Source organism: Gobius niger (assembly GCF_951799975.1).
Source record: "Gobius niger genome assembly, chromosome: 4".
Taxonomy (NCBI): Eukaryota; Metazoa; Chordata; class Actinopteri; order Gobiiformes; family Gobiidae; genus Gobius; species Gobius niger.
The window spans coordinates 3,811,379-3,883,467 of record NC_136855.1 but is presented as its reverse complement, the minus strand read 5'-3'; the positions used below and the strand labels follow the sequence as shown (position 1 = coordinate 3,883,467).

At 42.5% G+C, this 72,089-nt stretch overlaps 2 protein-coding genes across 2 annotated transcripts; one reads left to right on the top strand and one right to left on the bottom strand.

Annotated features, from left to right (window-relative positions):
* Positions 1-21,554: 21,554 nt before the first annotated feature.
* On the top strand, positions 21,555-52,623 carry LOC306962077 (monoacylglycerol lipase ABHD2-like). Its single transcript, XM_079555121.1, has 11 exons — positions 21,555-21,794; positions 22,409-22,472; positions 24,627-24,842; positions 34,456-34,631; positions 37,146-37,313; positions 38,486-38,669; positions 41,787-41,879; positions 43,426-43,527; positions 43,770-43,839; positions 43,917-44,001; positions 52,099-52,623. The coding sequence occupies exons 3-11, from the start codon at positions 24,631-24,633 to the stop codon at positions 52,311-52,313; spliced, it is 1,305 nt and encodes a 434-aa protein (XP_079411247.1). The 5' UTR covers positions 21,555-21,794; positions 22,409-22,472; positions 24,627-24,630; the 3' UTR covers positions 52,314-52,623.
* An 8,291-nt stretch (positions 52,624-60,914) lies between these two features.
* Positions 60,915-68,345, bottom strand: LOC306962158 (retinaldehyde-binding protein 1-like). Its single transcript, XM_079555232.1, has 6 exons — positions 68,223-68,345; positions 67,785-67,989; positions 65,396-65,574; positions 62,694-62,852; positions 62,515-62,625; positions 60,915-61,073 (listed from the first exon to the last, which is right to left on the bottom strand). The coding sequence occupies exons 1-6, from the start codon at positions 68,334-68,336 to the stop codon at positions 60,927-60,929; spliced, it is 915 nt and encodes a 304-aa protein (XP_079411358.1). The 5' UTR covers positions 68,337-68,345; the 3' UTR covers positions 60,915-60,926.
* Between the last annotated feature and the right edge of the window lie 3,744 nt (positions 68,346-72,089).

Genomic DNA, 72,089 nt, shown 5'->3' with positions numbered 1-72,089 from the left:
TGTTGTACAGTCTGACAGCAGTGAGGATGTTACTTTACAGTAGCGCTGTACAGTCTGACCGCAGTGAGGATGTTGCTTTACAGTAGTGTTGTATAGTCTGACAGCAGTGAGGATGTTACTTTACAGTAGTGTTGTACAGCAGTGAGGATGTTACTTTACAGTAGTGTTGTACAGTCTGACAGCAGTGAGGATGTTACTTTACAGTAGTGTTGTACAGTCTGACAGCAGTGAGGATGTTAATTTACAGTAGTGTTGTACAGTCTTACAGCAGTGAGGATGTTACTTTACAGTAGTGTTGTACAGTCTAACAGCAGTGAGGATGTTACTTTACAGTAGTGTTGTACAGTCTGACAGCAGTGAGGATGTTACTTTACAGTAGAGTTGTACAGTCTGACAGCAGTGAGGATGTTACTTTACAGTAGTGTTGTACAGTCTGACCGCAGTGAGGATGTTACTTTACAGTAGTGTTGTACAGTCTGACAGCAGTGAGGATGTTACTTTACAGTAGTGTTGTACAGTCTGACAGCAGTGAGGATGTTACTTTACAGTAGTGCTGTACAGTCTGACAGCAGTGAGGATGTTACTTTACAGTAGCGTTGTACAGTCTGACAGCAGTGAGGATGTTACTTTACAGTAGCGTTGTACAGTCTGACAGCAGTGAGGATGTTACTTTACAGTAGTGTTGTTCAGTCTGACTGCAGTGAGGATGTTACTTTACAGTGTTGTTGTACAGTCTGAAAGCAGTGAGGATGTTACTTTACAGTAGTGTTGTACAGTCTGACAGCAGTGAGGATGTTACTTTACAGTAGAGTTGTACAGTCTGACAGCAGTGAGGATGTTACTTTACAGTAGTGTTGTACAGTCTGACCGCAGTGAGGATGTTACTTTACAGTAGTGTTGTACAGTCTGACAGCAGTGAGGATGTTACTTTACAGTAGTGTTGTACAGCAGTGAGGATGTTACTTTACAGTAGTGTTGTACAGTCTGACAGCAGTGAGGATGTTACTTTACAGTAGCGTTGTACAGTCTGACAGCAGTGAGGATGTTACTTTACAGTAGCGTTGTACAGTCTGACAGCAGTGAGGATGTTACTTTACAGTAGTGTTGTACAGTCTGACTGCAGTGAGGATGTTACTTTACAGTAGTGTTGTACAGTCTGACAGCAGTGAGGATGTTACTTTACAGTAGTGTTGTACAGTCTGACAGCAGTGAGGATGTTACTTTACAGTAGTGCTGTACAGTCTGACAGCAGTGAGGATGTTACTTTACAGTGGTGCTGTACAGTCTGACAGCAGTGAGGATGTTACTTTACAGTAGTGTTGTACAGTCTGACAGCAGTGAGGATGTTACTTTACAGTAGTGTTGTACAGTCTGACAGCAGTGAGGATGTTACTTTACAGTAGTGCTGTACAGTCTGACAGCAGTGAGGATGTTACTTTACAGTAGTGTTGTACAGTCTGACAGCAGTGAGGATGTTACTTTACAGTAGTGCTGTACAGTCTGACAGCAGTGAGGATGTTACTTTACAGTAGTGTTGTACAGTCTGACAGCAGTGAGGATGTTACTTTACAGTAGTGTTGTACAGTCTGACAGCAGTGAGGATGTTACTTTACAGTAGTGTTGTACAGTCTGACAGCAGTGAGGATGTTACTTTACAGTAGTGCTGTACAGTCTGACAGCAGTGAGGATGTTACTTTACAGTAGCGTTTTACAGTCTGACAGCAGTGAGGATGTTACTTTACAGTAGTGTTGTACAGTCTGACAGCAGTGAGGATGTTACTTTACAGTAGTGTTGTACAGTCTGACAGCAGTGAGGATGTTACTTTACAGTATTGTTGTACAGTCTGACAGCAGTGAGGGTGTTACTTTACAGTAGTGTTGTACAGTCTGACAGCAGGGAGGATGTTTCTTTACAGTAGTGTTGTACAGTCTGACAGCAGTGAGGATGTTTACAGTTGTGTTGTACAGTCTGACAGCAGTGAGGATGTTACTTTGCAGTAGTGTTGTACAGTCTGACAGCAGTGAGGATGTTACTTTACAGTAGTGTTGTACAGTCTGACAGCAGTGAGGATGTTACTTTACAGTAGCGTTGTACAGTCTGACAGCAGTGAGGATGTTACTTTACAGTAGCGTTGTACAGTCTGACAGCAGTGAGGATGTTACTTTACAGTAGTGTTGTACAGTCTGACAGCAGTGAGGATGTTACTTTACAGTGTTGTTGTACAGTCTGACAGCAGTGAGGATGTTACTTTACAGTAGTGTTGTACAGTCTGACAGCAGTGAGGATGTTACTTTACAGTAGTGTTGTACAGTCTGACAGCAGTGAGGATGTTTACAGTTGTGTTGTACAGTCTGACAGCAGTGGGGATGTTACTTTACAGTAGTGTTGTACAGTCTGACAGCAGTGAGGATGTTACTTTACAGTAGTGTTGTACAGTCTGACAGCAGTGAGGATGTTACTTTACAGTAGTGTTGTACAGTCTGACAGCAGTGAGGATGTTACTTTACAGTAGTGTTGTACAGTCTGACTGCAGTGAGGATGTTACTTTACAGTGTTGTTGTACAGTCTGAAAGCGATGAGGATGTTACTTTACAGTAGTGTTGTACAGTCTGACAGCAGTGAGGATGTTACTTTACAGTAGTGTTGTACAGTCTGACAGCAGTGAGGATGTTACTTTACAGTAGTGTTGTACAGTCTGACAGCAGGGAGGATGTTACTTTACAGTAGTGTTGTACAGTCTGACAGCGGTGAGGATGTTACTTTACAGTAGTGTTGTACAGTCTGACAGCAGTGAGGATGTTACTTTACAGTAGTGCTGTACAGTCTGACAGCAGTGAGGATGTTACTTTACAGTAGTGTTGTACAGTCTGACAGCAGTGAGGATGTTACTTTACAGTAGTGTTGTACAGTCTGACAGCAGTGAGGATGTTACTTTACAGTAGTGCTGTACAGTCTGACAGCAGTGAGGATGTTACTTTTCAGTAGCGTTTTACAGTCTGACAGTAGTGAGGATGTTACTTTACAGTAGTGTTGTACAGTCTGACAGCAGTGAGGATGTTACTTTACAGCAGTGTTGTACAGTCTGACAGCAGTGAGGATGTTACTTTACAGTAGTGTTGTACAGTCTGACAGCAGTGAGGATGTTACTTTACAGTAGTGTTGTACAGTCTGACAGCAGTGAGGATGGTACTTTACAGTAGTGTTGTACAGTCTGACAGCAGTGAGGATGTTACTTTACAGTAGTGTTGTACAGTCTGACAGCAGTGAGGATTTTACTTTACAGTAGTGTTGTACAGTCTGACAGCAGTGAGGATGTTTCTTTACAGTAGTGTTGTACAGTCTGACAGCAGTGAGGATGTTTACAGTTGTGTTGTACAGTCTGACAGCAGTGGGGATGTTACTTTACAGTATTGTTGTACAGTCTGACAGCAGTGAGGATGTTACTTTACAGTAGTGTTGTACAGTCTGACAGCAGTGAGGATGTTACTTTACAGTAGCGTTGTACAGTCTGACAGCAGTGAGGATGTTACTTTACAGTAGCGTTGTACAGTCTGACAGCAGTGAGGATGTTACTTTACAGTAGTGTTGTACAGTCTGACAGCAGTGAGGATGTTACTTTACAGTAGTGTTGTACAGTCTGACAGCAGTGAGGATGTTACTTTACAGTAGTGTTGTACAGTCTGACAGCAGTGAGGATGTTACTTTACAGTAGTGTTGTACAGTCTGACAGCAGTGAGGATGTTACTTTACAGTAGTGTTGTACAGTCTGACCGCAGTGAGGATGTTACTTTACAGTAGCGTTGTACAGTCTGACTGCAGTGAGGATGTTACTTTACAGTAGTGTTGTACAGCAGTGAGGATGTTACTTTACAGTAGTGTTGTACAGTCTGACAGCAGTGAGCATGTTACTTTACAGTAGTGTTGTACAGTCTGACAGCAGTGAGGATGTTACTTTACAGTAGTGTTGTACAGTTTGACAGCAGTCAGGATGGTACTTTACAGTAGTGTTGTACAGTCTGACAGCAGTGAGGATGTTACTTTACAGTAGTGTTGTACAGTCTGACAGCAGTGAGGATGTTACTTTACAATAGTGTTGTACAGTCTTACAGCAGTGGGGATGTTGCTTTACAGTAGTGTTGTACAGTCTGACAGCAGTGAGGATGTTACTTTGCAGTAGCGTTGTACAGTCTGACAGCAGTGAGGATGTTACTTTACAGTAGCGCTGTACAGTCTGACAGCAGTGAGGATGTTACTTTACATTAGTGTTGTACAGTCTGACAGCAGTGAGGATGTTACTTTATAGTAGTGTTGTACAGTCTGACAGCAGTGAGGATGTTACTTTACAGTAGCGCTGTACAGTCTGACAGCAGTGAGGATGTTACTTTACAGTAGCGCTGTACAGTCTGACCGCAGTGAGGATGTTGCTTTACAGTAGTGTTGTAAAGTCTGACAGCAGTGAGGATGTTACTTTACAGTAGTGTTGTACAGCAGTGAGGATGTTACTTTACAGTAGTGTTGTACAGTCTGACGGCAGTGAGGATGTTACTTTACAGTAGTGTTGTACAGTCTGACAGCAGTGAGGATGTTACTTTACAGTAGTGTTGTACAGTCTGACAGCAGTGAGGATGTTAATTTACAGTAGTGTTGTACAGTCTTACAGCAGTGAGGATGTTACTTTACAGTAGTGTTGTACAGTCTAACAGCAGTGAGGATGTTACTTTACAGTAGTGTTGTACAGTCTGACAGCAGTGAGGATGTTACTTTACAGTAGAGTTGTACAGTCTGACAGCAGTGAGGATGTTACTTTACAGTAGTGTTGTACAGTCTGACCGCAGTGAGGATGTTACTTTACAGTAGTGTTGTACAGTCTGACAGCAGTGAGGATGTTACTTTACAGTAGTGTTGTACAGTCTGACAGCAGTGAGGATGTTACTTTACAGTAGTGCTGTACAGTCTGACAGCAGTGAGGATGTTACTTTACAGTAGCGTTGTACAGTCTGACAGCAGTGAGGATGTTACTTTACAGTAGCGTTGTACAGTCTGACAGCAGTGAGGATGTTACTTTACAGTAGTGTTGTACAGTCTGACTGCAGTGAGGATGTTACTTTACAGTGTTGTTGTACAGTCTGAAAGCAGTGAGGATGTTACTTTACAGTAGTGTTGTACAGTCTGACAGCAGTGAGGATGTTACTTTACAGTAGAGTTGTACAGTCTGACAGCAGTGAGGATGTTACTTTACAGTAGTGTTGTACAGTCTGACCGCAGTGAGGATGTTACTTTACAGTAGTGTTGTACAGTCTGACAGCAGTGAGGATGTTACTTTACAGTAGTGTTGTACAGTCTGACCGCAGTGAGGATGTTACTTTACAGTAGTGTTGTACAGTCTGACAGCAGTGAGGATGTTACTTTACAGTAGCGTTGTACAGTCTGACTGCAGTGAGGATGTTACTTTACAGTAGTGTTGTACAGTCTGACAGCAGTGAGGATGTTACTTTACAGTAGTGCTGTACAGTCTGACAGCAGTGAGGATGTTACTTTACAGTGGTGCTGTACAGTCTGACAGCAGTGAGGATGTTACTTTACAGTAGTGTTGTACAGTCTGACAGCAGTGAGGATGTTACTTTACAGTAGTGTTGTACAGTCTGACAGCAGTGAGGATGTTACTTTACAGTAGTGCTGTACAGTCTGACAGCAGTGAGGATGTTACTTTACAGTAGTGTTGTACAGTCTGACAGCAGTGAGGATGTTACTTTACAGTAGTGCTGTACAGTCTGACAGCAGTGAGGATGTTACTTTACAGTAGTGTTGTACAGTCTGACAGCAGTGAGGATGTTACTTTACAGTAGTGTTGTACAGTCTGACAGCAGTGAGGATGTTACTTTACAGTAGTGTTGTACAGTCTGACAGCAGTGAGGATGTTACTTTACAGTAGTGCTGTACAGTCTGACAGCAGTGAGGATGTTACTTTACAGAAGCGTTTTACAGTCTGACAGCAGTGAGGATGTTACTTTACAGTAGTGTTGTACAGTCTGACAGCAGTGAGGATGTTACTTTACAGTAGTGTTGTACAGTCTGACAGCAGTGAGGATGTTACTTTACAGTATTGTTGTACAGTCTGACAGCAGTGAGGGTGTTACTTTACAGTAGTGTTGTACAGTCTGACAGCAGGGAGGATGTTTCTTTACAGTAGTGTTGTACAGTCTGACAGCAGTGAGGATGTTTACAGTTGTGTTGTACAGTCTGACAGCAGTGAGGATGTTACTTTGCAGTAGTGTTGTACAGTCTGACAGCAGTGAGGATGTTACTTTACAGTAGTGTTGTACAGTCTGACAGCAGTGAGGATGTTACTTTACAGTAGCGTTGTACAGTCTGACAGCAGTGAGGATGTTACTTTACAGTAGCGTTGTACAGTCTGACAGCAGTGAGGATGTTACTTTACAGTAGTGTTGTACAGTCTGACAGCAGTGAGGATGTTACTTTACAGTGTTGTTGTACAGTCTGACAGCAGTGAGGATGTTACTTTACAGTAGTGTTGTACAGTCTGACAGCAGTGAGGATGTTACTTTACAGTAGTGTTGTACAGTCTGACAGCAGTGAGGATGTTTACAGTTGTGTTGTACAGTCTGACAGCAGTGGGGATGTTACTTTACAGTAGTGTTGTACAGTCTGACAGCAGTGAGGATGTTACTTTACAGTAGTGTTGTACAGTCTGACAGCAGTGAGGATGTTACTTTACAGTAGTGTTGTACAGTCTGACAGCAGTGAGGATGTTACTTTACAGTAGTGTTGTACAGTCTGACTGCAGTGAGGATGTTACTTTACAGTGTTGTTGTACAGTCTGAAAGCGGTGAGGATGTTACTTTACAGTAGTGTTGTACAGTCTGACAGCAGTGAGGATGTTACTTTACAGTAGTGTTGTACAGTCTGACAGCAGTGAGGATGTTACTTTACAGTAGTGTTGTACAGTCTGACAGCAGGGAGGATGTTACTTTACAGTAGTGTTGTACAGTCTGACAGCGGTGAGGATGTTACTTTACAGTAGTGTTGTACAGTTTGACAGCAGTCAGGATGGTACTTTACAGTAGTGTTGTACAGTCTGACAGCAGTGAGGATGTTACTTTACAGTAGTGTTGTACAGTCTGACAGCAGTGAGGATGTTACTTTACAGTAGTGTTGTACAGTCTGACAGCAGTGAGGATGGTACTTTACAGTAGTGTTGTACAGTCTGACAGCAGTGAGCATGTTACTTTACAGTAGTGTTGTACAGTCTGACAGCAGTGAGGATGTTACTTTACAGTAGTGTTGTACAGTCTGACAGCAGTGAGCATGTTACTTTACAGTAGTGTTGTACAGTCTGACAGCAGTGAGGATGTTACTTTACAGTAGTGTTGTACAGTTTGACAGCAGTCAGGATGGTACTTTACAGTAGTGTTGTACAGTCTGACAGCAGTGAGGATGTTACTTTACAGTAGTGTTGTACAGTCTGACAGCAGTGAGGATGGTACTTTACAGTAGTGTTGTACAGTCTGACAGCAGTGAGCATGTTACTTTACAGTAGTGTTGTACAGTCTGACAGCAGTGAGGATGTTACTTTACAGTAGTGTTGTACAGTCTGACAGCAGTGAGCATGTTACTTTACAGTAGTGTTGTACAGTCTGACAGCAGTGAGGATGTTACTTTACAATAGTGTTGTACAGTCTTACAGCAGTGGGGATGTTGCTTTACAGTAGTGTTGTACAGTCTGACAGCAGTGAGGATGTTACTTTGCAGTAGCGTTGTACAGTCTGACAGCAGTGAGGATGTTACTTTACAGTAGCGCTGTACAGTCTGACAGCAGTGAGGATGTTACTTTACATTAGTGTTGTACAGTCTGACAGCAGTGAGGATGTTACTTTATAGTAGTGTTGTACAGTCTGACAGCAGTGAGGATGTTACTTTACAGTAGCGCTGTACAGTCTGACAGCAGTGAGGATGTTACTTTACAGTAGCGCTGTACAGTCTGACCGCAGTGAGGATGTTGCTTTACAGTAGTGTTGTAAAGTCTGACAGCAGTGAGGATGTTACTTTACAGTAGTGTTGTACAGCAGTGAGGATGTTACTTTACAGTAGTGTTGTACAGTCTGACGGCAGTGAGGATGTTACTTTACAGTAGTGTTGTACAGTCTGACAGCAGTGAGGATGTTACTTTACAGTAGTGTTGTACAGTCTGACAGCAGTGAGGATGTTAATTTACAGTAGTGTTGTACAGTCTTACAGCAGTGAGGATGTTACTTTACAGTAGTGTTGTACAGTCTAACAGCAGTGAGGATGTTACTTTACAGTAGTGTTGTACAGTCTGACAGCAGTGAGGATGTTACTTTACAGTAGAGTTGTACAGTCTGACAGCAGTGAGGATGTTACTTTACAGTAGTGTTGTACAGTCTGACCGCAGTGAGGATGTTACTTTACAGTAGTGTTGTACAGTCTGACAGCAGTGAGGATGTTACTTTACAGTAGTGTTGTACAGTCTGACAGCAGTGAGGATGTTACTTTACAGTAGTGCTGTACAGTCTGACAGCAGTGAGGATGTTACTTTACAGTAGCGTTGTACAGTCTGACAGCAGTGAGGATGTTACTTTACAGTAGCGTTGTACAGTCTGACAGCAGTGAGGATGTTACTTTACAGTAGTGTTGTACAGTCTGACTGCAGTGAGGATGTTACTTTACAGTGTTGTTGTACAGTCTGAAAGCAGTGAGGATGTTACTTTACAGTAGTGTTGTACAGTCTGACAGCAGTGAGGATGTTACTTTACAGTAGAGTTGTACAGTCTGACAGCAGTGAGGATGTTACTTTACAGTAGTGTTGTACAGTCTGACCGCAGTGAGGATGTTACTTTACAGTAGTGTTGTACAGTCTGACAGCAGTGAGGATGTTACTTTACAGTAGTGCTGTACAGTCTGACAGCAGTGAGGATGTTACTTTACAGTGGTGCTGTACAGTCTGACAGCAGTGAGGATGTTACTTTACAGTAGTGTTGTACAGTCTGACAGCAGTGAGGATGTTACTTTACAGTAGTGTTGTACAGTCTGACAGCAGTGAGGATGTTACTTTACAGTAGTGCTGTACAGTCTGACAGCAGTGAGGATGTTACTTTACAGTAGTGTTGTACAGTCTGACAGCAGTGAGGATGTTACTTTACAGTAGTGCTGTACAGTCTGACAGCAGTGAGGATGTTACTTTACAATAGTGTTGTACAGCAGTGAGGATGTTACTTTACAGTAGTGTTGTACAGTCTGACAGCAGTGAGGATGTTACTTTACAGTAGTGTTGTACAGTCTGACAGCAGTGAGGATGTTACTTTACAGTAGTGTTGTACAGCAGTGAGGATGTTACTTTACAGTAGTGTTGTACAGTCTGACAGCAGTGAGGATGTTACTTTACAGTAGTGTTGTACAGTCTGACAGCAGTGAGGATGTTACTTTACAGTAGTGTTGTACAGTCTGACAGCAGTGAGGATGTTACTTTACAGTAGCGTTGTACAGTCTGACAGCAGTGAGGATGTTACTTTACAGTAGTGCTGTACAGTCTGACAGCAGTGAGGATGTTACTTTACAGTAGTGTTGTACAGTCTGACAGCAGTGAGGATGTTACTTTACAGTAGTGTTGTACAGTCTGACAGCAGTGAGGATGTTACTTTACAGTATTGTTGTACAGTCTGACAGCAGTGAGGGTGTTACTTTACAGTAGTGTTGTACAGTCTGACAGCAGGGAGGATGTTTCTTTACAGTAGTGTTGTACAGTCTGACAGCAGTGAGGATGTTTACAGTTGTGTTGTACAGTCTGACAGCAGTGAGGATGTTACTTTGCAGTAGTGTTGTACAGTCTGACAGCAGTGAGGATGTTACTTTACAGTAGTGTTGTACAGTCTGACAGCAGTGAGGATGTTACTTTACAGTAGCGTTGTACAGTCTGACAGCAGTGAGGATGTTACTTTACAGTAGCGTTGTACAGTCTGACAGCAGTGAGGATGTTACTTTACAGTAGTGTTGTACAGTCTGACAGCAGTGAGGATGTTACTTTACAGTGTTGTTGTACAGTCTGACAGCAGTGAGGATGTTACTTTACAGTAGTGTTGTACAGTCTGACAGCAGTGAGGATGTTACTTTACAGTAGTGTTGTACAGTCTGACAGCAGTGAGGATGTTTACAGTTGTGTTGTACAGTCTGACAGCAGTGGGGATGTTACTTTACAGTAGTGTTGTACAGTCTGACAGCAGTGAGGATGTTACTTTACAGTAGTGTTGTACAGTCTGACAGCAGTGAGGATGTTACTTTACAGTAGTGTTGTACAGTCTGACAGCAGTGAGGATGTTACTTTACAGTAGTGTTGTACAGTCTGACTGCAGTGAGGATGTTACTTTACAGTGTTGTTGTACAGTCTGAAAGCGGTGAGGATGTTACTTTACAGTAGTGTTGTACAGTCTGACAGCAGTGAGGATGTTACTTTTCAGTAGTGTTGTACAGTCTGACAGCAGTGAGGATGTTACTTTACAGTAGTGTTGTACAGTCTGACAGCAGGGAGGATGTTACTTTACAGTAGTGTTGTACAGTCTGACAGCGGTGAGGATGTTACTTTACAGTAGTGTTGTACAGTTTGACAGCAGTCAGGATGGTACTTTACAGTAGTGTTGTACAGTCTGACAGCAGTGAGGATGTTACTTTACAGTAGTGTTGTACAGTCTGACAGCAGTGAGGATGTTACTTTACAGTAGTGTTGTACAGTCTGACAGCAGTGAGGATGGTACTTTACAGTAGTGTTGTACAGTCTGACAGCAGTGAGCATGTTACTTTACAGTAGTGTTGTACAGTCTGACAGCAGTGAGGATGTTACTTTACAGTAGTGTTGTACAGTCTGACAGCAGTGAGCATGTTACTTTACAGTAGTGTTGTACAGTCTGACAGCAGTGAGGATGGTACTTTACAATAGTGTTGTACAGTCTTACAGCAGTGGGGATGTTGCTTTACAGTAGTGTTGTACAGTCTGACAGCAGTGAGGATGTTACTTTGCAGTAGCGTTGTACAGTCTGACAGCAGTGAGGATGTTACTTTACAGTAGCGCTGTACAGTCTGACAGCAGTGAGGATGTTACTTTACATTAGTGTTGTACAGTCTGACAGCAGTGAGGATGTTACTTTATAGTAGTGTTGTACAGTCTGACAGCAGTGAGGATGTTACTTTACAGTAGCGCTGTACAGTCTGACCGCAGTGAGGATGTTGCTTTACAGTAGTGTTGTATAGTCTGACAGCAGTGAGGATGTTACTTTACAGTAGTGTTGTACAGCAGTGAGGATGTTACTTTACAGTAGTGTTGTACAGTCTGACAGCAGTGAGGATGTTACTTTACAGTAGTGTTGTACAGTCTGACAGCAGTGAGGATGTTAATTTACAGTAGTGTTGTACAGTCTTACAGCAGTGAGGATGTTACTTTACAGTAGTGTTGTACAGTCTAACAGCAGTGAGGATGTTACTTTACAGTAGTGTTGTACAGTCTGACAGCAGTGAGGATGTTACTTTACAGTAGAGTTGTACAGTCTGACAGCAGTGAGGATGTTACTTTACAGTAGTGTTGTACAGTCTGACCGCAGTGAGGATGTTACTTTACAGTAGTGTTGTACAGTCTGACAGCAGTGAGGATGTTACTTTACAGTAGTGTTGTACAGTCTGACAGCAGTGAGGATGTTACTTTACAGTAGTGCTGTACAGTCTGACAGCAGTGAGGATGTTACTTTACAGTAGCGTTGTACAGTCTGACAGCAGTGAGGATGTTACTTTACAGTAGCGTTGTACAGTCTGACAGCAGTGAGGATGTTACTTTACAGTAGTGTTGTACAGTCTGACTGCAGTGAGGATGTTACTTTACAGTGTTGTTGTACAGTCTGAAAGCAGTGAGGATGTTACTTTACAGTAGTGTTGTACAGTCTGACAGCAGTGAGGATGTTACTTTACAGTAGAGTTGTACAGTCTGACAGCAGTGAGGATGTTACTTTACAGTAGTGTTGTACAGTCTGACCGCAGTGAGGATGTTACTTTACAGTAGTGTTGTACAGTCTGACAGCAGTGAGGATGTTACTTTACAGTAGTGTTGTACAGCAGTGAGGATGTTACTTTACAGTAGTGTTGTACAGTCTGACAGCAGTGAGGATGTTACTTTACAGTAGCGTTGTACAGTCTGACAGCAGTGAGGATGTTACTTTACAGTAGCGTTGTACAGTCTGACAGCAGTGAGGATGTTACTTTACAGTAGTGTTGTACAGTCTGACTGCAGTGAGGATGTTACTTTACAGTAGTGTTGTACAGTCTGACAGCAGTGAGGATGTTACTTTACAGTAGTGTTGTACAGTCTGACAGCAGTGAGGATGTTACTTTACAGTAGTGCTGTACAGTCTGACAGCAGTGAGGATGTTACTTTACAGTGGTGCTGTACAGTCTGACAGCAGTGAGGATGTTACTTTACAGTAGTGTTGTACAGTCTGACAGCAGTGAGGATGTTACTTTACAGTAGTGTTGTACAGTCTGACAGCAGTGAGGATGTTACTTTACAGTAGTGCTGTACAGTCTGACAGCAGTGAGGATGTTACTTTACAGTAGTGTTGTACAGTCTGACAGCAGTGAGGATGTTACTTTACAGTAGTGCTGTACAGTCTGACAGCAGTGAGGATGTTACTTTACAGTAGTGTTGTACAGTCTGACAGCAGTGAGGATGTTACTTTACAGTAGTGTTGTACAGTCTGACAGCAGTGAGGATGTTACTTTACAGTAGTGTTGTACAGTCTGACAGCAGTGAGGATGTTACTTTACAGTAGTGCTGTACAGTCTGACAGCAGTGAGGATGTTACTTTACAGTAGCGTTTTACAGTCTGACAGCAGTGAGGATGTTACTTTACAGTAGTGTTGTACAGTCTGACAGCAGTGAGGATGTTACTTTACAGTAGTGTTGTACAGTCTGACAGCAGTGAGGATGTTACTTTACAGTATTGTTGTACAGTCTGACAGCAGTGAGGGTGTTACTTTACAGTAGTGTTGTACAGTCTGACAGCAGGGAGGATGTTTCTTTACAGTAGTGTTGTACAGTCTGACAGCAGTGAGGATGTTTACAGTTGTGTTGTACAGTCTGACAGCAGTGAGGATGTTACTTTGCAGTAGTGTTGTACAGTCTGACAGCAGTGAGGATGTTACTTTACAGTAGTGTTGTACAGTCTGACAGCAGTGAGGATGTTACTTTACAGTAGCGTTGTACAGTCTGACAGCAGTGAGGATGTTACTTTACAGTAGCGTTGTACAGTCTGACAGCAGTGAGGATGTTACTTTACAGTAGTGTTGTACAGTCTGACAGCAGTGAGGATGTTACTTTACAGTGTTGTTGTACAGTCTGACAGCAGTGAGGATGTTACTTTACAGTAGTGTTGTACAGTCTGACAGCAGTGAGGATGTTACTTTACAGTAGTGTTGTACAGTCTGACAGCAGTGAGGATGTTTACAGTTGTGTTGTACAGTCTGACAGCAGTGGGGATGTTACTTTACAGTAGTGTTGTACAGTCTGACAGCAGTGAGGATGTTACTTTACAGTAGTGTTGTACAGTCTGACAGCAGTGAGGATGTTACTTTACAGTAGTGTTGTACAGTCTGACAGCAGTGAGGATGTTACTTTACAGTAGTGTTGTACAGTCTGACTGCAGTGAGGATGTTACTTTACAGTGTTGTTGTACAGTCTGAAAGCGATGAGGATGTTACTTTACAGTAGTGTTGTACAGTCTGACAGCAGTGAGGATGTTACTTTACAGTAGTGTTGTACAGTCTGACAGCAGTGAGGATGTTACTTTACAGTAGTGTTGTACAGTCTGACAGCAGGGAGGATGTTACTTTACAGTAGTGTTGTACAGTCTGACAGCGGTGAGGATGTTACTTTACAGTAGTGTTGTACAGTCTGACAGCAGTGAGGATGTTACTTTACAGTAGTGCTGTACAGTCTGACAGCAGTGAGGATGTTACTTTACAGTAGTGTTGTACAGTCTGACAGCAGTGAGGATGTTACTTTACAGTAGTGTTGTACAGTCTGACAGCAGTGAGGATGTTACTTTACAGTAGTGCTGTACAGTCTGACAGCAGTGAGGATGTTACTTTTCAGTAGCGTTTTACAGTCTGACAGTAGTGAGGATGTTACTTTACAGTAGTGTTGTACAGTCTGACAGCAGTGAGGATGTTACTTTACAGCAGTGTTGTACAGTCTGACAGCAGTGAGGATGTTACTTTACAGTAGTGTTGTACAGTCTGACAGCAGTGAGGATGTTACTTTACAGTAGTGTTGTACAGTCTGACAGCAGTGAGGATGGTACTTTACAGTAGTGTTGTACAGTCTGACAGCAGTGAGGATGTTACTTTACAGTAGTGTTGTACAGTCTGACAGCAGTGAGGATTTTACTTTACAGTAGTGTTGTACAGTCTGACAGCAGTGAGGATGTTTCTTTACAGTAGTGTTGTACAGTCTGACAGCAGTGAGGATGTTTACAGTTGTGTTGTACAGTCTGACAGCAGTGGGGATGTTACTTTACAGTATTGTTGTACAGTCTGACAGCAGTGAGGATGTTACTTTACAGTAGTGTTGTACAGTCTGACAGCAGTGAGGATGTTACTTTACAGTAGCGTTGTACAGTCTGACAGCAGTGAGGATGTTACTTTACAGTAGCGTTGTACAGTCTGACAGCAGTGAGGATGTTACTTTACAGTAGTGTTGTACAGTCTGACAGCAGTGAGGATGTTACTTTACAGTGTTGTTGTACAGTCTGACTGCAGTGAGGATGTTACTTTACAGTGTTGTTGTACAGTCTGAAAGCAGTGAGGATGTTACTTTACAGTAGTGTTGTACAGTCTGACAGCAGTGAGGATGTTACTTTACAGTAGTGTTGTACAGTCTGACAGCAGTGAGGATGTTACTTTACAGTAGTGTTGTACAGTCTGACAGCAGTGAGGATGTTTCTTTACAGTAGTGCTGTACAGTCTGACAGCAGTGGGGATGTTACTTTACAGTAGTGTTGTACAGTCTGACAGCAGTGGGGATGTTACTTTACAGTAGTGTTGTACAGTCTGACAGCAGTGAGGATGTTACTTTACAGTAGCATTTTACAGTCTGACAGCAGTGAGGATGTTACTTTACAGTTGCGTTTTACAGTCTGACAGCAGTGAGGATGTTACTTTACAGTGGTGTTGTACAGTCTGACAGCAGTGAGGATGTTACTTTACAGTAGTGTTGTACAGTCTGACAGGAGTGAGGATGTTACTTTACAGTAGTGTTGTACAGTCTGACAGCAGTGAGGATGTTACTTTACAGTAGTGTTGTACAGTCTGACAGGAGTGAGGGTGTTACTTTACAGTAGTGTTGTACAGTCTGACAGCAGTGGGGATGTTTCTTTACAGTAGTGTTGTACAGTCTGACAGCAGTGAGGATGTTAACAGTTGTGTTGTACAGTCTGACAGCAGTGAGGATGTTACTTTACAGTAGTGCTGTACAGTCTGACAGCAGTGAGGATGTTACTTTACAGTAGCGTTTTACAGTCTGACAGCAGTGAGGATGTTACTTTACAGTAGTGTTGTACAGTCTGACAGCAGTGAGGATGTTACTTTACAGTAGTGTTGTACAGTCTGACAGCAGTGAGGATGTTACTTTACAGTAATGTTGTACAGTCTAACAGCAGTGAGGATGTTACTTTACAGTAGTGTTGTACAGTCTGACAGCAGTGAGGATGTTTACAGTAGTGTTGTACAGTCTGACAGCAGTGGGGATGTTACTTTACAGTAGCGTCGTAGTGTACAACACTACTTTACAGTAGTGTTGTACACTCTGACAGCAGTGGGGATGTTACTTTACAGTAGCGTCGTAGTGTACAACACTACTTTACAGTAGTGTTGTACACTCTGACAGCAGTGGGGATGTTACTTTACAGTAGTGTTGTACAGTCTGACAGCAGGGAGGATGTTACTTTACAGTAGTGTTGTACAGTCTGACAGCGGTGAGGATGTTACTTTACAGTAGTGTTGTACAGTCTGACAGCAGTGAGGATGTTACTTTACAGTAGTGCTGTACAGTCTGACAGCAGTGAGGATGTTACTTTACAGTAGTGTTGTACAGTCTGACAGCAGTGAGGATGTTACTTTACAGTAGTGTTGTACAGTCTGACAGCAGTGAGGATGTTACTTTACAGTAGTGCTGTACAGTCTGACAGCAGTGAGGATGTTACTTTTCAGTAGCGTTTTACAGTCTGACAGTAGTGAGGATGTTACTTTACAGTAGTGTTGTACAGTCTGACAGCAGTGAGGATGTTACTTTACAGTAGTGTTGTACAGTCTGACAGCAGTGAGGATGTTACTTTACAGTAGTGTTGTACAGTCTGACAGCAGTGAGGATGTTACTTTACAGTAGTGTTGTACAGTCTGACAGCAGTGAGGATGGTACTTTACAGTAGTGTTGTACAGTCTGACAGCAGTGAGGATGTTACTTTACAGTAGTGTTGTACAGTCTGACAGCAGTGAGGATTTTACTTTACAGTAGTGTTGTACAGTCTGACAGCAGTGAGGATGTTTCTTTACAGTAGTGTTGTACAGTCTGACAGCAGTGAGGATGTTTACAGTTGTGTTGTACAGTCTGACAGCAGTGGGGATGTTACTTTACAGTATTGTTGTACAGTCTGACAGCAGTGAGGATGTTACTTTACAGTAGTGTTGTACAGTCTGACAGCAGTGAGGATGTTACTTTACAGTAGCGTTGTACAGTCTGACAGCAGTGAGGATGTTACTTTACAGTAGCGTTGTACAGTCTGACAGCAGTGAGGATGTTACTTTACAGTAGTGTTGTACAGTCTGACAGCAGTGAGGATGTTACTTTACAGTGTTGTTGTACAGTCTGACTGCAGTGAGGATGTTACTTTACAGTGTTGTTGTACAGTCTGAAAGCAGTGAGGATGTTACTTTACAGTAGTGTTGTACAGTCTGACAGCAGTGAGGATGTTACTTTACAGTAGTGTTGTACAGTCTAACAGCAGTGAGGATGTTACTTTACAGTAGCATTTTACAGTCTGACAGCAGTGAGGATGTTACTTTACAGTAGTGTTGTACAGTCTGACAGCAGTGAGGATGTTACTTTACAGTAGTGTTGTACAGTCTGACAGGAGTGAGGATGTTACTTTACAGTAGTGTTGTACAGTCTGACAGCAGTGAGGATGTTACTTTACAGTAGTGTTGTACAGTCTGACAGGAGTGAGGGTGTTACTTTACAGTAGTGTTGTACAGTCTGACAGCAGTGGGGATGTTTCTTTACAGTAGTGTTGTACAGTCTGACAGCAGTGAGGATGTTAACAGTTGTGTTGTACAGTCTGACAGCAGTGAGGATGTTACTTTACAGTAGTGCTGTACAGTCTGACAGCAGTGAGGATGTTACTTTACAGTAGTGCTGTACAGTCTGACAGCAGTGAGGATGTTACTTTACAGTAGCGTTTTACAGTCTGACAGCAGTGAGGATGTTACTTTACAGTAGTGTTGTACAGTCTGACAGCAGTGAGGATGTTACTTTACAGTAGTGTTGTACAGTCTGACAGCAGTGAGGATGTTACTTTACAGTAATGTTGTACAGTCTAACAGCAGTGAGGATGTTACTTTACAGTAGTGTTGTACAGTCTGACAGCAGTGAGGATGTTTACAGTAGTGTTGTACAGTCTGACAGCAGTGGGGATGTTACTTTACAGTAGCGTCGTAGTGTACAACACTACTTTACAGTAGTGTTGTACACTCTGACAGCAGTGGGGATGTTACTTTACAGTAGCGTCGTAGTGTACAACACTACTTTACAGTAGTGTTGTACACTCTGACAGCAGTGGGGATGTTACTTTACAGTAGTATTGTACAGTCACACAGCAGTGAGGATGTCACTTTACAGTAGTGTTGTACAGTCTGACAGCAGTGAGGATGTTACTTTACAGTAGTGTTGTACACTCTGACAGCAGTGAGGATGTTACTTTACAGTAGTGTTGTACAGTCTGACAGCAGTGAGGGTGTTACTTTACAGTAGTGTTGTACAGTCTGACAGCAGTGGGGATGTTACTTTACAGTAGTGTTGTACAGTCTGACAGCAGTGGGGATGTTACTTTACAGTAGCGTTGTACAGTCTGACAGCAGTGGGGATGTTACTTTACAGTAGCGTTGTACAGTCTGACAGCAGTGGGGATGTTACTTTACAGTAGCGTCGTAGTGTACAACACTACTTTACAGTAGTGTTGTACACTCCGACAGCAGTGGGGATGTTACTTTACAGTAGTATTGTACAGTCACACAGCAGTGAGGATGTCACTTTACAGTAGTGTTGTACAGTCTGACAGCAGTGAGGATGTTACTTTACAGTAGTGTTGTACACTCTGACAGCAGTGAGGATGTTACTTTACAGTAGTGTTTTACAGTCTGACAGCAGTGAGGATGTTACTTTACAGTAGTGTTGTACACTCTGACAGCAGTGAGGATGTTACTTTACAGTAGTGTTGTACAGTGTGACAGCAGTGAGGATGTTACTTTACAGTAGTGTTGTACAGTCTGGCAGCAGTGAGGATGTTACTTTACAGTAGTGTTGTACAGTCTGACAGCAGTGAGGGTGTTACTTTACAGTAGTGTTGTACAGTCTGACAGCAGTGAGGATGTTACTTTACAGTAGTGTTGTACAGTCTGACAGCAGTGAGGATGTTTCTTTACAGTAGTGTTGTACAGTCTGACAGCAGTGAGGATGTTTCTTTACAGTAGTGTTGTACAGTCTGACAGCAGTGAGGATGTTTACAGTAGTGTTGTACAGTCTGACAGCAGTGGGGATGTTACTTTACAGTAGCGTTGTACAGTCTGATAGCAGTGGGGATGTTACTTTACAGTAGCGTCGTAGTGTACAACACTACTTTACAGTAGTGTTGTACCCTCTGACAGCAGTGGGGATGTTACTTTACAGTAGTATTGTACAGTCACACAGCAGTGAGGATGTCACTTTACAGTAGTGTTGTACACTCTGACAGCAGTGAGGATGTTACTTTACAGTAGTGTTGTACAGTCTGACAGCAGTGAGGATGTTACTTTACAGTAGTGTTGTACAGTCTGACAGCAGTGAGGATGTTACTTTACAGTAGTGTTGTACAGTCTGACAGCAGTGGGGATGTTACTTTACAGTAGTGTTGTACAGTCTGACAGCAGTGGGGATGTTACTTTACAGTAACAGGGGTGAGAAATACATTTTTACAAGCAGACACGTGAGAAACCTGAATAAAAAATGAATACATAGCCATCTGAGCCCGCTCTGGATGGTCTGGGATGATCTTGGCTTGCCTCAAGAACCTTCAGTGAAGATGGACAACTACAGACATGCACAAAACACTGTTTCATGATTTTGAAAATAAAGTCAGATTGGTGTGTTACGTTATTGGCTGAATTTAATACTACATAAGTGATTGATTTTTATCTTGTCAGGCCGGTAATGTAAGAATTACGGTTACTACTTAGTGCCACTTGTTAGGGCTTGACATCGACTCGAGCCAAACATCTCTATTTTAACCATTACTGTTTTACTCTCTCAACTTTGAGCAGATGACTTCAACAAGACTTGGATCAGGTGTTTAGAGTCTGGAAACAAAGTAACACAATTTTGAACAAAGGTGAGTAGTTTGTCAAAATATATACTTCAGTAAGATTATATTACTGTAGCCATCATTTTACTTAAGTAAATTCTGGAGTACTGCGTGAGTATTGTAAGCCTGAGTAACTGAACGTAAAAGTCTGCTTTTTGTTTTAGAGTTTTATGTTCAGAAAAATAAAACGCAAAGTAAAGTGGAAAGTCTGATATTTACAAAGAATAATCCGTTGAATCTATCCAAACAGAGCGTTTCTCGCTTACAGGTGTACTCCGTGAAAAGAGTAACCAAACATTTTGCTCAAGTAAGAGTACGGTTACTTAAAAATAATATGACTCAAGTGGAAGTCCAATAAAGGACTCAAAGTACAGGCTCTTGCTCAAGTGCATGTAGCTGAGTATACTCTGGTTTTGAACTATCAGGCGGTTTATTATTCCAGGTGGTGCAGCAGTATGTGGGCCTTGTGGGAGCTCCAGAGACAACTGGGGACAGGGCTGACCTGACCCCACGCCTGCATGGGACACTCTTACTCCTCACTGCAAGAAGAAAGGCAGGCATAAAGATCACCAGCTAAAGGGAGGTTAGGTTAGTAAACTGGACACATGCTTCTACCCCCCACCAGTGTCTCGCCTGGATACACGGTAACATAATATTCACCTCTTAGCCGAGTTTGGTATTACCCAAATAGATTCTTGAAAAAAGTGATAAAATAGTGACAAAAGTGAGGATAAAAATCGAACAAAAAAAATGAAAAAAGAGCAACAAAAGAGTGCCGGAAAAGCAACAATAACACAATTAAAAAAGCAACAACAACACAACAACAAAATTATGGAAAGGCCACAAGAAAGCCACAAAAGAGTGACAAAAACACATAATAAAAAGCAACAAAAAACCCTAAATAAAACATGACAAAAAAGTACCAAAAAAGAGATAAAGACGCGGGGAAACACTTCAAGTAACCATATTTAAATAGGGAAAACGTGGAAGAGCTTGGTAGCTTCTATCTTCACCTGGTTTGGAGCTATAGAGGAGAGGAGGAGAGGATAAATGCTGTTAATAGGTCTTTGGGGTAACTCATCTGTGTTGTGTTTACGTGACTGAGGGCACGCGTGAAGACCAGACAGGTACAAATGAACTCGTCTAAGCTCAGGTAAGAACATATCTCAGTATGTAAAAACGGTGGCCTATTCCTTTAAGGCAGTGTTTTTCAACCACTGTGCCGTGGCACACTAGTGTGCCGTGAGATATCTATGGTGTGCCTTGGAAAATTATCCAATTTCACCTAGTTGTTTTTTGAAAACAAATTCATTGTTTTCCGCAAATAATGTACCGTTTTCAAATGTCTGTGCTGTCTAGAGTAGAGTAACCATGTAATAAATACTCAATATCAGGTCGCTAATTTCTTTGAAACAAGAGAATTAGTGATGCATGGATGCGGCAGGTGGCGGTGACTGTGGCATTGTGGCTAGTGAGACTATACAGTGTTCCTATTCAAGAACGACTGAATGTAGGCTACAGGGTTACATTTTTTAAATATTGTCTGCTGGTGGTGTGCCTCGTGATTTTTTCAATGAAAAAAATGTGCCTTGGCTCAAAAAAGGTTGAAAAACACAGCTTTAAGGAACCCTTTTGGTCTGAAGTGATGGATTGGGGAACAGGCCAAAAAATTGCCGGAACACTCTCATTAAACACCATTATATCAGATCTAGTCTTTCTGGATCCTCCTAAATATTTCCCGGATCCTTTCCACTGCAAAACCGAAAGGTGGGGATCAAATGAAGCACCGGTAAGAAGTAAATAAATGACAGTGGGAGGGGCTGAGAGCATGACAACTCTCTGCGCCGGCCAATCAGGAGCTTCCCGGAAGTGAGTGCAGACGGCTGACACCATCGAAGTGTACCATTATACACCAGGCAGCGGCTAACTGTGGCTAACTGTTTGAGGGCCAGTGCGCGTCGCATCACCTCCGGGCTCCCACACACCCCCGAGTCATGGTGTAAGCTCACATTCTACACATTTATCAGGAGAAACTGCGAACCCGAGCGGACACATGAGGCTCCTCTGGCTTTAGGGAAACGCGCAGCTGGTGCTCACTTAGTAGCGGGGGAAGAAGAAGAGGTAGGTCACACTGAGAATATGCATCATTTTGTAATGCTTTGTCAATGTTCTGAACGAGATCGGCCCTTTAATGTGCTACATCATTTAGAATATGTTTTTGTTTAGATCTATTAAGAGGAATGTGTTTAATATCAGGAAAAGGAGGGCAGAGGGAAATATATCGCGGATGATGATGAGGAGGAGGAGGATTGTTGACGCTTTTCGCTGGTTGGATAAAATCAGACACACGGGATGCCTTTTTATCTGTTATCACATGTTTTCTTTGAATTTTGAGTCAATTGCTCGTCATATTATGTCGCCTTGTTGCTGACAGTTCGGATCATGCGCGAACATGGGCTCCTCTCCACAGACAAAATGCAGCGATAAGAAAAGTCAGCCCGTGCTTTGGAATTAAGGCGTTTTTTTTTTAATCCCGATGAGTCAAAACTGCTTTAAATAGTCGCCGACGGTTTGACCTGCAGTTGTACGGGAAGTCTATAACAGGATCTGGGTGGTGTTTCTCAATGAAGCAGGACAGCCGAGCGGATCGTGATTCGTAGCAGTCGTAGCGAGGCTGGGGAAGAGAAGAGACACAACATAATAACTGACTCTTCTGCTTTTTGTTTAGGGTCTGACCTTATCACTGTGACGTTGGATCTGTGACCGCTTCTTTGTTGGAATATTGATAAGAGGTAAGTACATTTTCTCCAGTTCAGCTTTACCCAAATGTTGAGGGTTACAGCTTAAGGCCAGAGTGACCCCTCATTTGAAAGCTAAGACCTACAAAACTGATCTGAACTGATCTTTTTCCTTGTGTTGTTGCCATGCTTTTTGACTTTTCTTTTCATTTTTTGTTGTTGTTGCTTTTTTTTATTTTTTGGGGGGCGTTTATGTCACTTTTTCATCACATTTTTGACACTTTCCTGTTCCTCTTTAGATACAGACGGCATCTCTGGAATCGCCCATATATGGTCATTTTTAAAAACAGTTAAGGGGGAAAACAATTTTGAAAAAAATGTATATTTTATCTAATTATTCAAAAACTACTTTAACAAATGCTGAAATATGAACATAGTTTCTACTAAATAATGATACAAAGACACGGGGAGGAGCAAAGTGGTTCAACAGCCCATAAATACATGAATAACGGAGAATGCTAACTTGATGCTACATGTTAGCATCGGGTTAATGCTAACGGTTAGCTCGCGCTAGCTACAACTGCCGTTTTTTCACTTCTACTGAACAAACTGCTGTGAGAAAATATCCATATGGGCCTGATTTACACTTGGCTTTATTTGTGTGTGATAAATAAGTTCATATTCCACCAGAAAATGGCAAAAAAGGGTGGAAAATTGTGTTTCTCTAAAGATTCTATTTTCCCCCTTGGCAAAGCCACGCCCCCTTCTATGACGAGATGCCGTCTGTATCTATTGTGGCTTTTTTGTTGCATATTTGTCGCTCTTTTTTTTGTAGCTTTCTTTGTCACCCGCTCTCTGTTGCTCTTCTGTGGTATTTTTTCTTGCTTTTACGTCACACGTTGTTGTCACTTTGTTGTCATGTTTTTGTCGGTCTTTTGTTCCGCTTCCATCCTCTTCCATCTCAGCTCATTTTTGTTGCTAAATGACACTTTTTTGGGGGGTAAAGCCAAACTCCGGTATGTATTATCTAAATGCTTATTTATTCCTCATCCCATCGCTGTGAATGAGTAAACATGTTATTTCAAAGTGGTCAAGAGAAAACAGTCTTTTTTCCACTTCTGTGTCAGGGACAAAGCTGGACACTGCTGAATTGAAAACGGTGAACGGGATACGCTTGTTTCCCAGCAGTCGGTTGTCAACAACACATTCTCAGTTTGGAGAAGTAGGAGGAAGGATGACATAAGCCTTGTGTTATTTAGTAACTTCTTGTGTGTAAGAGAGATACGAGATGTGTTTGGGCTGACGATTAGGTCCAGGCCATTCCGAGGATCTTCACCAAATAAAGACAAACTTGTCGGGATTTAAAAATGTCAAAAGCTGGAGTTGCTGTTCACATTAAAGCATTTGGACACATCGATCCATAACCAGTAGTGACCCGACAGCTAACAAAGTTGTTCCACAGTTATTTCTCTGCTTTTCATTTGTTTTAGTAAATGTGGGATCTGGCTAATATTTTCAATAGACTAACGCGGCGGGTTTTCTCTACTAGGCTTTTCACTGTGAGTTTTAAGATTTAAGCCTGAAATCTAAACTGCACAGCTTTTGCGACGCTGGTACCGAAAGAATTGGGTCCTAACCGGGTGGATATGTTTAAAATGTTCTGAGAAAACGAAATCTCTTGAGTTTTAAAGCAGTACTAAGTAACGTGTTTACCTTAACAAATCCTTCCCGTAGTCCCTGTGGGGGTAGTACAAGTGTTTTTTGGGATGATTCGGGGGTCTTTCATCTCCCCCTGGTGTCTCTGGCCAGAAAACCATGTTTGCAACTTGACTGCCTCCAGACCGGAGCCACCAATACACACTAATAGAATCACGAAGAAGAAGCTAACATGCTAACGGGCAAAGCTAGCTGCGGGCTAGCGTCACTTTAAACAGTATTTACAGCCATGTTTGAGTGAAAAAAATTATTTCCATTGTATAATTGGATGTGCAATATCCCTCTGTCCCTTCGCCTTTTCTGTCAGCGTAGTATTTACTCTCCAAGACAATTAGTACGTTAAAAAATCGTAACTTGCTACGACACCTGCAGTTGCGCTTATGACCTCTGGGGCAAGAGTTGCTTAGTACTGCTTTAAACCTAGATCACAATTCCAATATATTAAAATGGCGTTTGTTTGTAAAATCTTTGTTTGATTTGTTTTCCCCGCAGCACCATGAGCGCCCACGAGTCCAGCTCTGTCCACACCCTGTCCCCCGAGATGCCAGCCATGTTTGACGGCATGAAGCTGGCGGCGGTGGCCACGGTGCTGTACGTCCTGGTGCGGTGTCTGAACCTGAAGAGCCCCACGGCGCCGCCGGACCTCACCTTCCAGGACACGGCGCTGAACCGCTTCCTGCTCAAGTCGTGCTCGCAGCTCACCAAAGAGTCAGTATTCTCGTACCCTCTGCTGCTTGTCATGTGAGATGTTGCCGTTCAGTGACTGTGCTCACAGGGGCTTGAGTTTCCCGGTTATTATCGGGAGGTTTTAATATTCCAGTTTTGTCTTTGATCATATAAACGCACTTTCCCGATTATTAAAAACAGATTTCCGGATTTGAGAACCCAGATTTTCTGGCTGGGATTTTCCGTCAGTTACCGGGATACAACGGCATGAATACACTGTTTTACGGTTTTAAGAAACGTCACATTTTTTGCGCATGTGCCGTTAATAGTAAACAAACATGGCAACTGCGTTCCCGTTTCTGGAGCCAAGAGAAGACGGAGTTTTATATTGTCACCATGAAAGAACTAAAAGAGATAAATATTTTAAATGGAAAGAAGCAGCGTAATCGTCCTGAAACTGACGGCGACCGTTTCAAGGCGGCTGGTTTTCCTCCGGACGCAGAGAGGGGTCGACCACAACAGAGTCGGATAAAGTTTTTCCTCCACTAACTATCGGTGAACTCCATCAGCTCCACTCTCTCACACCAGTCCAGGCTTCAAACCTTCTCCTAGCCCTCCCTGGTCAGACACAGGACAGGTAAAGGTAACGATTACCCTCAATCTGCCGTCACTGTCGTTTGCCGTAGCTCAGGATGTGGAGGATGAGCAAAACATTGAGCCCAAAGTGGGCAAAAGAACCGGCCCCACAATTAGCCACACATTTATGGTTTTAATATTTAGAATATAATGTGTGCGCCTGCGTGGACAGAGCTTGAATACGAGAAGCTGGGTTTCCTTATTTGATCATGTAAAAAGGGGATTTGAGTTTCCCAATTTCTCAGTGACATAAACACAATGACCGGAATATTGCTTATAACCGGGACTCTCGATCCCTTGTAAACACAGAGTCACCTGGACGCAGGGTGAAGGTAGTGGTGTGTCAGCAGGTTTTGGGCTTCAGATGTCAGATGTTTGTGTCCTGGGTGACTGAATAGGAGAGATGTAGGGCTGCACGATGAACCTGTATCGAATCGGAGTTGACGTTTTAGCTCCTGCGATAATCCAACCTCAAGAATCACAATGATCAAGCCTCACGTCCTCAGAAGTGTCTGCAGGAGAATCATGTTTGTCATCATACTTCATGTGCGTCTCGCTCTGCACGTGGAGTATGTTATTCTCGCCACTTGTAACAAACAAGTGTTTGGCGACCAGCAGGATGGATTGTCTCACGGAATCATGTGTTCGTGGAGAGCGTTGAGGAAAAAAAAAAAAAGCTGATGTAGGGCTGCTCGATTATTGAAAAAATAATAATCACGATTATTTTTGTCATAATTGAAATCACGATTATTCAAACGATTATTTGTTGCCTTTAAGAAAATCCATCAAAAAAGTGACAAAAATCCATCAAAAAAAAGACAAAAATCCATCAAAAAAAAAAAAAAATCAATCAAAAAAAAGACAAAAATCCATCAAAAAAAAAAAAAAATCAATCAAAAAAAATGACAAAAATCCATCAAAAAAAAGACAAAAATCCATTAAAAAAAAAGACAAAAATCCATCCAAAAAATGACAAAATTCCAGCAAAAAAAAGACAAAAATCCATCAAAAAAGTGACAAAAATCCATTAAAAAAATGACAAAAATCCAGCAAAAAAGTGACAAAAATCCATCAAAAAAGACAAAAATCCAGCAGAAAAAAGACAAAAATCCTGCAGAAAAAAGACAAAAATCCTGCAAAAAAAGACAAAAATCCATCAGAAAAAAGACAAAAATCCCGCAAAAAAGTGACAAAAATCCATCAAAAAAGTGACAAAAATCCATCAAAAAAATTACAAAAATCCAGCAGAAAAAGACAAAAATCCATCAAAAAAGTGAAAAAAATCCAAAAATCAAAAATTACAAAAAAAAATTAGAAATTAAAAAAAAAAAAAATATATTGAAAAAAAATAATAATCATTTTTTTGCGATTATGCTAATTCTGTAATCGTTTACTGTTGTAATCGAAATCGTAATCGAATTTCGATTAATTGCACAGCCCTAAGCTGATGGCCTGTATTAAACAGCGTCTAAATAAATACATCTATACAGCAGGTTTTTGATGTATATTTGAGGCCAATTTTCATTAAGCAGGCAGAGTTTTGCAGCTTGTGATTCGGATAATGCATTTATGAGAATGTGAACGCACCATGTTTATTAGAAAATAATTCAAACTGAGGATGTTTAATATGCCTCTTTGACTTTCGCAGATTTGTTTCTTGTTGCTGATGAAGCTGAAGTATATTCATCTCAGTTGGATGAAAAATAAAACATAGGCTATACATAAAATATTAAAATTGCAAGTCAAGGTGTCAAGACATGGGCGGTGACCCGGTCAAATGAGACATTTTAGATTACATTAGATATTGTGGTGGACAGGCTCAGTAAAAATAGCTTAATACTGGACCTTGGTGTCAATAATGTAAAGGTTCAAATTAGCATTAGCATCAGTTAAACACCATGCGCTACCTTTTGCTCCTGATGTGTTGGCTGCTCTGCAAAGCAACAGTTTACCAAAGGCAGGACGACGTGCAGGATTTGCATGTTAGTCAGTGTTTTGTGACCTTTAAGAGCGACTTGTGTGTCCCGGAGATTTGAAACCTCTCTTCACTCCGGGACAAATTTGCTTCACTTGGTGCAAACATCTAACAAAGAGTCAGCTTTTTCACACCGACAACGATTATGAACCGTGGAAATGATTGACTTGACTACGTTTCGTTCAAAAGTATTTTGGAAAGCCTGAAGAAAGCATGTAATATTCAAGTATAGTATACAGTATAAGCCATCTATATAGGTCTACAAGCCAGACTTATTTAGCCAATGACATCAATGGTTTCAGATTCCATTTATTCAGGCATTTAAACATTTCCCATGAAAGAGAGGGAAGAAAATAAAGCCTGAAATGGAGTAGGGGATGCACGTGTTCTCTTTAAATGATAGTCCAAGCCCGGTCCATAGTCGGTTAACTGTTCAAATCAATAAATTAAGAAATAAATATATTGGCAAATAATGATTAAGTTATCACTGCAAATGCTGAAATAAAAATATAATATTTTTAATCATTAACAAATAAAGTCCTATAATTATTTTTTCGCTGACTAAATGCTGAAGTAAAAATATAAATAATAATAATAATAATAAACTAAAATAATAATAAACATAATAAATAATAATAAACTAAAATAATAAAGCCATATCATTATTTTCTGTCTGCATTTATTTATTCTTTCATTTATTTCTGCATTTATTTATTCATGTATTTATCTATTTCCACTTTTATTTTCAGTCGGCGCTTTATTTGTACAGCCTGCGTTATTCGCCCCCTTAATTTGCATGAGGTGAGAGAAATAATGAATAATGTATGCTGTAAAAATGAAGCGTTGACTAAAAATTAAAATTAATAGATAAATGAAAGTATAAATAAGTCAATCAATCAATCAATTTTTATTTATAGTGCCCTTTACAACACTCAAGGCGACCAAAGTGCTTTACAATAAAACCACATAAAATCCATTAAAAACATTCATACAACCAAACAATAAAACAGGTAAAATGTACTAAAAAAGTGTCGCCGTGCTGCTTACTGTTAAAAGCCAGTCTGAATAAATGTGTCTTGAGCCTGGATTTAAAAAGGCCAAAGTCAGTGATGGTGCGCATATCAGGGGGCAGCTTATTCCAGAGTCTGGGTCCAGCTACTGAAAAGGACCGATCACCCCAGTGCTTGGACTTGGTCCTGGGCACTTCCAGCAAGAGCTGGTTTGACGCCCTCAAGGATCTGCCAGAGTCACGAACAGTTAAAAGTTCAGACAAGTATGAAGGGGCAAGACCATTGAGGGCTTTAAAAACAAAAAGAAGGATTTTAAAATCAACTCTAAAAGAAACTGGAAGCCAATGCAACGAAAAAAGGACTGGGCTGATGTGCTGACGTCTGGGTGTATTTGTTAAAAAACGAGCTGCAGCATTTTGCACCAATTGAAGATGATTAAGACACGACTGGGAAACTCCAAAATAAAGGGCATTACAATAGTCAATTCTTGAACTGATAAAAGCGTGGATGGTTCGCTCCAGGTCTGAGCGGTTTAAAAAAGGCTTTACTTTAGTTAAAACACGCAGCTGATAAAAACTTGACCTGACCACACTGTCAATCTGTTTGTCGAAACGAAGTGAGTTGTCAAAGACAACCCCGAGGTTTCTGACCGTTGGTTTAATATAAGAGGACAGCAAACCAAAGTCTGAAGAATTTGAGTCACCAAACAAAATAAAATCTTTTATCCTCATTTAAATGGAGGAAATTCTGGTGTAGCCACAGTTTTATGTCAGATATGCAGTCCATGAGACATTTGACAGCGTCACTCCTATTCGATGAAACGGGCAGATAGATTTGCAGATCATCTGCATAGCAGTGAAATGCCAGATTATGTTGGGCAATAATTGACCCCAGTGGCAACATATAAAGAGAAAACAACATGGGGCCCAAAATAGAACCCTGGGGCACACCGCACGACAAGGAGGCAACAGAGGAGGACAGATCACCAATCATAACAGATAGAAAATAATTCTATGTCTTTTATTTTTTCAGTTTTATAAATAAGAGACGTTTAGTAAGTATTTTATTTTTACTTCAGCATTTAGGCAGCAAAAAAAAATAAAAAAAATAATGTTAAGATATAAAATAAATTTTTACTTCAGCGTTTGCAGTGATATTTGAATAATTATTCACCAATATATCTATTTATTAATTTATTTATAATTATGGAAGTTTTGCTCCCACATACAGTAGTTTAATCCCAGCACTATAATGTAGCCCTTTGTATGTGGCTGGTTTAAAGAGTGTCTGGTTGTGATGTGAGTGCTCTGATGCTGAGCCGCAGTCAGCGGTTTGTCCAAAACAACGGTCCAGATGTCACGCCTGTCCTTGTCTAAACACCTCGAGTCACTTTTCTCTCGTTAGATCATGTGCGCCTTCGATTGGGGACATAAAGTGTTCACATGAGTGTTAGATCACTATTAGGGTTGGGCGATGTCCCCTTAACTGGCAGTTGACAATGTGAACAGTGAATCATTGTGATGGGTGATGATATTGGGGGGTTTGTACTTAAACTAGAATGCACATGTTCAGACTGCAGGCCTTTTATTGCCCCATGATATCAGTCTAAACGGCCAGGTCACATTTATCGAGCCTACTCGTCATCACTGCTCTACAAATACCATCATTTTACAGTAAAGTAGAGGAGCGGACAGGGAAACTACACATGCTCTTGTTATGATGAGCTCTGTTAGAGAATTAACAATGGTGTTGGAGAGGATAGATGAAAAGCAGGCAGCAGTCTGGATGTCTTACACAACAAGTTTATTTACCATCAGTGCGGGACCCGGAGACATGAACTCCTGACATTGTGCTAGCCCTACCATTCAAGTCTGTCTATGCTTCCACAGAAGGGATAAACCCCCTCTCAGAGCGTCAGACTGATACACAAGAGTCTGAGCACCACAGTCAAGGCTATGACAGAGATAGTATGACTGTACAGCCTGACCCAGTGTGATAAATAGTGATTTAATGTTATCCTCTAACAAACTCCCTCTCCACAGCGGAAATCCACAACGGCACGTTTCTCGTTAAAGACATCTCTGCCTCTGCTCATGAAAAGTCCACAGTCCAAAAAACTGTCTCTTCCTTCTCAAAATGAGTTGGTTATTGATGTTCTCGCTCCGTTAGCTTCCAAAGCCTTTTACATTGCCAGACCAGCGGCGCTTTAGCACCGTGCCGTTTACACACTTGAGCCGCGTCCCGTGAACGACCATGTAAAATATATATATATATATATATTTTTTTTTTTTTTAAAATGGGAATTGAGTATTAAGCCCTGCAGTCTGCAATGCAACCCCTGATAAGTTTTAAGGTTTACGTGGCCTGCAGAAGTCCAGTGCGTGTTTCTGACAGTCGGGGGCGTGGCATCACGACGGTGGCTATGCAAGTCATTTCTTCATTAGCTCCTTTAAGGGCAGATCCACTGAGTCCAGTTTTTACCCTGACCTCACTCACTTCATATGAGCTGTACAGAACCCGACAGAGCCACGATGATCCACGCTCTTAGTGTGTAAAGGTTGTTTTGTTTCTCGATCATCTCCTGTTCACGTGTGGGACATATTCTATCACACATCACTGCGCGCTAAACGTGCCAGCCTAATCCAGCGCTGTGTTCAATGGATCTGTCTGTAGCTTTGGGCCGCGCCAGTGGAAGGACCGGTGAGTGTGCACTGATGTGTGAGCAGTACTGTCCACTGATTTGAAGAGGAAACGTTATGTAGAAGAGTAGACTTAAGAATGAAGCACTTGTTAACCGGGCAGAGAACTCTTAATGGGTTACGCAGTTAGTACAGATGGTTAACCAGCTAATTGTTACTATCCCCGTTTGAATGCAGATCTACTCAGAACGGGTCGGTGAGGCTTATGGGCTGTGAAAATTTGAAGGTCACCTCTGGATACAATCTATTGTGTTCTGTAGAAGCAGAGCCTAAAAAAACCAAGGTCTGTTTTTGACAAGCCAGTATGACACGAGTAACAGCCCCTGAGTAAAGGCTCTGAGAAGTCTGATCTTCATGGTTTGTGAGTGGAGGGCCTGTCCCTGCTTGGAGCTGGCTCCGTCTCCTCAGAGTAGCCTTAAGTGTCCATCCTTTACGTGTGCACCGGTGTTTGTTACGGCGGATTAAGAGCCAGCGGATGTTGTCGTCCTCTCCCTTCGTGTCGGTGTCGTGTTGTGACTTTGTTGCCGGGACTTCGCGTGACTCGGCGACACCCGGAGAAGTTGCATAATAACAGATCGATTTGCACACAGCGGGAACAACGGCACGCGGCGGCGCTCTGCTGAGGCCGGGAACAGGCCCCTGCGGTTTTGGGCCACACGGCAAGGCCAGCAGAGTGCACGGAGGGTCTTCACAGAGGAGAGCGCTTCCAAAGTGACCGGACATTGACATTCGCAGGAAATGTGGGCTTGAAATGGACGTCTTCTCTAATGCACCATGAGCCAAAGCTTCTGCTTCAGTTTACCTCACATCAAATCTAACCTGGGGGATGACGATGCTGTCGCTGTACCTAAAATCATCAGTAAAGTTGAGGCTTTTGTATCTGTGATGATGTAGAAAGAGGAAGCATGTAAAGCACCTGCGTCAACAGAGCAAAGTGCAGTATCTGTGGACAGGACGCGGTGATAAGCCGTTATTTGCATTACTACTGTAATGTGGACTTTGAGAGACAACTCCCGGTGATGTGTCCACTGTCATCACCGCATTTTTATCAACATGCTACTCTCAAGTGTTTGAACTGAGCAGCTGTTGGACCGTAAAAGGCTCCATCCATGAAACATAATAAATAACTGTAATTTTCATATGCCAAATGAAGCTGAAGTAGAATAAAAAAAGAACTGAATCTTCATTTTAACTCATAATTGTAATAGTAATACATGTTTGAGAATTGCAGTTAGATATTTGATAAGCTCAGAGTAGTGCACCAATATCTGTTGTGGTCCCAGATTAAGTGCACTCCAGAGGAGCCACTGCACTCAGACTTGATTACATTATCTGCAAATGGAAGCGGGCTGCGTTTGCCGGACACCTGTCTTATGTAACAAAGTGTCTACTAAACGTTGTGTTTGTTAAAGGCTGTTGGAAAGACGAGGGTGGGTCGAGCAACGCACTTGTGTAATCAGTAATGTAAACATATGTGTCAGAAGACAAATTCACGCTCGCACCCTCCTCTGGACGCAATATTTCCAACTCCATATCAGGGGAAAAGTCCATCAAAAAAACGTTGCATACATGGGTGGTAGTTTGATTGAAATAATGTAAATAAATGAAAGTGTTCCTTTTAAGTCTGCATGAAAAGTCTAATTTCCTTTATTTTAATGTGATCTAATGTTTGGCAGCATGTGTATCTGCTGCAATATTCATAGCCATATAAAGTATTGATACCTGAGTATCTAGTTTACTTATTTTGAATATTCATTAGTCAGTCTTTTGACAACTAAAGGTCTGTCGATATGGGTTTATCTAAGGCCAATGCCGATTCTTTCTTCTTTTTTTTTTAACTGGCCAATACCGCTATTTCTGGCCGATTTTCCCAAATGTGTGGTCTATAATCAGGGGTTAGAGTGGGCTGGAACAGTCTGGAACAGTCTGGTACAGCGTTCAGCACCCTGGGTTGTGGGGGGAAAAAAGAAAAACAAGACAAAAATCGCGGCTGACAGACGATCAACACCAAATAAACAAAGAAGAAGAAAAGTACATGGAGTTTATTATTAATTTGCTGAAGCTGCACTGGACAGAAATCCACTCTTCAGAGAGAAACTGGATGAATAACCATCAGATCAGCAGCAGCTCAGTCCACTCCTGTGAAGTTTAATGCGCCTCAATAAAACTGCATTTATCACAAAATCATGAACTCTAAGGTTTTTCAGATTAATTTGGGAAGCATAATGAAGAGAAAAACACGCTAAAACATATTCACATATTAAGATTGTATATAACTGAAGAATACTGAGACAGACATGGATTCTACTGGGCTGTGTCCCGCTCCTCTCTCTGATCTGTGGAGGGGTCAGAGATGGGCCAAGCAAATGCACTGACAGAGCCATCAAATATTCATCTGCATTTGGACATGGATTCATATTTCAGCTGGCCTCCATTTTATCTTTACAGTTGATGAAGTGATGAAATGAGGGGAGATAATGTGATGCAAATGTATTCCGGTGGTGTCTCTTTTACCAAAGTAAACCGTGTGGAACAAACCCAGTGCACACTTCAGAATACACACACTAATGAAGCTATATGGCTTTATAGTGTGTAAGAGCTGAAAATACAAGCTTAGTCAAGGGTAGGAATGTGAAATGGTTAATTTAACATCCTCCTCCTCAAAGAGAGCAGAAGGACGTGGGTCAGTGGAGGGCAGATTGATTTAAGGTTTGTGTTTCAGAGTCTGTTAGAATAAAGCGGTCTAGAGTGCGGTGGGAGTGACCAACGATCCAGCTACAGCTGAAGGGACCACTTCCTGTTTATCACTACCTTTTTATTTATTTCAGTTCTGCCTCACGGTTCGACATTTGAACACTTCCTGAATACTGGATTGAACTTTTAGACGCTATTAACAAAGCAGCGGTTGCTAATCAGCTTGGTTTTACTAAATATTTTAGCTCAACATGAACTAGTTATTGGAATACAACGCTGATGGCAAACGGGTCAGCACTTGGTTAAATGACTCATTCCTATTTATGATTGCTTTAAGGCTTGTTGTATTTACTCGAGCGGAGATTCTCTCTCATCCTATAAATGCATGTTCCAGGCAAACGGCTCCAGACCCCTCTGCAGAGGTGGCCCCAGGTTGGAGTTTGGGGCCTTATGTCACTCACATTCAATGCTCATTGGGACAAGTGCTTTGTGCTTGTGTGAACTTGCTCCCTGCCCCAAGTCCAAAACCACGGCTCCCACAAAAGCAGTAAACATGAATCAATTTGTACTTCTTTATTTGGCTCAAATAGGCTAACATTTTGGGCGCTGACTGGATATATCCATGCCTCTTGTGCCCTCAGGTACATCCCCCCTCTGCTGTGGGGGAAGAGCGGCCACCTGCAGACTGCGCTCTATGGGAAGCTGGGCAGGGTCAGCGCTCCTCACCCATGTGGAGTCAGGAAGTACCTGCCCATGATGGACGGAGCCACCGCCACCTTCGACCTGTTCGAGCCGCAGGGAGACCACCAGACTGGAGGTATGATGCACTTACAGATACCAGGGAGAGGCTCACAACTGGACTGCACTTGGCTGTCAAAGACGACTTTCGGAGACAGACAATAAAGTTTCTTATCTATTTATCTTTGTGCTACCCAGCGTACTTTAGACTTTTGATGAGCTCATTATTAAAGGGACTATATGGAGTTTAAACATGTTAAAGGGGGGGTATTATGCAAAATTGACTTTTTCAAGCTTTACATCATGTTATTATGTCATTCCCTCATTAAAAACATGCCTGAAGTGTTGCCTTGGCACTTTCACGTATTTTTGAGTAATCTCTGATGGCAGCCATTTTAGGGATAGGATTGCCTGAGTCCTCCTACGAACGCCCCCACCTCCTGGAGACGCCTCCGACCTTTCGTCACCAGCCGAGTAACCAACCACTGCTCCTCAGCAGAACCCCCTCCCCGCAGAGTCCAGCCCTAAGATGTAAACTGTCAGAGTCATCATGGAGGATTAGCTTCATGTGTTGTGAACCGGAGCTACAGCAGCTCTGAGACTTTAACAAAGACACACACACATCAGTGTTTCTGTTACAGAAACACTTAAAACCGGTGACAAGAACACTTATTTCAGTGGCTGGTTCTGCGCTGGGAATGTCTTAGGGCCTTGATGATGCACAGAGCCTCCGGAGAAAGCTAATGCTAAGCTAAACCTCGAGTCATCACGTGAAAACGAGAAATATGCATGAACAAAGTCAATAAAACCACCACACTCATAAAGAACCGCGACATGCTAAGAACCTTCACCTTCACAACATTCATTGAAAACAGGCAGCATATTATGCACAAATAACGTCAATAAAGCAGCAACTACTCGAAGCAGCCTTTACGATGATCACACAATGAGCCTGGCTTTACACATTTGTGGTTTATTGCAGACTTTTCATCAACAATGAGCTGTAGTCGATTATAACAAGCTAACGGGTAACCTCGAATAACCATTGTCCACCTGCACAGATAATGTCCGTCTTTTGAGTCGTATGGGCTCTTGCAGATCCTGGTGTCGTCCATGGGGGTATAGTTAGAGATCCATAGGGCATGGCAGTTGCAAAGTGGGACTAGAGCCTCCAAACAGCAGTTATTTTTCAGGCAAGAGCCCCTTCCAAGCGTCCGGTGTGGAAGGTTCGTCTCCAAATCATATCCTGTGTGGCCATTGTTCACAAAGTGATAAACAGTAGCTCCTTTCCAACAATAAAAATTAAAATGCACCGATCGTAGTTTCAATACTGTGGAGAAAACGAGCGGAATGTTGTGATGCCACAGACAGCGTGTGTCAGAAAGGGTCAGGGGGCGTCTTAAAGAGACAGGGCCCTATTTCAAGACGTTCAGTGTAGCCATTTTGAAAGAACAATTTTATACAAGGCAGTTATTCTAATTTACTGCATTTACAGACCAACAGAAGGTTGCGTCATCATTGTAGTGTGCTTTAGACTGGTGCTATGTGATTGAAAAAAGCATAATACCCCCTCTTTAAAATTATTTATTTACCTCCCCCTACATGTTCCTCCATGTCCTAAATGTGTAGAATGAGCTCAGACCTGTTCACCTAAACTGCCTCTAAAATCCTGCACTGTCACTCAAAAAGGTGTTAATTCACTCAATAATGAGTCCCCCTAGTCCCTTTAAGGCTTACTGTTAATAAACAGATAAACAGTGTTGAGTGCTTGACCCATTTATTCTGCAAATGTCCACACTGTCTTCTGTCCTCCGTGTTATCTTGTCCAGTTTTTAAGCAGCCATGTTTGTTTTGGTCCAGACAGATCAGTTTTTCAGACATTGGTTTTGTGTAGCATAGGAACAGGCTGATGTTTCTCATTGACTCTTGAGAAAAGTTCATTTCACATTTCTTGTGTGATTGTACCTTGTATTCATTGCTACATAATGGCCCTGATTCATGTAGAGGCTGGATTCTATTGTCGTTGAAAAGCTGCCTGTCCTCAGCTGCTCTGTTACACACACCGGTGCATCCAGGTCATTATGGCATAAACACACATGATCTTATTAAGCTAAACATATCTAGGCACACGCTCCGGGCCTAATGCTGCTGCCTCTCTGGCCTCACACGAACTTCAAATCCTCCTATGGTTTGCTTTACGGCACATCGGTTTCTAAACCTTTGAGAGTCCGGTCCCCTGTTAGGCAGGGTTTGCCCTTGAAAACCCTGTCTGTGAACACAGCACACACAAAATATCTATTTCTGTCAAACTCAAGTGTGCATTTCACATTTGAAACATTTGTGCTTGTCTGGAAAAAAAACAATCAAATATTGAATAATATTTATTTGGATCACATATCATTTTCATATTGTGGATTTAAAGTGGTCGTTAGTCTACGGACCACAGCTTGGGAACAACCTGGTTAAACTGTGTAATATGATGATTGTGTTAAGGATTTCTACAGTCAGTCAGGCAGTAGTCTCGTGCTGATGTTAACGTGCTGATTGTGTTTGCTCCTAGCTTGACTAACTTCCTTTTCCTTTGCTTCACCAGAGGACATCACCATGGTGATCTGCCCCGGCATAGGAAACCACAGTGAGAAGCATTACATCCGCACATTTGTGGACCATTCGCAGAAAGAGGGCTACCGCTGCGCAGTGCTCAACCACCTGGGGGCGCTCCCCAACATCGAGCTCACCTCCCCACGCATGTTCACCTATGGTACGCAGCTGCTGTTCGCCTGTTAGCATGAGGCAGGCGGGACGTTTCACTTCCCCTCTGTTCAAAAGAGGTCTTTAAAGTACAGGACACTAGAGAATCACTATTCCCCACAGAGTAATGGCAAATATCTTTCCTCTACTTCTTAAAGATTTTTCTACAAATGCTATTGCTGCTTTGCAGGGCAAGATTTGTGGACATTTTTGTTGAATATGTGCTAAAATTGAAGATGCTTTGTCGATATTGCATTAATTGTGCTTTCGAGATTCAAGAGATTTATTGTCATTGTCACAGAGAACAACGAAATTATGAATAGAGGATTAGCGGATACGCACGCTAGAATACACATTACTGAAGGGACAACAAGACGCCGATGAACAGTTGTATGAGCCGCGATGAGAACAATGTGGACGAATAATACCTTTTGGTGGAGTTAATGGAATTATTCAGAAGTGCCAAGGCAAATACTAGAGGAAAGAAACAGCTAAAAGACAACAATGAAACTAAGCTACATACAGATGTCATGCTAGCAGCAGCTAAAGTTAGTCATATGCTAACATCGGCAAAATCACCTTTTTCAGCAGTGTATGATGTAAATTATAAAATCTGGTATGACCTGGCTGTTTTAGTGAAGGCGATCCTCTCTCCTCTGACCAATCAGAGCCTCGGTCTGCTTTTGTGAGGGCGGTCCTCTCTCCTCTGTTCATGTCAAGCTAGTATCAGTTCAGTGCTTTGGCTCAGTCTTGCACCTGGCTGACCCTGTGTGACCCTGGTCTGACCAGAGAGACTCTCGACTACATGGGTCAGACCTGGCACTGGGCTGGGTAGGAATTGCCAGAGGAAAAATGGTAAATGTTGCTGCAGAATGTCTGCAGAATTGGGTAGTTTGAGCTGTTTTTTTTGTTAAATGTGCTGTCGGTTGCATAGTTAAATATCCCAGTTTTGAAAAACAAAGCTTCAGAGCTGCTCTGTCTGAGAGAGACTGCGCACTCTGACTTTGGTGAGGCAACTTTTAATCATCCCTTTTTTTTAATAGTCTTTAATCCTAGCAGCTTAGTTGACATATCACATCATTTGTACTTGAGGACTTGACTAATAGTATATCCCTAATAGACGGCACTTTGTGGCGGTTGTGCTGACTGTGTGTAACGGAGGCTTGTCTGTTCCCCTCGCAGGCTGCACGTGGGAGTACTCGGCCATGGTCGGGTACATAAAGCGGGCCTACCCTCACACCAAGCTCATCGTGGTGGGCTTCAGTCTGGGTGGGAACATCGTCTGCAAGTTCCTGGGAGAGAACCGCACTAACCAGGAGAGGGTGCTCTGCTGTGTCAGTGTGTGCCAGGGCTACAGCGCACTCCGGTAAGGCCCACCTATGTTTACGAGCAATCAAATCAAAATGGTGGATTTCTAAAGATCAGCAGCTCTAATTAGACACTAATGACAGTGACTGCTGCACCACAAAGGGCTGTGTTTATGGGCCTCCATTGTTACCCAGTTGCATGCTAACAAATCAACAGCGCGTTGATAAGCACAGTTCGAGTGCACAGCGGTAAGCAGGATTAGTCAGGATTGCGTGACTGAAACGAAATTCTACTCCAGATCTGAGAGCAACATTATAACATCCATCCATCCATCCATCCATCCATCCATTTTCTTCCGCTTTATCCGGGGCCGGGTCGCAGGGGCAGCAGTGTCAGCAGAGATGCCCAAACTTCCCGGTCCACACACGCCTCATCCAGCTGTTCTGGGGGGACCCCGAGGCGACACCCCAGAACAGCTGGAGGAGGTGTGTGTGGACATTACAACATGTCATAATAAAAAACTCCAAACAGTTGATTTTACAGGATTTGCAATATGTTCCCTGGAAAAAACTGAATGTAAAATTGAAAAAGACAAATGGCAACAAGAACAAGTGAGCACATCCTCCTGATGACATGTCTGTCAAACTGTGAAGCACTTTGGTCGACTGCAGTTGTTTTAAATTGGTAAAAACAAATAAAGTTGAAGTGAATTGAATTAATGAAACGTACTATAGAAATAACATTGTATTGGATATGTCACCATCTAATCCAGAAAGAACTGGCTCTCACTGATCTGAAATCTGAAAACAATAATTGTGGGTTACATGTGAAAGTCTCGTTCATGTTTAACAATGGCCAACTGTAAATATCATTGTGTCCCGAAGACTTTTGAAGTCTTCTATTTTTAAATAGTTTAAAGTAACAGCCACCATTATTTTCAGTTCTCCAAATAAACAAAGAGAGCTGTTCCTTGAAAAGCCTCCAAAATCAAGCTCTGACATAACCTGGAGCAACAAACCAATACACAATCACATTAGGAAAGCCTTTGTTATTGTCTCACAGAGAAAGTCCCGGCACGGCTTGGTTTGAATGTCATTTGAACCAGTCAGAGGAATGTGACAATCTAAAATGTGCATTACGTTTAATCATGTCACAGTAAACACAGACTTGTTTCTATACTAATATGGTTCCTGAACACCAAGACTATAAAATAAACCTCTCACATACTTTTATTTTACCTGTCAATATAAATAATACAAGTAGTACATTGTATTTGCAGACTTTTGTGGAAAAACGGGTGTTCGGCGTCTACAGCATGTTAACAGTTTTTAGCAATGAACTCGTGTTCTAGAATTCTACTGCAGTTGGAGCAGGTGCCAATTCAACTCTATGGGAGAGAAACAGTTCCTGAATAAAATATCCCAAAACCAAATGTTTCCCCTGATCATTATTTGACAGTGACTGGATTAAAACCCACCACATTATTCTTATTCTACTGACCAACATCACGCTCATGTTTTTGAATATTGTCTCCACTTCTGGACGCCTTTAGGAGGAAATAATTAGAGCGTAGTTCATACGTGCCGGAAGAGAGGACGTGGAACTTTGAAGTTTTGTTTCATTTGAATCGGCCTCAGGAATGACAGAGAAAACAAACTCTTTTGACAGTTACCACCATTATTTTTTCAGTTGCTCCATCTCAATTTTAAACCATACAGACACTATAGATGCAGACGGCATCTCTGGAATCTCCCATATATGGTCATGTTTGAAAACATTTAAGGGGGAATTTTTTTTTGAAAAAATCTAAACTTTGTCTAATTATTCAAAAACTACTGTAACAAAGGCTGAATTATGAATATAGTTTCTACTAAATAAAGAAACAAAGGCATGGGGAGGAGCAAAGTGGTTCAACAGCCCATAAATACATGAATAACGGAGAATGCTAACTTCATGCTACATGTTAGCATCGGGCTAATGCTAACGGTTAGCTAGCGCTTGCTACAACTGCCGTTTTTTCACTCCTACTGAACAATCTGCTGCTACATTTGACTTTATTTATGTGTGATAAATAAGTTCATATTCCACCAGAAAATGGCTAAAAAGAGGGAAAATTGTGTTTCTCTAAAGATTCTATTTTCCCCCTCGGCGAAGCCACGCCCCCTTCTATGACGAGATGCCGTCTGTATCTATAGATGCAGACGGCATCTCTGGAATCGCCCATATATGGTCATGTTTGAAAACAGTTAAGGGGGAAAACAATTTTGATAAAAATCTAAACTTTCTCTAATTATTCAAAAACTACTTTAACAAATGCTGAATTATGAATATACTTTTCTACTAAATAAAGATACAAAGACATGGAGGGGAGCAGCCCATAAATACATACAAAACGTAGAATGCTAAAATGATGCTTCATGTTAGCATTGTGCTAATGCTAACGGCTACGACTGCCATTTTCTTTTACTTCTACTGAACAATCTGCTGTGAATAAACATCCACATGGACCCCATTCAGACTTATCTTTTTTTGTATGTGATAAATATGTTTATATTTCGCCGGAAAATGGCTAAAAAGAGTGAAACATTTTGTTTCCCAAAAGATTCTATTTTCCCCCTCGGCGAAGCCACGCCCCCTTCTATGACGAGATGCCGTCTGTATCTGTAGGCTCTTTAGAATGTTGTGATGTCACGTAAACGCAACCTATTATAAATCCAGAAGTAGCATCGATGCTAAATAACTGGGTGGTGCAAGCTAATTGTCGTTTCTTGTGCTTGAAAGTGACATGTTAAAAAGAAGTTTTTGACCATAAAAAACATTTAAATCTTAAAGCTGGAGGACCTGTTTTTCTCTGTTCAAATGGTGACATTTTTAGTTTTTGGATTACGGCATCTGGGGGTGGTTCAGTTTTGGCAGTGAAGGATTAACCTGTTATCTGCCGCCCCCCCTGATCAGGATATAATTAGGGTTAAGAACGGCAAATGTAAGGTTAGTTGTGTTTCTCTCACACAGGTCTCGCACATATTTTTTTAAAACTAGAAGGTCTTGGTGTTCAAATTTGGCATCACACTGGCATATACGCTTTGAAATTTGGATGTAAATAATTGTTAACGTGGCCTGTCTCTGCTGCTGTGACTGCTGACTCTCTAACCCCTGATCGTCTGTGTTCCTTCAGGGCTCAGGAGACCTTCCTGCAGTGGGACCACTTCAGACGCTTCTACAACTTCCTCATGGCCGACAACATGAAGAAGATCATACTGTCACACAGGTCTGGGCGCACATTTGTTAAAAGCTTTCCTGTGTCATGTCAGATGCAGTTCGGTCCAGAATGTTCAAATGCAGGCAGCAATTTCATACAGTCGTTGAAGTCGAACATTTTCAAAACGGCAAATAACACGTACTATCGGTCAGTGACATGAAATATCAGGAGAAAGTGAGCGTCTATTACTAAAGCATGAAATACAAACACATATAGAACCTTCGACAGCAGCTAACTGAGAGGAGAATCATTGATTAACCTTTAACATGGAGACTGCCCTCTCAATCAGCTGCTGTACCTGATCCGACAGCCAAAACATGTCAAAGCAACTGAGACATCAGCTTTTTCAAGTAATATGTTTGCTGTTGTTCCAAATCCATTTTTCTAGTACTAAAACTTGGAATCAGGTTAGCTGCCGATCCAGAGAACCAGTCCGATACCACCTGTGAATAGAAACGAGAGCCTGTAAAAGATGGGGCTGGGTTCCGTCACATTTTTTTCAATATCAGAACTTTATCACTGTTTGGTTTTTTGATACCGATACTATAAGTTTTGATAAATTGTGGCAAAAATTAAAAAGAGAAATGTGGAAAAATTGGGGGGAAAATAATTTATTTGAGCTGAAACACTTCCTTTAATGCTGTCCCTGGACCAACAACATCAAAACTTGGATCTAAAGAGAGAAGCATTTTTTTTTTTTTTTCGTACCTGCTTGTGATGCTTTCATTTTTTTGATACCGGTAGTACCTGAAGTTTTTTTCTGATACCAGGCTGGTATCGCCCTAGAAAAAGATGCTGAAGCCAAAGCAGTTGGTGCTATTTCTTCTTACACTCTAAACACTGAGTGAAGGTATCTAAGAGGTACCATACATCTTTTCATTAGCAGTAGCATTAGCCACAATGTCGTAAACAGCTGCAGCTTCTTCAGAATAATACAGTGTGATTTGAGTGTATTGCACTCTCATATTATAAGTCTGTATAGTTTAAATTTATATTTAGGGTAGAAAAGTCTAGTGACCCTTGTTTATTGTTTTTTCCATTAGTTTATTAATATATATAATTAATCATTGATATGTTTGTTTGTTTGTTGGTTTATTTGGTAGAGACTCTCATTCATCCTGGCCTATTGTACATGTTTTAGTGGTAGGGGAAACCGGAGTACCCGGAGGAAACCTACGCAGACACAGGAACACGCAAACTCCACAGAAAGGCCCCGCCTGGGTGGGAATCAAACCCGGACCTTCTAACTGTGTCTGACATGTGACATCTCATTGGCAAGAAAAGATAAGACTTTATTGATCTCACACTGGAGAAAAGAGGAACATTCACTTTTCATCTGAGAGAAAGCTACGTTTAACAGGCATCAGTTAGTATCGGATATCGGCAGATACTCAAACCCCCAGTATCGGTATCGGAAGCAAAAAAAGCTGGCTGAGTGCATCTTTGGTATTGACATCAAACCCTCCACCAGTTTTGCAATGCCCTGCTTGTAAGCAGTACAAGAGAAGGCTTCTGGAGTATATGTGTAATGTAGTGTAATGCTGCCTGTGTCCAGGCACAGTCTGTTTGGAGGCACGTCGATGAAGAGCATCGAGGCAGACCTGAGCCGCCTGTTCACAGCCACCTCACTCATGCAGATCGACGACAACATCATGAGGTTTGTGCTCTCTGCTATTGCCTGCAATGAATATCCTTCAGTGCATATTTCAGGAGCTTTGAAGTACAACAAAGTCAATCATGTTTGATATTTAGGCAATTGAAAAGTTCTCTTCACACAATATCCCTCCACAAACATGTTCTGAAATGTTTGTCCTTTATATTTCAGTCTTCTCTCAAATGTGACCTCACATTAGTCTGTTCTCCGCCTTGCCTGCTCTAACGTTGTGTCTTTGTTAACAGAAAGTTCCATGGCCACAGTTCCCTGAAAGAGTACTATGAGAAGGAGAGCTGTGTGCACTACATCCACAATGTAAGAGCGACCCCCGTCTCCTGTACCTAGGTGTTTGGGTGTGTGTTTCTGACCCTGGCCCTGCCCTCTGTCTGCAGGTCAATGTGCCTCTGCTATTGGTCAACTCTGCAGACGACCCTCTGGTGCACGACTCGCTGCTCAACATCCCTCGCACGCTGGCAGGTAAGCGGACAGCGCTGTGTCCTGTAGGGAGGAGGCCGACGAGCCGTTGGTCCCGCCTCACCCCTCACTTTTTATTTTTTTCCATTGCTTTTTATTTGGGATTGCTGTGCATATTACACGCAAATATAATACTTATTTTCCCCCGTAACATGAAATAAAAATAAAACAAATAATCAGCAGAAATATCAAGTGTTATTGCCACCAGATCCGTTGAAGTCCCATAGTCAAAAGGATCCTCACTATCACACATTATAAGCAAATATTTGGTCAGTTCAGAGGGACTTTCCTCAAGACCTCTGTGTACCAGTGTTCAAGTGTAGGACAGTCACTGGAAATCCAGAACTTCAAAATAGTCTTTCTGGCCACATCAAGAAGAATTTCCATCCGTTTGGCATTGTGCTTGTCCCTAACGTTGTCCACTTTAACGACAAGAACACATTGACCCATGAACCAAACTTGTTTCTTTTCTTTATTTTTTCTTTCATTAAAGAAATTCATTGAAAAATCCAGATGCAGGGAGCCAGTTGCTGCAGTTCAAGCCCCATTTTTATTGGAATATAGCACCTTCCCATGTGGTGTGTGTTGGTTGTGTAAGGCAAGGCAAGGCAACTTTATTTATATTGCAAATTTCGTACACATGGCAACTTAATGCACCTACAAACTCAATGGGTGTACAAAGGCCCAGGTGTGCTCACAGGTAACCAGGCAACCGTGTGAATGTGCTTTGTTCATGAGCAGTGTCTTATTAAAGTACAGACTTCTGTCTTGCTTATGGCTAAAGGAATGCAGGACGAGGTGTGGCCCGTTATGTAACACATGAGTGACTTTTCCCCCAGTGACTGTGCTGCGTTTGGGCCAGTCAGCTGTTCTGACCCGTATGTCAACCACTTTCTCAGTCATATTACTGGCCGACAGAAATGGTGCAACACTGCCAATAAATGACATAATTACACAGATATTTGTATTTCTAGAGACAGTTGTGCTTAGACATTATTCAATTACAAATGTCACTTTATTACAATGTGACTTTAGTGAGTCCTAAAGGCACTTTGAAGTGGCGTCCTCTAGATGTTTAGAAAAGGCCTCTCACTGCTCTGGAGCCGGGGACTTCAGGTCAATGTGTGTGAGCTCCTGTAACCAGGGCTGTGACAATACATTTGATTCTTTTTAATCCGATATTTTGGTGATGTCAAGCATATTAATGAGGCTACAATGCTCCACCGCCTTCCCAGTCAAACACAGAGCCAATAATGGTCATGAAGTCAGCCAGAACAGTAGAGGGCAGCACTTCAAGGCTAAACATTTGGACCAAACACTGTCCCACAAATACTTTTAGTAGAGGGTCAATGGGCCCATTTTCAGTGAGTCAAGTGTTCACTTGTTTATGCAGAGAAAGTGGAACAATGTTCATGAAAACCAATGTTAGTCATATAAAGTATGGAGCATGTAGTTCTTTAGAAAGTAACAATGTTAAAAAGGGTCAAAAAGTGCATCTGTTTCTTTAAAATCATGATATGTTGTTCGTCATGTTGAGTAAACTTCAATAATAGCGACTGCTCTCCTTTTTTTTTCTGCCATTTTTGCCCCATAGTTTGGGCGAATTGTTTGGCAACAGCTGATACATCCAGGCCTCTAACGCTGTGATATAAACTAACAGATCTGTTACAGTGCGAGGGAAGCAATGCTTATCAACATTGTTTTTGCCATCATAGAATAATTATTATTGATCTAATACAGTGAATTGCCAACCACAGCCCCCGATTGCGTGTAAAGAATGGAAGATGCACTAAAGTCTTGATGCATACGCTGAAAAACTGAAGTGATTCTACTTTGCGAAATGGCGGAAATGCAGAGTCAGTGTGGCCTCTTGTGAAGTTCTAAAGGCAGCTCAAACATTCTGTGTCACACAATGTGGGGTCAGAACGCTTGCATAAACGTGGGCAGCGTGTCCCGAGCCTAAACGGGAGCAGCAGGTGCCGTCTAAGACTAAATGTGTTCACTCGGTCACCTCACATACCTCCTTTGACATGTCCAGCCACATTCTGCTCCAAGCTTCCACTCTTCAGACAGCAGGGGGGCTGGAGGGGGATCATGTGTATGTTAGGAATGCTTGATTATTGAAAAAATAATAATCACGATTATTTTTGTCATAATTGCAATCACGATTATTCAAACGATTATTTGTTGCCTTTAAAAAAATCCATCAAAAAAGTGATAAAAAATCCATCAAAAAAATGACAAAAATCCATCAAAAAAGTGACAAAAATCCATCAAAAAAATGACAAAAATCCATCAAAAAAGTGACAAAAATCCATCAAAAAAAGTGACAAAAATCCATCAAAAAAGTGACAAAAAATACAGCAAAAAATGACAAAAATCCATCAAAAAAAAGACAAAAATCCATCAAAAAAAGTGACAAAATCCATCAAAAAAGTGACAAAAATCCATCAAAAAAATGACAAAAATCCATCAAAAAAAATGACAAAAATCCATTACAAAAAGACAAAAATCCAGCAGAAAAAAGACAAAAATCCATCAAAAAAAGTGACAAAAATCCAAAAATTAAAAATGAGGAAAGAAAATTGGAAAAAATGTGAAAAAAAAAAAAAAAATAGAAAAAAAAATATATATATATATATAATCGATTTTTTGCGATTATGCTAATTTTGTAATCGTTTACTGTTGTAACCGAAATCGTTATTGAATTTCGAGTAATTGCACAGCCCTAGTGTATGTGTTATTTTTTTGGTTGGCACGGCATATCAACAGGTTACAGAAGGCAAAGACAAACACACATTGTTGATACTCAAAAAGAGTAGCGCATTTTCCGGACTATTAGGCGCTCCGGAGTATAAGATGCACTAGCGTCATTAAAATGCGTAATGAGAAAAAAACAACAGGCTTAATAGAAGTACGGTTTGCTAACGTGACACATCACACAACAAACTAAATAGGTGTTATGTTAACGTCACATAAACAGTTCAGATACTAAAGCATAAGGAACAAACCTCTGCACCGATGACAAACCTCTCCCAACAGCATGTTTTTCAATCTCTCATTTGCAAAGTCGTCCCTCTAGCTGTTATCTAGCTTTTAGCTCGTGATTAGCTTTGTTTTGTTTTCTTCTAAGTGTAACCTTCCCTTCTCGCTCACTCCTAACTTTCTTTCTGCTGCTCGATTAACCTGCAGTGCCCTCTAGTGGCATGTGAAATTGTATATTGGAATTTAAGAGAAGAAAAAAAAACACGTATTTGTCGCTCCGGAGTATAAGACACGCCCCCTGCCAAACTATGAAAAACGTGCGACTTAAAGTGCGGAAAATACGGTTGGCAGAAGTTGAGGGAACTTGGAAGTAAAGTGAGAGGTGTGTTTGTCGATGTGTAGCCATAAGGTTGGATTATACTTGACGTGTCCGGAGGTCCGCGCGGAAAAATGTAGTTATTTTCTCAGACACGCCCCTTTGCGCGGTCTCTGTTGTGTAGCCTTAGCCAGTCCAGGACAGGATGTGTGTTTGTGTGGTTGTTGTGTAGCCTTAGCCAGTCCAGGACAGGTTGTGTGTTTGTGAGGTTGTTGTGTAGCCTTAGCCAGTCCAGGACAGGTTGTGTCTTTGTGAGGTTGTTGTGTAGCCTTTGCCAGACCAGGACAGGTTGTGTGTTTGTGAGGTTGTTGTGTAGCCTTAGCCAGACCAGGACAGGTTGTGTGTTTGTGTGGTTAATGTGTAGCCTTAGCCAGACCAGGACAGGTTGTGTGTTTGTGAGGTTGTTGTGTAGCCTTAGCCAGACCAGGACAGGTTGTGTCTTTGTGAGGTTGTTGTGTAGCCTTAGCCAGTCCAGGACAGGTTGTGTCTTTGTGAGGTTGTTGTGTAGCCTTAGCCAGACCAGGCCAGGTTGTGTCTTTGTGAGGTTGTTGTGTAGCCTTAGCCAGTCCAGGACAGGTTGTGTGTTTGTGAGGTTGTTGTGTAGCCTTAGCCAAGCCAGGACAGGTTGTGTTTGTGAGGTTGTTGTGTCGCCTTAGCCAGTCCAGGAGAGGTTGTGTGTTTGTGAAGTTGTTGTGTAGCCTTAGCCAGTCCAGGAGAGGTTGTGTGTTTGTGAGGTTGTTGTGTAGCCTTAGCCAGTCCAGGACAGGTTGTGTGTTTGTGAGGTTGTTGTGTAGCCTTAGCCAGTCCAGGACAGGTTGTGTGTTAGTGTGGTTGTTGTGTAGCCTTAGCCAGTCCAGGACAGGTTGTGTGTTTGTGAGGTTGTTGTGTAGCCTTAGCCAGTCCAGGACAGGTTGTGTGTTTGTGAGGTTGTTGTGTAGCCTTAGCCAGTCCAGGACAGGTTGTGTCTTTGTGAGGTTGTTGTGTAGCCTTAGCCAGTCCAGGACAGGTTGTGTGTTTGTGAGGTTGTTGTGTTGCCTTAGCCAGTCCAGGACAGGTTGTGTGTTTGTGAGGTTGTTGTGTTGCCTTAGCCAGTCCAGGACAGGTTGTGTGTTTGTGAGGTTGTTGTGTAGCCTTAGCCAGTCCAGGACAGGTTGTGTGTTTGTGAGGTTGTTGTGTAGCCTTTGCCAGACCAGGCCAGGTTGTGTCTTTGTGAGGTTGTTGTGTAGCCTTAGCCAGGACAGGTTGTGTTTGTGAGGTTGTTGTGTAGCCTTAGCCAGTCCAGGACAGGTTGTGTGTTTGTGAGGTTGTTGTGTAGCCTTAGCCAGTCCAGGACAGGTTGTGTGTTAGTGTGGTTGTTGTGTAGCCTTAGCCAGTCCAGGACAGGTTGTGTGTTTGTGAGGTTGTTGTGTAGCCTTAGCCAGTCCAGGACAGGTTGTGTCTTTGTGAGGTTGTTGTGTAGCCTTAGCCAGTCCAGGACAGGTTGTGTGTTTGTGAGGTTGTTGTGTTGCCTTAGCCAGTCCAGGACAGGTTGTGTGTTTGTGAGGTTGTTGTGTTGCCTTAGCCAGTCCAGGACAGGTTGTGTGTTTGTGAGGTTGTTGTGTAGCCTTAGCCAGTCCAGGACAGGTTGTGTGTTTGTGAGGTTGTTGTGTAGCCTTAGCCAGTCCAGGACAGGTTGTGTGTTTGTGAGGTTGTTGTGTAGCCTTAGCCAGACCAGGACAGGTTGTGTGTTTGTGAGGTTGTTGTGTAGCCTTAGCCAGTCCAGGACAGGTTGTGTGTTTGTGAGGTTGTTGTGTAGCCTTAGCCAGTCCAGGACAGGTTGTGTGTTTGTGAGGTTGTTGTGTAGCCTTAGCCAGACCAGGACAGGTTGTGTGTTTGTGAGGTTGTTGTGTAGCCTTAGCCAGTCCAGGACAGGTTGTGTGTTTGTTAGGTCGATGTGTAGCCTTAGCCAGTCCAGGACAGGCTGTGTGTTTGTGAGGTTGTTGTGTAGCCTTAGCCAGACCAGGACAGGCTGTGTGTTTGTGAGGTTGTTGTGTAGCCTTAGCCAGTCCAGGACAGGTTGTGTGTTTGTGTGGTTGTTGTGTAGCCTTAGCCAGTCCAGGACAGGTTGTGTGTTTGTGTGGTTGTTGTGTAGCCTTGGCCAGACCAGGACAGGTTGTGTGTTTGTTTGGTCGATGTGTAGCCTTAGCCAGTCCAGGACAGGTTGTGTGTTTGTGAGGTTGTTATGTAGCCTTAGCCAGTCCAGGACAGGTTGTGTGTTTGTGAGGTTGTTGTGTTGCCTTAGCCAGTCCAGGACAGGTTGTGGTGGGATTGTAAGGCAGTGGCGGGTCGTAATGGCAGCGTGTGCTCTAACCCAGATAAAAGTCATTATCGAGAGCCGTCAATCCCTGTCCGGGCTCACTCTGCCACACCGCAGCTCAGATTAACTTTTCATCTGTCTCCTGACCCACTTTATATCTGACGACGAGGTATCACACTCTCGAGACGAATGGAGCATTTCACAAACAGTTGAATTTGAAAACAAAGTGCACACGCTCAGCATGAACAGGCTGAAGTGGAGGATTGGTTGGAGTTATTGATGCTGTAGACCAGGCCTTCCGAACCCCGGGGTGACTCTGCTGTAAATTTTCTTGCCATAGCAGTTAGCAGAGCGTGTTGACTTTCCAGTGCAGTTGCAGCTTTGGCCTGTAGGGGGGGAGCGTATAAAAAGGCGCAACTGGAATGGTTCTTCTCTTTCAACACAGCTGCCAACAATAAACTCTTGATGTCCCAACGACGATATTGTCTTACATCAAAATAATTCATATAGATATTATAATAATTCTTTCCCCCCCCCTAACTCATAGAGCTGTCCCTGATGAGGACATGAAGCTCCTCTTATTGGAAAATGAATAGCTCTCATTTTAAACATATTGACGTGGGCGACTCATCTAACTTTACTGCACAAGGCTAAGCAAGAGGTTTAGTTTGGGAAAAATGTGTAGCTTTTAAAGTTTGAAATTGGTAAAAACCTAAGGAAGTAGCAGTGATCTGAATGCTGATTTTTTTTTTCTAACCTTTTGATTTAAAATTTGAGAACCAATCTACAATATTTTGCAATTGACAAATTTCAACAACTTTTAAATGTCAGTTTAAAACGTTTTTCCCAAGCCGCTCTCGTTTTAGTGACTAAAACAGCCTTTTGTGGTTGGACAGAGCTTGTGGAGTTCTCTTGTTGGAGAACAGTTTAGCCTCCGAGAAACTACAGAGTGAAGCAGCTATAGAGCATTAAAAACAGGTGATTTCCTTCATTTTCTAGTTATTCTGATCATGTTGAACACACTCTTCAAACGTTCAGGAGAATATAGCAAAGTGTACAAGCCATTTTCTTTAACTGTGTTGGCGACTGTCTCTCCAGAGTGAACTCCACCTCAGGGGCATAGTTACAGGAGTTTGATTGAAGCAGAAGCTGTTAAAAGTAACTCACACGGTCAAAAAGGTTGCAGACTCCTGCTGTGAAGTCATTTTAAAAGGGAGCGTCTGGTATCCACTGTAGGGCTGGACTCATGAACAGCGTTGTTCCTCCAAGACCAAAATGATCCCCTGGCTGGACATGTGGACGCCTCAGGTGGCCTATTGGCTTGTTGCACGGTATGGCTATACTAGTTCCTCTGAGCTGAAGCTGTGGGCGCTAGTACTTCCTGTTCGTATTCATTTCCATTAAGATGAGCTCAGACCAGTGAGTTCCTGGTAGAAATATTTCCATAGAGGAGACGTTTATGTTTGTAAGGATCAGGGAGTTTGTCTTGAAGCTAAAGGCTAATTTAACCTCTTAACTCCCGCTGAACCGAGAGGATCTTTTTCCTCACGTCACATTTTTTTTCTTCATTTTTTTGTCAAATTTTTATCACATTTTTGTCATTTTTTGGTCGTTTTTTTTTTCACATTTTTGTCACTTTTTTTTTTTTTTTTTTTTGTGAATTTTTTATCACATTGTCATTTTTTTGTCACATTTTTGTCACATTTTTGTCATTTTTTTGTCACATTTTTGTCACATTTTTGTCACATTTTTGTCATTTTTTTGTCACATTTTTGTCACATTTTTTGTCACATTTTTGTCACATTTTTGTCATTTTTTGTCACATTTTTGTCACATTTTTGTCATTTTTTGTCACATTTTTGCCACATTTCCATCATTGTTTTCGTCGAGAAAATGTGCTCGGTTCAGGTGGGAGTTAAGGGGTTAATGCATTACACAACTTGAAATAGCGCCTTTATATATATTTTTCATAGCATGTTAGCCTTTAGCTTCAAGACAAACTATCAATCCTTCATGATCACAGGCGTCTCCTCTGAACTCGTTACATCATGATTTGAACACAATAAATGATCATCTACCGGGAACTCACCGCCCACAACATAATCTTTAGAAAATATGATTTTTATTCCAGGAAAAGAAAACAGACAGGAAGTCCAGGCGCTCACACCTTCAGGTCAGAGGAACTAGCATAGCCACACCGTGCAACAAGCCAATTGGCTCCATGTCCTCTGTGTTGCTACTGACACTACAGTATTACTACAGTATCAGTATTCCTACAGTATTAGCCACGTGTTTGTTTTATCTCTGTCACCTGCCAAGGGGCTACAGATGGAAACCAGCGGGTTTTCTCTAATCTGGCTTTGTAGAAGTTCATTAGTATGCACTGTCCTGATCAAACCTTCATCTCTCTATTCTTCCTAATCCCTGCCCTTTTGTCCTCCAGCCAAGAAGCCCAACGTGGTCTTCGCCCTGACGCTCCACGGCGGCCATCTTGGCTTCTTCGAGGGCGCCGTGCTCTTCCCACAGCCGCTGACCTGGATGGACAAGGTGATCGTGGGCTATGCCAACGCCATGTGCCATTGGGAGAGGCAGAAACCGCAGTGCCAAAGCAGCGGGCCCCTGAGCCAGACAAGATCATGCCTCCCGCAGACGGCGTAGGACCCTCCACCAGCCAGCACCTCCAACCAAAACCTTAAACCAACCGCGCTTTCTCCACTTGCCTTCTCCTTTGGGTGCTGCTACACTTCCGGAGTGCTCATGCCTTGACCAGAGGACACTTTTCAGAGCACGGAAAGCCTCAAAGGAGCGCCGCTTTGAACAATCTTCGGGAACAAGGATTGTTCTGTGATGAGAGATGTGTCCGAGCACCTCCTTCGTCACTTTTAGACAAACTTAAGAGCACAATGTCCCCCCCAGATACACGGGGCGAACTGCTCCCAACGCCAAGGCCGTGTGGTCCTGGTCCGGTCCTGGTTTGGTCCTGGTCCATGTCCGGTCCTGGTCTGGTCCTGGTCTGCTGTCTGTCAGTGTGACCTGTGTGACCTTGTGTCGGTGAGTGTCGTGGCCTCGTGCCGAGTGTCTGCTTTTGTGATCTCCGTGGTTTGGTTTGCTGTAGAATGTGTCATCGTGTCCTTCCGCCGCCGCAGTGTTGATTTTGTCAGCTAATTTGACAATCTTAGTAATGATGGAAACATTTGTATTCCCTATAAATTCCCTATGCAGTAAAAAAAAAGATACAAATATGTTATTTTAAGGATAGGTACAGGATATTTGAAATATTAACATGAAGCATTCGACCCAAATAGTTACAATGTGAAAGACAATCTCTTTACACAAGTAAAAATAGCTTCATGTCATAGCAAAATAAAAGTACAATGTCTTGAAGTGAATGTCAGTGCTTCCTAAATCTCACAAACCTCCTTTGAGGATTTGCTAAAAGGTCCAGTGGAATAGCGCCTTGTGTCTGGAGGAGAGTGAGCTGTGGGACTGAACACTGCGGCTGGTGTTTCCGTGTTGAGAGGCGTCCGGCCGGGCTGTACTGGATATGGCGGTGGTGAACGCGGAGCACATTCCCCCACAGGCTCCGTGCACGACCCGCCATGAAACACATGAGCAGAGCAGAGAGCGGGGTCAGTGAGACGGAGCCGTGCCTCTCCCTGTCGGTCAGCAGATGGCGCTATGTGCATGACCTTTCACACAATACTATATTTTCATACTAAGGGGAAAGCCCTTGATACTTTCACACAATTTTAGTTGTTTCTTCAAATTTACCAGGCACCAGTTTTAGGCTATTCTTCAAAAATGATCATTGTTGTCACTGTGTCCAACAGGCACCTGCTCAAAGGACTGTCCAGTTTTGTTTTAGAAACCCTATTGACCACAACCCGGTGAACACTCTTGTATTTAAGATTTAGATGTTTCCCAAAACAAGCAAGAACAGGCACAGGAAGTGACAGAGGAACCAACCACACTATACATCAGGTCATGAGTCTCACTTCTAGGGCATTAAAAAGCATTAAATTCAAACTGGCACTGAATCTAAGTCTTAATGTTTATGTTTAATGAATTATTGAAATAGTTGACAACTAATTTACCAATCGATTTTTTTTTTATCGAACATTTAGTATGTTTGATTGTTTTTATAGTTAGGGTCTGTAGTGTTTTGAACATTGAAAATGTCACCAATATCCATCTGTGTCTCGTCCAATCAGAAGCAGAGTTAGCACCAACAAATGTTCACTTTAACTTTACTCCATCAACATGTCCTCAAGCGGCGCCACTTTAGCTTTATGTGATCAAAAATATTTAATTATCCTGCACCATCCACAGCCAAGCGATTTATAATAAATATTCATTTATTAATAATTATTAGCTGTCAAAGCATTCTAATGTATTGTGTCTGCTCAGACTTAAAGGCCAACAGTCCACTAAGTGACGTATTCGTCTGTCTCCAGTGAAGAAGCAGATCCCATCGTCCACTTGTTGGAGCAAATGAACATTGGACATTTTTTCAGAAAAAAAGCCGTAAAAGAGGTACAAAAAAGTGCTTGACAAAACAAAAACGCTTAAAAAAAATAAAATAATCAGTTTTCTTTCAAATGAGGCATTGCACTGTTGCTCTCCAGTTAGGAAGCTTTTAGGTTTGGGTGGGGGTAAAGAGATTATCCATACTTGGTTTCCGATACCTCAATACTCAAATATTTGACACATAGAACCAGGAAACGGAGCAATGATGTGTGGAAGATCTCCAATGTCAAGAGTCATTTGGGGGAAAATTGGGAGAAATTGTGTCAAAAATAAGAAAATAAATTTGGAGGAAAAAAAATGGGGAGAATGTTAGTATGTTGAGCAAAAATTGTGAAAAAAATACATCGGACAACAAAAAAATTGAAGAATGGGGGGGAATTGGGACTAAACATAATTTATTTGAGCTGAAACAACCCAGTCACTTCCTTTTAAAGCTCTCCCTGGACCAACAGCATCAAGACTCGGATCTTAAGACACAAGTTTTTTCCAGTTCCTGCTTTCCATACGTTCATTTTCCGATACTCTACATTTTCTTTTTCCCGATCCCAGACCCCCCCCCCCCGACACCAGCCTCAGCCCGGCCCCGCCTCGCTCTTTGCACAGTGAGCGAGCGGATGTGTTGTTTCTTGTCCTGTGTTCTCGTCTTGTTGTGTATGGGCTGAGCGTTTAAATTTGAAGATTGAGTAACTGACCAAAACCCTACGTGTACAGAGATGTTCTGGATCTATATATATGACGGTGATGATATAAATGTAGATATTTAAAGGGACCAGGGGTGACACGTTAAGGCAATAAAGCGTATATAAATATATTTGACCAATCGTACTGTTTTCTCACGGGACCTTCTGGAAACACTTTCTCGGAGATGTGTGCCTCTGTTTCTCTCCCAGTCGTTGGTTCATATTTTCTTGTGAGTTGAACAATGAATTCCCTTCAAATGCAGTATGTTGTTTATGAGATATCCGGGCACACATGCGCTCACAGCCGCTCCAAAAACCTGGGAGACTGGAGATATTGTTGCAAATAAATTATTTTCTCAAAAGAAGTTCTGCCTGTGTGGTCTTTGTTTTCATCTGGAAAATTTACTCCAACGGTGTTCCATAGTATTAATATCTGTGGGAAATACTTTTACTTCATCTGAAAGAGGGTACTTTTCATCTGATTGACAGATCGAACTTTTTTTGAAAATATGTTCTTGTCTCGCGGTACAGCCTTAAGGCGAGACACTTCAGGTGAATAGGGAAAAAATTTAAATTTACAGATATCAATTTGAAACTTTTGCTGTAAATTACTGGCATAAATGTGAGAAAAAAAATACATTGCAAGTTTTCTGTCATTTTATCTTTTCATATAAGAACAAGGTGTTTTATGCCTAAAAATGCCCCAAATTTCCCATCTTTTCTGAATAATGGATAGAGCTACATTCAAATTTATTGTTTAATTTTATTGGTAAATGAGCTACCAAGATTTTTTCAGAGGGGATTTTGGATTTCTTGTTTAGTTTTAAAATAAGCTGTTTTTTAGTGGAAAAAATTGTAAAAATGTAATTTTCGCCTTATTTTTGAAATTCAAAACTCAATAAATGGGGCTTAGGGATTAAATAATAAAAAATCCCTCTAGAAAAATCTTCCAAATATTGTTCAGTCCAAGGCTGGAAAATTTGAAGTCTTTAGGTCCGACTGACGTAGACATAGTGTCGCCACAATGACAGAAAAATGTGTTTTGAGAAAAAGGCCCTTGAAATTGCATTCTCCCATATAAGTCTATGGGGGAACATTGAATCAGCGCAATATTTAAACATGTTATTGTGACGATTAGGTATATGTTTTGTTTCCGGGAGAAAGCTTGTATGTTCAGAGACCAATTTGGCCCAAAACCTGAAAACTGAAAAATTGAGTTTTGTCTCCCCTTAAAAGCTTTAGACCAAACTGACATTTGCCGTGGTCTTAATGATGCTCCAAGTACCTGGGCGTGAGACAAAAAGAAAAACTGAGTGAACCTGTTATTGAAAAGGACAGTTGAACTTTGCTTACTTGTTTTTTGTCTCACTCTTTTCTTCTTGTAGCATATTGAACTCGGAACCTTGTTAAGATCCAACCATAAGAAATGTACATTTTCTTACAGATTTGATCAGGACTGTACTTAAAGGTACACTGCGTAACATTTTGGACTATTCTGTCAGCAAAACAAAACATGCCCTTAATGACCAGCTCAACACAGAAAATGCTGTTACTGCAGTGTGTAATAAAAGAATGGACTTGGATGAGAAACTAAACTGTTTGAATCTCAAATTGTACTGCCTTTCGTCAAACGAGCTGGAGACGTACCCACTCCCGGTAAAGTTAACAGTCATATCTTGGGAGAGGTGAGCTTCATAAATGTTTGTACATTTATGAGGTATTTTTCAATGATGAAAATATCTGTCACAAAGTAAATGCTTTTATTTCAATTTTATTCATTGGGTACAATTCTACACGGCGTGGCTTTAAGTAAACGCTTGGGTAGTAACTGAATACTTGTAGTCAAAATACATATTTAAAATACTCGTTTCTCCGGTGCAATTCCCTTTTAATGTGAGGGTATTTAGAATACAGTGACTTTACTCAAATCTAAGGTATATATTGCTGTACTCAATCATTACATTCACTTCATAATATTACACATTAGTTGTAAAGAAAAGGAGCAGGGACATGTTAAGCTTTGTAATGCCTCACTTTTCAGAATGACAGATGGCTCTCCTCCCAAAACAAAGATTTTTTTTAAATGTTTTACTTCTCAGTTCATGCAAACATATGAGTGTTCGGTATTCTAAATACAATTTCAAAGTTTTCTCTCGTCATTTCCTTTCTGGTTCTGCTCCAGACACAAGGGCAGCTCTTCCAACAGCGCCCCCAAAAGGCCAAACAAAGTCACTGTCATAATAAGGCTGAAAGAAATGGCAAACTGTGAACACATTCTCAAACAAACTCTGGCACAAAAAAACATAAAAGTGGTGACTATAATGTCAGTTGAAAAGACTCTACAATCTGACATTTGTGGCAAAAGCTTTGTGTACTAAAGCCTTCAGAAGGGGGTGAACCAGAGCTGTTGTTCTGGTGACTGTCAGTGTTGTATAAGACTGTGGTGTTACTCCCTTTAACTGGGATGTTAGACATTATGTTTGCAAAGCTAGGAATGGGTTGGTCCACAACTATTTAAGATTCATGACTCCTCCCCTTTAATCCCTCAGATCAACCATTCACCCTCTGGTGCATCACAGGCCATGTTGTAATTGTTTTTGCTGGCGAATATCAGATTAAAACTTCATTAAAAGTTGTGTATGAGCCTAAAACTATATGACTAAAATGTCCAGATATTTTTGCCTGTTCCTTTAGTGACCTGTTCCTTTAGTGACCTGTTCCTTTACTGACCTGTTCCTTTACTGACCTGTTCCTTTAGTGACCTGTTCCTTTACTGACCTGTTCCTTTACTGACCTGTTCCTTTAGTGACCTGTTCCTTCAGTGACCTGTTCCTTCAGTGACCTGTTCCTTTAGTGACCTGTTCCTTTACTGACCTGTTCCTTTACTGACCTGTTCCTTTAGTGACCTGTTCCTTTAATGACCTGTTCCTTTAGTGACCTGTTCCTTTAGTGACCTGTTCCTTTACTGACCTGTTCCTTTAATGACCTGTTCCTTTAATGACCTGTTCCTTTAGTGACCTGTTCCTTTAGTGACATGTTCCTTTAATGACCTGTTCCTTTAGTGACCTGTGCCTTTAGTGACCTGTGCCTTTAGTGACCTGTTCCTTTAGTGACCTGTTCCTTTACTGACCTGTTCCTTTAGTGACCTGTGCCTTTAGTGACCTGTTCCTTTAGTGACCTGTTCCTTTAGTGACCTGTGCCTTTAGTGACCTGTTCCTTTAGTGACCTGTTCCTTTAATGACCTGTTCCTTTAATGACCTGTTCCTTTAGTGACCTGTTCCTTTAGTGACCTGTTCCTTTAGTGACCTGTTCCTTTAATGACCTGTTCCTTTAATGACCTGTTCCTTTAGTGGTCTGTTCCTTTAATGACCTGTTCCTTTAGTGACCTGTTCCTTTACTGACCTGTTCCTTTACTGACCTGTTCCTTTAGTGACCTGTTCCTTTAGTGACCTGTTCCTTTAATGACCTGTTCCTTTAATGACCTGTTCCTTTAGTGGTCTGTTCCTTTAATGACCTGTGCCTTTAGTGACCTGTTCCTTTACTGACCTGTTCCTTTACTGACCTGTTCCTTTAGTGACCTGTTCCTTTAGTGACCTGTTCCTTTAGTGACCTGTTCCTTTAGTGACCTGTTCCTTTAATGACCTGTTCCTTTACTGACCTGTTCCTTTAGTGGCCTGTTCCTTTACTGACCAGTTCCTTTATCTGATTTGATCATAACACTTATTCTACTGCATACTGAAATGTGTGTGTTTAAAAAGCTCTTTTGTGTTATTTATCTGAAGAAACTAAAAAGTGACTTTTTTTGTTCCCCCAAATTCACGTTTACACCAAACACATCATTAATAACAATAGGAGCCGACCAGCCCCACTCACTGTGACGACCTGCCCCGCACATGGGACACATTGTCACAGTGGATTTTCCTCTTAAAAACTATTGCAATAAGAAAAAAACAAATGTAAATCTACTTCAAGCCAAGGGTTTAAGCTTGATTCAATGTAAGTGTGTCTCTTGTGGGATGTTTTGTTGATGAACTGTGGACTCTACAAAAGAAAGCGTGACAACCAGCCCCAGTGTCCCCTAAACATGACCCTGTGACTGACGGGACATCTTCACCTCTGCAATGGGCCTGACCTCATGACACAAAAACTGTACTCAGTTTGTCAAGCCTGTTTCTGTTTGGAGATTTCTTTCTAAAGAATGTACCTGCCTGTATATATTTGGGGATTTTGACTTCTTATTCTGGCCTCACAGTGGGCAAAAGACAAACGAAGAGAAAATTACCCAAAGAAAATGTTTTATTAAATATGTCCGACACAGTGACTGCATTTCAAGGCACAGCATCATTTCTAATGTCACTCACTCACTGTCCAGCCTTTAGTACATCAGCTTTTATAGGCACATGCTCGGCTCTGGACTCAGTGTACACTTCTGTCAGTGGCAGCTGGTGGGAAGTAACTACATAAATGTGGTGAAAGTACAGCTTTTAATGAAATAATGACATTTGAGCTGAGAACAGAAAAAATGACACACATGTAACCACTTTTGCTGCAGTAGAAGGCTGCGCGGGCGAAGGAGAAACTGTCCAGTAATGCTGGTTTTACACATAACCACAACAAGTCTGAATAGCACACATCCACAGTCTGCTGAGGATCACCAATGATCACCGATCTTGGTGGAATTGGATGTTTCGGGGCGATGGTTTCATACGCTGTCACAAACTATTGCGACCTGTTGCCACCTGTTACAATTAATGGCACGGATTCTCACACACGGTCAGGAATGTGCACCGTGCTGCTGTGGGCCGCGTTCTGTCAGAAATCTGTCAAGAATGGGGAGATTGTGATGGTCTGCCGCTCAGCCACGTTCTGGTCACACTGTGCCCTCGCCCGACTCCTCTGGCCCCCTCTGGCTCCTCCACATTGAGGAGCCAACGTTCTACAACTTTTCTTCGGCATACTGCAGGTACGAAACGGCACAGTGTGGGTTTCTATCCATTTTGAGCGCAGGTAAGAAAGAACAATTATTTACACTACGAATGTTATCGCGCTGAATTACGAATCACCACTAATCATCACGAAAGGACTCGCTCTGTTGCAAACTCCATGAAACGAGAGTGAATCGTGACTATTAAAGAGGGGGTATAATGCTTTTTTCAATCACATAGCACCAGTCTCTAGCACAAAACAGTGATGACGAAACCTTCTGTTGGTCTGTAAATGCAGTAAATTAGAATAACTGCCTTGTATAAAATGTCTCTCTCAAAATGGCTGTAGTGAATGTCTTGAAATAGGCCTCTGTCTCTTTAAGAACCTCTGACCCTTTCCGACATGCCCCCTCCACACACTGTCTGTGGCATCAGCATCGGTTCTGCTGAGGAGCAGTGGTTGGTTACTCGGCTGGTGACGAAAGCTCGGAGGCGTCTCCAGGAGGTGGGGGCGTTCCTAGGAGGACTCAGGCAAACCTATCCCTAAAATGGCCGCCATCAGAGTTTTTACAGATTACTCAGAAATACGTGAATGTGCCAAGGCAACACATCAGGCATGTTTTTAATGAGGGAATGACATAATAACATGATGTAAAGCTTGGAAAAGTCGATTTTGCATAATACCCCCCCTTTAAGTAATGTTACAAATGTTACCAATGTCACCACTGACGGAAAAATGCCATCAGTGGCGCTTCATGCTTATGTGTAAAGCCAGCAATAAGGACAAAACATTTTGGACTAAACACAAAACACTTAATTGCAGACAGGCTTCAGCGGTGAAGGCAAATTGGGCTCTGAATAAGTGGTTTAAGGTGAATGGACCAAAAAAAGAGCACTTTCTGTAGAGGGCGGGCACCACCTTGTGACATCATCAAGTGGAAGCGAGCGTTCATGAGGGAACATTAGGACATGGCAGAGCTTCTTAACCCTCCGTCCCGTGCACTGCTCTACCACACTACACATTACTCTGGCTCTAAACGTGCCTTTCCTTCAGCTAACATGGCTGTTTACTCTCGTTCTATCCCCTTTGCTACGGCGACAGAGTTCTATCAAATCCCTACATGTCCGACTGAGCCGGGTCACAGAGCCGTGTCCTCGGAGCCGAACAGCTTGGAGGCGATGGTGCGACAGTCCGACACCGGCGCTTTCCCATCGAAGTCCGCGGGCAGGATCTCTGCGTCGAACTCCTTCAGGTACGAGTCCAGCTCCTCGCCGTGCACGAACACCTGCCGGACGGCACAAGAGGTTTCAGTCAGCTCTGCTGTAATGTGAAGGACAACAGAGGAGGTCGTTCTTTATTGTCCCCATAGAGACATGTGTCCTCCAGGATAATGGGCAGTATCACCTGCTGGTGGATTTACCTATTGTACATGTTTTAAATGGTGGGGGAAACTGGATTACCTGGTGGAAAAAGTACTAGAAGGAAAATGCTACTTGAGTACTGTGAGTACTGTGTAATGGTTTGAGTGTTTTTTAAGAGAGAGAAGAACTTTATTGTCACTGTATACAGCGGGAACCATATGTTTACACTTTATAAAAGACACATTTGCATTTTTTCTCACCGTCTGACATGAAACCAGAATAAACTTTTAGTTTAGGTGAATTAGAATTTAAAAATATATTTCTATTTGTCAAATGCCAGATGAATGAGAGATAGAATCTTCTACACAATTGTTTATTACTTTTTGCAAAACCAAAAGTTTCCACACATATCATTGCGTTGCCTTTAAAGTGTACATTTTGGGTCAAACATTTTGGATTTCCTTCCACAAGCTTCTCACAATAGTTGGAGGAGTTTTAGTCCATTCCTCCAAACAGAACTGGTGTAACTGAGACACATTTGTAGGCCACCTTGTGTGCCTATGCCTTTTCAGCTCTGCCCATACATTTTCAACTGGACTGAGATCAGGACTTTGTGACTACTGACATTTGGACCCATCTGTGCCCAAGCTTTAACTTCCTGGCCGATGTCTTGTGACGTTGCCCCAATATTTCCACATATTCTTCCCCATTGTCAGACAGGGAGAAAAAAATGCAAATGTGTCTTTTTATGAAGTGTATGTAAACATAATGGTTCCTTTCAGAGCAGGGGTGTCCAAACCTTTTTCATGGCGGGCCACATACTGAAGCTTACACGGGGTGAAGGACCCACCTTTATTTATGCTGAAAGCCTTCATGCCAGCTCTGTCTCACAATACAATGTTCGTTGTTAGGTTAGAAATGTGTAGAATTATTACATTTCAAATAAAAAGGACCATCTCTGATGATGTGTACCGATTCAGCAAGAAGACCGAGGCCTATGAAGGTTGGTCTGAGGGCCGCACTTTGGACAGCCCTGTTTTAAAGGTAGAACACCTAGAGCAGACATAGGGAGAACATGCAAATTCCACAGAAAGGCCAGGTGGGAATTGAACTCAAGACCTTCTAGCTGTGAGGCAAACGTGCTAACCACTCAGCCACTGTGCCGCCATTTATTAATGTTCTAGTAGTGACTTAAATTATGAGAGGGAAATAATGACCTTGTGGTGGTCTGGACCTTTGAAACGTCTCCTCCTTGTACCTGTGTGAGCTTTTGTCCCTGAGCCAAACTAACCAAGACTCGCTCTGAGCATTTCCAAACACGTTTGTAAAGATCTTAACAGCCCTGAGGACCTGCTGAGAGCGTACCCTCTCCAGGAGCTTGCTCTTCATGAAGGGCTTGACCACGTTGTAGGTGGTGGTGAAGTACCAGGGCTGATGCGTGACGTGGACAGCCTTGAAGCGCGCGGGGAACGAGTCCTGGACAGAGGAGACACATGTTAAAGCCCACGCTCCCCACAGCGCCCTCACTGACACCTCGGCCCGACCTGCAGCATGTCCACCATCTTCTTCAGCTCGTGGGGCTTGATGCCTGAGGCGTGCTGCATGCTGAAGCCCCGGAAGTTCTCGATGAGGACAAAGCCGTTTATCTGGGTCTCCTCATTCTCCAGAAGCTTCTCCAGGAGCACACAGTAGGCCCGAAGGATCTACACGGCACAACAACACACTGTCAGTGAGCACACTTCATCGCTGTGAACCCAGACCCTCAGACCCGCCCAGAAAGTCCTCAAAACTTCACAATTACTAAAGAATTATTTATGCTGAATTTTAGCTTCACTCCAAACCCGTGAGCTGGTTCTCCATATGCGTTTTGTCTGTTCTAAGTCTGAACTCCTATCTGGAAGCAGAGGGCAACACATCATACAAGTGGGCGTGGCCTAGCCGAGGGGGAAAACGCCTCTTTTAGAAATCAGGATTTTTCACTATTTTTAGCCGTTATCTGGCAGACCATAAACACATTTATCACACCCCGATAAAGCCAGGCCAAAATCGGGTTAATTTGGATGTTTATTCACAGCAACATTTTCAATTGACGCAAAAAACGGCACTTAAGCTAATGTGGCATGGCGCCTGTTGCACCTCCTCCCGCCAGCTGGTGGCGCCGCGGGTATATAAGCGCAATGCACTCACTCCTTCGTTCTCTGACGTCACTCACTTCCTGGTCCCGCCGGTGTTGGTGCGTTCCTCGCTCTTCCGAAGGACAGGTAGCGTTTGCTCTAGCTTCCCGAATTTAATGTAACTAATTACTGGCCCTAACTGGAGGTTTTGTGGTTTAGCTCCGCGTGGTAACGGTTCCACGATGTAGCCCCAGATGCTCCATGGGCAGGGATGGTGTGCGTCTGCTGTCATGGCTCCACACCCGTGTGTTGTGCCCTGCGTTCGATGGTACGTTTGGGGCAGAGTTTCACTATATTCCACCAGTAAGGCTAGGTGTTAACAGTTTTAATTAATTTACAGGTGATCTGGCCCGCGCTGGTGCGATGACGGCGCTGTCCTATATGTTGTTGCCTTGTCTTTTTAACCTTGTCTTTTAACCTGCTTTTAATCTGCTCCACTCACGGACTTTACTTTTGTTTTGAATACTGCCAAGTTGTGGTAGTGTATAAAATGTGCAAATGTAAATCTGTGTATCAACCGAACGTTTTACCAACGAAAGAGAAACAAAGTAACTTATTGAAGCAGAATATATAATAGTAAATAAAACATGTATTTTTGCTAAGCTTGGACTCTGCCTGTGTCTATCATAAACGAACCTGCGTGCCTTAAGGTCCGGAGCCTTCTCTCCGGTGGCGTTGTCAATATTTGTTAAAAGTAGTTTATTTTGGCGGAGATATTTATTTATAAATCGCCATAACCGCTCGTCTTGCTACACTAACATTAGCATAGCGCTATATTAATCCCATAGGCCATGTTTGGAGCGGTTTTCCCTCATATAGACTCTTCTTCTTATTGGACAAAGAATGCTTGTTTGAGGACATTTCTAACTGGTTCTAGCATAATAAAGTAACACGGCCAATGGGACAAGTGCAATTTTATCACAACATTGGCAAAGAAATCAACCTGTTTAATAATATGAGTAAAACTAAACCTTATCTGGTCAAAACAACTCAATCTTAAGATATGATGCTCAATTTGAGACAATTTAAGTCTTCGTGATATGCATTTTTTGGAGTGCAGAAAGACCTGGTCCAGAGCGATAACCACTGTGCCACCACCATTTCCTTTTAGCATTACTACTACTACTACTACTACTACCACCACCACCATGACACCACTATACAATTACTACTACTACCACCACCACCATGACACCACTATACAATTACTACTACCACCACCACCACCATGACACCACTATACAATTACTACTACTACCACCACCACCATGACACCACTATACAATTACTACTACCACCGCTGCGCCACCACAATTTCCTTTTACCACTACTACTACCACTATACAATTACTACTACTACTATACAATTACTACTACTACTATACAATTACTACTACCACTATACAATTACTACTACCACTATACAATTACTACTACCACCACCACCATGACACCACTATACAATTACTACTACTACTATACAATTACTACTACTATACAATTACTACTACCACTATACAATTACTACTACCACTATACAATTACTACTACCACCACCACCATGACACCACTATACAATTACTACTACCACTATACAGTTACTACTACTACTATACAATTACTACTACCACTATACAGTTACTACTACTACTATACAATTACTACTACCACTATACAGTTACTACTACTACTATACAATTACTACTACCACTATACAGTTACTACTACTACTATAGAATTACTACTACCACTATACAGTTACTACTACTACTATACAATTACTACTACCACTATACAGTTACTACTACTACTATACAATTACTACTACCACTATACAGTTACTACTACTACTATACAATTACTACTACCACTATACAGTTACTACTACCACCACCACCGCCACCATGGCTACTACTGCCAGCACTGAGAATGACTCATGCATGTGCAGTGACATTATCCATAACTGTTGAATGGAGTGCCTGTGATGATATGCTTGTTTCACATTTGGATAGTTTTGTAACAACACAATGCCCTGATGCCCTTCCTGTGTCATGTTCGTGGTGCTGTAGTACCTCGTCGAAGGTGATCTCCTCCAGGTCCCACTGGTCGATGTTGAAGAGTAGGACCACCCGTCCATACTTGTCTCTGCTGGGGAGGACCACGGGGTAGCCCGCCTCGATAGTGCTGCGGACCGCCTCAGGGGTCAGGTTCTCAAACAGCTCCGGGTACTCCTTCCTGAAGCGCACATAGCCTGCACAGGAGCACAGCCGACTATGATGTATACAGGTATTTAAAACTTCACTCTAATGTTAACGTGATCAGATTAGCATAGAGTAGAGAATATTGAAATGCTGCAGAAGGGTTACAGTGCAGTAGAATGATGTTCAGATGTCAATGAGGGGACACTGAAGGAAAATAAAAGGGAGCAGTCAGTGAGGGAGACAGCGTCACTCGCCACAGCCAAAGTGGGTTGGCAGGTGCTAATTTCAAGCCCGGTTAACAACCTTTGTTTCTGTCGCCCGACACACTGCCTCACTTAGCATACTCCATGCATTCTGTATTTGTCCATGTAAACAGTTAACTCATTTGTGGATATCAGGCAGATGAGCGACCTCGTACTCCCTCACAGCACTAACCAAGTCCATTCCCTGGGAAGGCCGGACTGACTGTAACATCACATAAAGTTGACATACTAACAAACACATTCCATGTTGGCTCTGACTTTGAATATGTTGCCTTATATCATTAAACCTGAGAACTTTGTTTCTGGACAGGTTGCATGACGACACTTGCATTCTTCTGCATGTGGGGCGTTCGCTGCACTAAGCGTGGGACTGACAAAGAACACACAATGGGTCTCTGTCTCCTGCTCCAATTAACCTCCAGTGTGTGATCTGTGAGGCCTGCGAGGCCTGTGAGGCCCACAATCGCTCACATGAGAGCAACCCATGGTGGACAATGACCAGACAAGACACTATCCTAGCTTCAGATCCATACACACAGGTGATAATGTTTCTACTCCCACTGCAGTGCTGCAGGTTGGGTGAGCGGTTGTAGTTGGTTGGTTGTTGGGTGGTAGTTGGTTGGTTGTAATTGGGTTATTGGCTAGTTGGTTGTAGTTAGATGGGTGGTCGTAGTTTGTTGGTTGTCGTTGGTTGGTTGGTTGGTTGTAGTTAGGTGGGTGGTGGTTGGTTGGTTCTAGTTAGGTGGGTGGTGGTTGGTTGTAGTTAGGTTGTTCTAGTTAGGTGGGTTGTTGCGTGGTGGTTGGTTGGTTGGTTGGTTGGTTCTAGTTAGGTGGGTGGTGGTTGGTTGTAGTTGGGTTGTATGTTGCTTCTAGTTAGGTGGGTTGTTGCGTGGTGGTTGGTTGGTTGTAGTTGGGTGGGTGGTTGGTTGTTGGGTAGTGGTTAGTTGGTTGGTTTTAGTTGGGTAGTTGGTTGCTTGTAGCTAGGTGGGTGGTCGTAGTTGGTTGGTTATTGCTGGGTGGTTGGTTGGTTCTAGCTAGGTGGGTTGTTGGTTGTTGGTTGGTTGGTTGGTTGGTTGTTGGGTGGTGGTTGGTTGGTTGTAGGGTTGTTGTTTGGTTGTAGCTAGGTGCGTGGTGGCAGTTGGTTGGTTTTCGTTGGGTGGTTGGTTGGTTCTAGCTAGGTGGAAGGTGGTTGGTTGTAGTTGGGTTGTTGGTTGGTTCTAGTTAGGTGGGTTGTAGTTGGGTGGGTGGTGGTTGGTTGGTTGGTTGGTTTGTTTTAGTTGGGTAGATGGTTGTTTGTAGCTAGGTGGGTGGTGGTTGGTTGGTTGGTTGGTTTTAGTTGGGGAGTTGGTTGCTTGTAGCTAGGTGGGTGGTCGTAGTTGGTTGGTTATTGCTGGGTAGTCTGTTGGTTCTAGCTAGGTGGGTTGTTGGTTGGTTGTTGGGTGGTGGTGGTTGGTTGTAGTTGGGTTATTGGTTGGTTGGTTGATTGTTGGGTGGTGGTTGGTTGGTTGTAGTTGGGTTGTTGGTTGGTTGATTGTAGCTAGGTGGGTGGTCGTAGTTGGTTGGGTGGTTGGTTGGTTGAAGTTGCTACAGGGCTAGCAGTCACAATAGCAGCTTTAATGATATCCAAACTATTCTGAGGCTCTCGTTCCCAGCTCGAACACAGGGTTCAAAGTGAGGCCCCATCTGGGCACAATGAGGCTCTGTGAGAGCCGGGCGCCCTCTGGTCCTAATTAATGAAGTCCACTCCATTAACCTCCATCTACTTTCTCCGCGTGCCACTCTCACTGACATAAAACAACAACGAGGATTAAAATGGCACAAATTGCACAGATTTTCCAAACCAAATACAAATGGAGTAAATGCTCGACACATGACACATCGTCCAAAGCACTTCACAGTGGGAAAGACTCTTTGTAAATGAGAAACATGTCACATAACCAGAAACAGTGCTTATTAGATGATCCAGGGGGAGTTCATGACTGTGAGCTCAGCCTCACCCTTCAGGAGCTCGTGGGCTCGCTGCACGTCAAACTTCCTGGCACGGAGGAAGCGCAGCAGCAGAGCGTCCGGTTTGTCTCCGAATCCCTCCAGCAGCAGTTTGGACAGCTCCTCCCCCTCGGACGCCCTGTCACGCATCAGCTTCCTCAGCTCTTTCAGACAGGACGCCCGCCTCTCCGCCGTCTCGTTCAGCTCGTCCTTCGCCTGAGGGAACAACCAGGAGCTGACAGCTTTACACAGTCACAACGAAATGGACATGGTTCAGACACAATCTGCTCAGTTTGTGTCTGAATGAAAACACATGACAAGTCAAGACTAAATAAAGAAGATCCATACTATTACCAGATCTCTCCCATTACTATGGTTACCACAAACCTATGGAAGTGTGAGACATCTGTGATGTAATGACAACAGTGTGAGTGTGAGCAGATACTTGCCTTCTGCACAGTGTGGGGGGGCAGTTTGGGGCAGGGCCCGAACACGGGGCCGTGGTCCTTCACAGTCAGGTGCTCCAGCTTGGACCTCATGTTCTGCTCCTCCTCAGACACCATCCGAAATGAGCCAGTCTGCACACACAGGAGTGAGGACATCATTCAGCAGGTCCACCAAACACCTGACCCCCCGCTCTGACCCCTCGCTCTGACCCCTCGCTCTGACCCCTCGCTTTACAGTGACGCGTGGGTCAATGTAAACTACCCGCACCGACTGACGTTTTCAACGAACCCGCCGGCAACTCGGGCCGCAAATTTTTTTTTGTGGCCAACCCACTTCTTGACCCACATTTTTTTTGTACTAGACTACTATAAAACAATACAAAGGTTTAATCTGCATCTTTATTTCAAACTGACCCAACCGACCGCGACCCGAATATCAGTAAAGATATTTTTGGATGACCGCAGGCACCCGTTCATATCGAATCAACCACTGCCGCTTTATCTAGTGTTCAATGCTAATGAGCTACCTACGTTTTGCTAAACCTTTCGCTCAACATTAGTGAAAGGAGGTCATATTGCACACTATATGTAGTCTCGCCAACCAGACTCCGCTTCTTTACAGAAGAGGGTCTGGCAACACTCCATTGTGCGCTTTCAAAGGAAGTGACGCAGCGATATGGAGCCTACCGACCAATCAGAGCAGCTCCCTGAACGGGCGTCACGTTGTTGCACCTTTGTTTTGTAGTTTTTCAACACAAGCATCCACTTCACGTAATGCTCCGGTATGCTTGTATTCTTAAGTTTTTCTGACATAAACGACAGAAGTCATTAACTGAACTCCGTGTGGCAGGAGCGCCATTGTTAATGTCCGAATGATACAACTTTCTTGTCGCTGTTTCTGTCGTCACATCCGCTATGTTCTCATTGGCTGCTCTGCGCTTCGGTTGTCCCACATTAGTCCCGCCTCAAGCAGTAGCTTTTCTACGACACGGTCGCCAGACTAGTCTCCTGTTTATTAATTAATAAACATCGGAGATTAGTCTGGATGCCAGGCTACACTATCTGACCACTGATCGCCAAACAGGTCAGCGCCTGGTTAGATGTGACCAATTTGGGTTTTTAGATTTGTTTTACAATATTTGCTCTCTTCTGTTAGCGACCTGTCCCCAGACTGTGCTGTGGAGACACGCCCTGCTCTCATGGGTCACACACACCGGCCCTGGGTGTGTCCTTCTGAGACCACACGCTTCTCACACTCTCACACACATTAAACACAATAACAACCTGAGCTGTACTCACCGCAGCCATGTTTCTGCTTCTCTGCACTGGACCTGCAAGAAGAACAAGGAGCTTCACTGTCAGCTTTGGACACGAGAGCTGCGTCAGGGCGACGTTCACACACTCACAAGACTCATGCATGTAAACACGCCACGCCGGGTTGTAACCATGATGTCCAACCCTCGCACTCACACACTTTGTTTCTTCTTTTGCAGGTGTGGAATGGAAGTTTATTTGTAAGGTCCTTTCCGCCATGACACAAGTCGCCCAAAGTGCTTCACTCCGCACATACAGTGGGTTTTTCATCCCCTCGGATTAAAATCTCTGATTATGTAAATAATGAATTATGAACTTCAGGACTTCAGGAAGTTGAAAGAAAAAAAAAAAAAAGGCCAGAGCAAAAGTTTGTGCACCTGCAGAAATAACGCCTCGTAGACCCCAAATATGGCAAATACTTAAACTAGAACTGAAAGGCTGTTATCTGCCTAGAAAAGTGTTAAAGGGATTCTTCTTCCTTACAAAAGTCTTCCCGCTTAAGTTACAAAGCTTCTACAAATGGGTAATGGGCAATCGTATCCACAGCTCAAACATTCAGAAAACATTTATTTAAGCTGAAACAACCAAGTTTCAAGTCAGTACCTACAACCTGCTTTCAATACTTTTCTACTGTATTGTTTAATGGTACCCAGCCCTAGTCCTGACCTGAACATCACTGAAGACTGTGGATAATCAGAAAGAAAAACTAAAACTAACTGAAAGACCCTCGTCTGCTGGAAAAGTGTGTGATACTTACGTACCTTATGTTGGGTCTACGAGGCATTAACTCTGGTGCCCAAACTTTAGCTCTGGTCTTTACATGAATATTATTTTGAAAATGTAAATGGTGGAATCTAAACCTGATTATTTTTGGAAATGTTATGGGAATGTCTCATCTTTTCAACTTCCCAGCTTCATCATTCGCATTATTAGACACTTTGATCCCCTGGAGCAGACTGACAGAGGCTCGAGGGGAACATGAAGTCTCCACACGGGAACCGAACCCGTGAAGCAGGAACCCTGTCACTGGGTTCTGCTCGATTCTGGCCAAAAGACAAAAATGATCATGGCACAAATGGAAAACGTTGGATATCAAAGCGCAACGACTAAAATAATAATGGACCATAATGGACTAACACTCATCTGTGTTTTTTTTCCTCTTATGTCAGACTTCAGTGAGCCGGACCTGGTCTGATGGAGCCTCAGAGCGGGTTTGGGCAGAGTCACATGACCAGTGGACGACCACAGCCTCATGAGCTCCAGAGGTGGGTAGAGAAGTAAGAGTAACGCTACTTTCAAATCATTTTACTCAAGTACAAGCAAAAAGTAGCCAACCAAATACATACTCAAGTAAAAGTAAAAAGTACTGTGAGTAACAGAGCAACCGCTTCAGTGTAAAGGTCTGATTGAAGTTTCAGTTGTGACATAAATCATGAGAAACAAAAATCCTAATATTTCCATAGAAAATACCATAAACCTATCAAAAACAGATATTAAAAAGTAGTAAGAAGTAAAAATGACATACTACTCTATAAAAAAGTTAGTAATGTGAGTACTACCTCCGTCCGGCATCATGTAATTATTATGTCCTATGTGCAGATCCAGCAATAGAACCAGAGAAGGTCATTTTCCACATTTGTAAAGAGGATCATTTCACAAAGTGACTAGAATAAAAAATACCCCTTTTGAAAACTGAGTCATGCATCTTACCCAAGCTTTTCTCCTGTAATGATCGCTGATAATGAATCTGTGCAGTGTGTGAGTGACTTACCTCAGGCGGGGGGCGAGGGCTGAATGAAGCGCTGCCTGACGTGACAGACACAGAGTGAGGACCGCGATGGGCGGGGCAGGGATTAGCCCCACACATGGATTAGAGGCGGCACTGATCCACGAGAGGACAAAAGCTGACTGAACCTGACTGATAATCACTGAGACGGCAGCACGGTGGCACAGTGGTTAGAGCTCGTGCTTTACAGCTGGAAGGTCCCAGTGTTCATTTTGACAACATGAGTCTATTGATGAAAATGTCATGCAAATTTACTCGACTAAATCTACGATTCATTTAGTGAAGTTTGCATTTAAAGGAATAGGCCACCGTTTTTACATACCAAGATATGTTCTTACCTAACCTTAGACGAGTTAATATATCCCCGTCTGGTCTTTGTCCGTGCGCTCTGTCACGCAAACGGAGCACATACGCAGCCTCTCCCACATGTCACATAGCTCCAAAAAAGCTCACGATAGAAGCTACCAAGCTCTTCCACGTGTTCCCTATTTAAATAAAGTTGCGTGAAGTGTTTTCATGCAAAGTATATTTACACAGAAATGTAACATGTCGATTTTATAAGCAGATAAAAAGGGGTACTATATTGTGAGGCGTAATGATACAGGAGCAAAACGTCCGCGCAGTAACTCCTAAAGACTTCCCCCGCTCACTTCCGTCAACAGAAGCTGCGTGACTTGTAGAGAGCAGCAGAGAACAGTTGAAGAAGCGTCGATAACTTGTGAACAATGCCTTTTACGTGCATCGTGCCGGGCTGTGATAACAAGCAGAAA

Bases quoted from the DNA above. Each gene is read 5' to 3' on its own strand.
- LOC306962077 (XM_079555121.1), top strand. From the start codon at position 24,631: ATGAGCGCCCACGAGTCCAGCTCTGTCCACACCCTGTCCCCCGAGATG. The intron at 24,843-34,455 runs GTCAGTATTCTC...TTGTGCCCTCAG, and splicing joins TGCTCGCAGCTCACCAAAGA to GTACATCCCCCCTCTGCTGT. The intron at 44,002-52,098 runs GTAAGCGGACAG...TTTGTCCTCCAG, and splicing joins CATCCCTCGCACGCTGGCAG to CCAAGAAGCCCAACGTGGTC.
- LOC306962158 (XM_079555232.1), bottom strand. From the start codon at position 68,336: ATGGTGTCTGAGGAGGAGCAGAACATGAGGTCCAAGCTGGAGCACCTG. The intron at 67,990-68,222 runs GCAAGTATCTGC...TTGTTCCCTCAG, and splicing joins CCCCCCACACTGTGCAGAAG to GCGAAGGACGAGCTGAACGA. The intron at 65,575-67,784 runs GTGAGGCTGAGC...GCTCCTGTGCAG, and splicing joins AGCCCACGAGCTCCTGAAGG to GCTATGTGCGCTTCAGGAAG.